This window comes from Budorcas taxicolor, chromosome 17 (assembly GCF_023091745.1).
Source record: "Budorcas taxicolor isolate Tak-1 chromosome 17, Takin1.1, whole genome shotgun sequence".
Taxonomy (NCBI): domain Eukaryota; kingdom Metazoa; phylum Chordata; class Mammalia; order Artiodactyla; family Bovidae; genus Budorcas; species Budorcas taxicolor.
The window spans coordinates 64,712,620-64,783,890 of record NC_068926.1 but is presented as its reverse complement, the minus strand read 5'-3'; the positions used below and the strand labels follow the sequence as shown (position 1 = coordinate 64,783,890).

The window sequence follows — 71,271 nt, the reverse complement described above, 5'->3', positions numbered from 1 at the left end:
ATCTGTTTGCAACCTCATCAATTGCAGCACGCCAAACTTCCCTATCCAATTATCTCAGTAAGTCCAAGGGGTGGACACAGTTGATCCATTTTGTAGATGAAGGAACTGAGGCTCAGAAAGGTGAAATAAGTTGTCCAGAATGTCCCACGACTGGGAAGTAACAAAGGAAGAATTTGTGTCCTGATCTGTCTAAACCTTCTCCCTGGAATCTTGGAATGTCAGAGCTTAAAGGATCCTTCCAGGTTGTCTGGCCAGGAGCAAGGCTCTGGAAACACACAGACCCTGAGTTTACACATACCTAACCAGGTGGTGCTAGTGATAAAGAACCCACCTGCCAATGCAGGAGACCCCAAAGATTCAAGTTCCCCCACTGAGTCCGGGAGACCCCCTGGAGTAGGAAATGACAACCCACTCCAGTATTCTTGCCTGGGAAATTCCATGGACAGAGGGGCCTGGTGGGCTACAGCCCATGGGGTTGCAAAGAGTCAGACTCCAAGCACACATGCAGAGCAGAAAATGTATACAGCCATGTTAGTTTGGGAAGGAGTCGATGAAGTGATGTGTGTCTTAAGTAACTGGTACATAGTAGGTGCTTGTTACATGCTAACTTCTGATAAGTGCACTCTTGTCAAATCCCATCTCCTTCCCCCTTCCCTATTTTTTCAGAAAGGAAGGCTGAGACCCAGAAAGGGAGCATGACTGTCAAAGTTACACAGAGAGCCCGTGAGAGCGGTACGACTCCAGCACGAGTCTCTTGCCTTCCATTTAGCACTTTATTTCAGAAGCTGCACTGCCGCTCCACTTTGCACATGAAAGCAAAGCCCAAAACACTGAGGCATGAACTGTAGAGGGCACTTGGTGGCCAGGGTCATCAAGTTTGACGCTGAGGGAACTTCCCTGGTGGTCAAGTGAGTAAGACTTTGCCTAACAATGCAGGGGATGAGGGTTCAATCCCTGGTCGGGGAGCAAAGATCCCACATGCCTCATGGCCCAAAAAACCAAAACAGAAACAGTATTGTAACCAATTTCACAAAGACTTTTAAAATGGTTTAAAAAAACAGTTTGTTGTCGAGCACAAGATCTTGGCAGCCTCTGTGTCCCAGCCTCTTGGCACTGCCATTCCTTAGCTGTGTTGATTGGGCACGTGTCTTAACCGCTCTGAGCACCTAGTTTCTCCTCATTAAAAGCAGGGCTCGTCACCCCATCCCAGTGAATGTTTAGGGTGCAGCAAGGCCGGGCAGGTGAAAGCCCCCTTTAAGGCAGAATGACTGCCTGCAGCCAGCACTGTACACAAGACACTTGGGGGGAGTGTCTTGAGCATCTGTTATTGTGGTCTCCAAAACTCCAGGCTGGTTTTCTAATCCCTGGCAACCCTCTGACCCAGGGGACACAGCGCAGGAAGGGAGAACAGATGCCCAGGGTTCCAGGCAGTGTTAATCCTATTACAGAGACATTAGGAGTCCTAGGTGACCTCACGAAGCACCGTCCTCTCTGCAGAGCTTTCCCAGCCCTGTCACTGGCTGATTCCCAGGTCTCAGAAATTGGGGAAGCAGTTCCACCTAAGTGGGCAGAAAAATCATGTACAACTATGCATTGATTACAGCAATGCCAACCCCTCCTGGGCTGCAAGGATGCAGTCCTCATAGTGCAAGGATAAACAGCTGGAAGTTAGACCAGAGTAGGGGGGAAGGGGTTTCAGCTCCCAGTCGCTACATCCTCCTCCCAGCCCAGTCACCCTGGGCAAGAGACTTCGCCCCTCTGAGCCTGCATTCCTCCTGCAAATGTGAAATCTAGAAGAATTGTCATTAGCTGTTGAAGATTGTTAGTCATGATCTTAATAGTGATCGTTATGACTTTTTCATTCTGATTCTTAAGACCCAAACCCTGTTGGGAGCGGCAGATAGAGTCAAGAAGGGGGAATTTCCTGGCGGTCCAGTGGTTAGGACTCTGCGCTTCCACTGCATGACTTCCAGGGGCACGGGTTCGATCCTTGGTTGGGGAATTAAGATTCTGCCTGCCACGCTGTGTGGTGCAGCGGGGGTTGGGGGGTTAGAAGTGTTGGTAATAGATGGCTCTTCTGCAAATGATGAAGGAGCTTTTTTTTAATTAGTGCTGCAAATGTAAGATCTTTGTCCAGTCGGCCCCAGGAGTCTGTGTGCATGGGAGGAGAGCTGGACCAGTTACATAAGAGGAAGAATGATGTGATATCTGCTCTGATGTGTGCAATGAGATTTGCAGCCAGGCTCTGGACTAACGGCGGACTGCTATCTTGAGGGAGGATTTCCCACCTCCCTTTATTCTCTCCTTTTAGCACAAAAGAAAGCTCAGCTCCTGGGTTCTGCCAGGGCAAGGAGCAGACCCCCTTCCTGCAACAACTCCGAGGCTTACCACCGGATAATAGAATAGAGCACAGAGAGAGGAAAAGAAAAGCTGCTGCTTTTCAAGAGCCGGGAGGCAGAAGAAGGGGCGGGGGGTGCAGGTGAGAGGACTGCCTGGCTTGCTTCCTCCTTGCAGCTTTGCCCCAGGTCCACAGAGGACAGGGGGTGGCCTCCAGATTACAGTCTGCTCTCTCTGGCTGTCTCGACGCCCTTGGTTCTCATGTGCTGTGGATATGGGGCGGGGGCAGTGACCTTCTCACAGGCTAGGATGCTTCATCTCAGTCCCAGCTGGGAGGAGGGCAGAGTAGGGGTGCCAGGGTTTACATTCGGGGGAGCAAGCGCAGGAAACTGAGAAAGTGGAGACATTTCTTCACACGCACTGGGGCAGAGCCCTCAGGAACTCCAGACTCCCCCATGCTCCCCTGGGACCATCAGACCAGGCCCTACCCTCCACAGGCCCGAAACCACCTCAGGAGACAAGCAAGAGGACACTTAACCTCCAGAGCCTATATGAAGATTGTTTGGACTAAAATGTCAAAACGGAGTTAGATCAGTTTGCTAGAGCCTCTGTAACAAAGGACCGCAGATTGGGCAGCTTAAACATGGAAAAACACTGTCTCACAGTTCTGGGGGCTGGAAGTCCAGGATCACGTGTCAGCGGGGCTGGTTCCTGCCGAGAGCCTGGAGGGGAGGGTCTTCCCCACACCTCTCTCCTTGGCTTGCACGTGGCCGTTTCCTCCTGTGTCTCTCTATGTCGTCTTTTCTCTGTACACATCTGTGTTCAAACTTCCCCTTTCTACGAGGACACCAGTCAAACTGGATCAGGACCCACCCCGATGATCTGATTCTAACTTTCTCACCTCTGTGAAAACTCTGTTCCCAAAGCAGGTCACATTTTAAAGTACTGGGGGTCAGGAGTTCAACACAGGAATGTGGGGGACACACTTCAAACCACAGCATGGGTAAAGCTTAATTGTGCTTTTGTTTTGTTTTCCGCCAGTGCTGGGGGGTGGGAGAAGTTGGAGGGGGTGGGAGAAGTTGGAATGGAATTAGTAAGGAAGATCAGATCAGCTGCAGACAAAGCAATTACATTTTCTTCACACACTCAAATTGCAGCAAGCATTCAACGTGCAACCCCAATACATAATTTAAGCAGGTTTGTGCAGCCTCCTGAAACAATAGCCTGGATTAGGCACGGCCCCCAGAGATAACAAAGCAAGTTGCAGTCTTGTAGCTCCAGTAAAAGAGGGGGAAAAAAATGGAATAAAACATTACAACAGTGAGCGCTAGCAACTTTGGGGATGTGTAATATTTTCCAGATGCTCTGATAAGCTCTTGACACGGATGATTTTATCGAATCCTCATGCAACCCTACAAGGCGTGTTTCCTACTCTCCCAGGCTTAGGGATGGGGAAACCAAGTTTCAGAGAGGAAAAGTTATTTGCCCGGTCAACCTGGCCTGATTCCAAAGGTTGTGTGGGTGAACACTGCCCGCTGTATCTGCCTCATTTTCATGAGCTGGGTGACCTCTTCCTAAAGCCTTAAACAGCGCTTCCTTCTCCCTCAAGGGAAGGGGTGGGGCAGGGACCCGAAGTGGGGTACTGGTGTGCAGAAGGCGAAGATTAGCCAGATCTGTAGGCTTCCCTGGGCTTGAGGGTCAGGCTGTAGAAGCTAGGCTGTACTTAGCTTCTCTGGGGAGAACCCATCAGAGAGTTACAAAAACAATGGCACCAATGACGCTTCTAGAAAGGAAACAATCTTCAGGCCTCTCAATAGGACTTGGCTGAATAAACTGTGGTTCTTCTCTCCTAGGTCTGCTACGCAAGCAGCTCAGCAATTAATGCCCTAAGGAGCGATATGTGGTTGACATTGATTGATATGTCTGAGTGAAAATGTTACAGAAAGAGAGACAGAGCCACTGAAGGGGATGTATACCCACGTTGAAGAGCAGAGAACAGTGGGGCTGGGCATGTGGGCATCTGGGTTCTTGCCCTAGCTCACCTCCAGTGAACTGTGGGACTTGTTTCCCATACAGGGAACCGACTCAACCAGACTGACCGTAACGGTCTTGTCAGCTTTGACATGTTAAGTGTGAGCAAGCCATTTCCATAGAACTCTCTGCATCCTTGAAGATGCTGTGGCCAGGGGACCAGGAGGAGGTTTATAAGCAAGTGACACAACTGGGAAATCTAGGAACCAGAAAGGTGTGACATTTAAGATTCCAAGCTGAAAACCCATCGCCCCAATGGTGAGCCTGGTAGGGGAGTGTGGAACCCACATTTGGGATTCCCCACATGGAGCAGGGTACCTCCGTATCCACTTATTCCACCAACCTTTGCTGCTGCTGCTGCTGCTAAGTCACTTCAGTCGTGTCCAACTCTGTGTGATCCCATAGATGGCAGCCCACCAGGCTCCCCCATCCCTGGGATTCTCCTGGCAAGAACACTGGAGTGGGTTGCCATTTCCTTCTCCAATGCATGAAAGTAAAAAGCGAAAGTGAAGTCACTCAGTTGCGTCCAACTCTTCGCGACCCCATGGACCGCAGCCCACCAGGCTCCTCCGTCCATGGGATCTTCCAGGCAAGAGTACTGGAGTGGGGTGCCATCGCCTTCTCCCCACCAACCTTCGGGGTTCCTGCAATTGCACTTTTACCACACCTTTCATTTGGGCTGAGCAGTGCCACCTCCCGGCTGCTCTTTCAAGGGTGGGAAGGAGTATTGGATCAGATCACTCCCCTATTTTAAAGAGTCAGAGATGGGGGAGCAGTCACTGACAGCTGCACCCTGGCCCCCAGAATCAATCCCAGGTCAGCAACCCCAGCCAAGACATGAGGCTTCTCTAACCCCTGAGAGTTTCACTGCTTTACAACAGAAAGTCTTTCTCTCCCTTCTGTACCAACGTCTTCATCCCTCCTTTCCTGGGGCTGCCCTGGTGGCTCAGTCGGTAAAGAATCCGCCTGCAATGGGAGAGACCTGGGTTTGATCCCTGGGTTGGGAAGATTCCCCTGGAGAAGGGCATGGCAACCCACTCCATTATTCTTGCCTGGAGAATCCCCATGGAAAGAGGAGGCTGGTGGGCTGCAGTCCATGGGGTCACAAAGAGCCAGACACAACTGAGTGACAAAGCACTCCTTTGTTGAAACAAGAAACAGCCTACCTAATGAAAAAGCAAGCTGTGCAGATGTGGGTTCAAGCTCCAGCTCTTCCCCATGCTAACATGTTGTAAGATTCAGGAGAGTGAAGAGAGTGACTGCTCTCACATCTCCAAAGCCCAGCACAGTGTAGGTGCTCAATAAAAATCAATTTAGCTTCACAATGTAATCAATATAGAAAAAAGGTAAAATAAATTTGAAACAGTGAATTGTCATAGTCATTGTCATAAAACTCAATGGCGACAATGATAAACTTAACATCAGTCTGCGCTTATTTCTTCATTCATTCCATCAGGTATCATGAGCACTTCTTCTGTGCTAGGCAGCGCTCTAGCTGCTGGAGGTAAGCAAGATGAGCACAATCTGTGGCCTGATGGAGCTCACCACTCGGGCCGGGAACAGCCTGAAGGCAGTTAAACACAGAAATAAGTAAAATTATTCCAGATGGCGATAAGTACCCTGCGGTTCTGCGAAAGTTGACCTCTTTGAGTTTCAACTTCTTCATCTCCAAAGTTAAGATGCTTTTACGCATCAGGCTTCTAATGAGGATGGCATGGGATGATGGATGTGGAATTGCCTAAAATTCCATCGTGAGTCCGTTCTTCCCAGTAAAGCACTGGAGCCTGACCATCGTAAACTCCCTGCCGTGAACCAGGAGCTCCTAGGCTGTTGCTAGCCACCAGCCACGGCCAAGAGCCCCTTTCCCACCACCCTGTGTGAGTCCCTGCTCTGTGGCGCCAGCCTCTGGGAGTCAACCGGAAATTCCTTCGATTATCTGGATGTTTGCTCCATAGGTGTCACACATCTGTATGATGGACGCCTGGGAAAAGGTCATCAGGAAGCCATCTCTCCCAAGGCTAGGCATCTGGACTCCAGGGATCCTTGGGCATCGGGGACTAATCATGCCGCTGTGCTTTCTCCCATAGCATCTCCCAGGGCCCAGCACAGACCTGGAGCCCAGTTGACCGCTCCATCCACGATTTCTGAGTGGCAGGATAAACACAGGAAGTGTGTGGTCACGGTCATACCAGCCAAACCCTTAACCGAATCCTGGACCGGAAAAGAACTACAAAACAATAGAAGGAGGGGGAGGAGGAGGAGGGAGGCATCTGGATCCTTTATTTTCAGGCTGCAATTAATCAGACAAAGGGGAAGCGAAAAGGCCAGGGGTGGTAGACGCATTTAATGGTAGCCTCCCTCCTTCGCTTGTGACCGCTCCTAAAGATACAAGGGAAAGAATTGTGGTTACTCCACTTCCGAACTACGTGACCTGGGGCCTCAGTTTCCATGTCTGTGAAATGGGGGATAGTCCTACCTTTTCCCTACCAGTATGAGAAAAAATGTGAAAATACTTTGGAAATGATGTAATCGCAATTTAAATGATGAATTAAATTTAGATTAATACATCACCATGAATTAGATGATAGTGATGACAAAAATAACACCAGCTGATGGTTATTTTGTTTCATTCGTTCAACATAACACAGTGAGAACTTTTTCTATACGAAGGACTTCTAGGTGCTGGAGGTACAGAGGTGGGCAAGAGGTAGTCCCTGGACAGACAGTCTTAAGGCAACTAAACAAAGAAATAAATCAAATTATTCCAGATGACAGGAAGTACTATGGTGAAAAAGAAACAAGAGATCTGATGGACAGTGAGTGGGGAGGGGGAGGCTACATTAAGTGGGAGGAGGGGTCAGGAAGGGCCTGTCTCAGGAGGTGACACTGGAGCTGAGACCTGGAGGAAGTGGAGGAGCCAGTCATGCAAACAGAGGTCCCAGAATAGCAAACTCGAAGCCCTGAGGTGGGAACAGTCTCAGATGTGTTAGCGTTGTTGCCGCTGTTGATGTTGCGTTGTTCTGGGGAGACAAAGAGGAATGCCTGGCCGGGGAGCATCGTGAGATAAAGATGGAGGAGGTGATGTCAGTCCTCTAGGGCCTTGTAAGTCACAGTGGGGGTTTTGGATTGCTGTACTTTGTACCGGATGGATGCTCACTCTAGCTGCCTTGTGGAGAGTGAGTTGTTGGGGGGCAAGGCTGGAAATAGGGGGACCAGTAATGGAGTAGACGCATGTCTGCTGAGAGAGGGCAGTGCGTGTGAGCCCAGACTGCTGAATGCTTAGATTTCACATCTTTAATCTCCATGGCAACCCTGTGAGCTGCAGGTCCTTACTATACCCATTGTACAGGTGAGAAAACTGAGGCTTTGCAGATGTTGAATAGCTTGCTTACTGTCATAGAGCCTTAACCCTAGCCCTAATCTTAGCTGATGTAAATGGTGAAGCTGGGATTCCAGCCCAGGCAGTCTGACTCCCGAGCCCATGTGATCCTGGGTCTTAACCATCAAAGGCCCTTTGAGTCCGAGGGCAGAGTGGGAAGGGGGAAGGGCTAAGTCCTTCCTGAGATGCTGCCTGTCTGGATGGGCCCCTTCAGAACAACCCTTCTCTGAGCTGCTCCCTTGAATCAGAGGGAAGCCCCCAGATCTGGGTCTGCCCAGGGTGCCAATGCAAGTGGGAAGTTATTCCTCCAGGTGCATGAATTTTTTTTATTTTTAAAAATACCTTTAACTGAGACATAATGAAGTGCAGTGCACTCGTGAAGGGCGTTAATCGTACATGTGCAGATAAATGGGTTTTTCATATGAAGACAACCATGGAATCACCACCTGGATCAAGAAAGAGAGCATCTTTCTCACCTACCTGCGTGCGTGCTCAGTCACTTCAGTTGGGTCCAACTCTTTGCGACCCCATGGACTGTAGCCCGCCAGGCTCCTCTGTCCAGGGGATTCTCCAGGCAAGAGTGCTGGAGTGGGTTTCCATGCCTTCCTGTGGGATCTTCCCAACCCAGGGATTGAACTTGCGTCTCTTATGTCTTCTGCGTTGGCAGGTGGGTTTTTACCACTCACCACCTGGGAAGCCCTCTCGCCTACACCCAGAACAGTTTTGAAGGGTACAGTTTATGCCCCAAGCGCAGCACGTCTCTGCCCTGTACCAGGTTTGTCTAAGATCTCCTACCTCCCCAAGGAAGGAAGACTCACTGGAAACTCCAAGTGACTCCCAGAGCCTAGGCTGGGGTCCTTCAGGGCAGAGCAGCACCAAAGCCCTTGTCAACAGACCAAGAAGTGAAGAGGGTGGCTTGGTGAAGGCCCAGGTCTCTAGAATGATGGTGATTTAAAAGTGACTCATGTAAGCATTTCCATGCATATCTCATCTCGGCAGTGGGTAAGACAGGAGGTCTCCAGTCTTATTACAAAGAAGCCTCAGTTTCACCATCTGCAAAATGGGGGGATGGGAAGGGATGAACCTGATGAAGCTGAGTTTCCTGCAAACTCAGCAACCCTAAGATTCTCAGGGTCAGGAGGAAGTGACAAGTCCACCCAGACAACATTTTCTTCCACCAAACGAAAAAGCAACCTCTCAGATTCCTCTCTCAACTCCTCAAAATCTGACACTGGAGAAGTAGCGTATGCTTATCGTCCTTCTCCAGGGAGGAGTCTCTTCAGAGGACAATGTGTATTTACAAGTTGCTCTAGTGTCGAAGAGACTGGGGTTTAAACTCTAGCTCTATCACTTACTAGCTGAGTGACATTGGGCAAGTCACTTCACCTCTCTGAACCCCAATTTCCTCATCTGTAGATGGAGATGGAGATGGCCCTTACCACAAAGATCTCTGCAAGGATTCAGTGAAATGATGAGAGGAAAGTGCTTGGTGGGTGCCTGGAGGATTCTAGGTGACCTCGAGGTTAAACCCCAAGTTCAAGCGCTTGGCATCCAGTCTGTTAAATTCCCCGCAGCCTCCACCCACAATTGCTACATTAATATGCCTCTGTTCCTCTTAGGTTAATATATGTATTATTTATAGGGCTTTATTATGTGCTCAGAAGGCTCCCCTGAGAAATATAATTGTGCATTGGGAGGCAAATTTGAATAATATTTACAATTAATTTCCATCAATAAAGCAACACACCAAGGCCTCTGGGCAGCTGAATCGAGCTCTGAGTTGGTTTCCCACTAACCACTCCCCAGAGAAAGCTTGGGTAGCTTTTAACTACCTCTGGAGAAGTCCGCTTCTCTCAGGCTCCACCTCGGCTCCCACAGTCCAGGTAGCAGGACATTTACCTGGATGCGGTAGCAGCCTCCAGCTTCCCCTCCTGCCCCTCTCTAACTAGTCCTCCCGGGCAGCCCTGGGCATCAGGCATCCTTTTATCCTTTTTTTGTTGGGGGGCCGCACCACGTGGCATATGAGATTTTAGTTCCAGACCAGGGATGGAACCCATGCCCTGCGTTGGAAGCACCAAGTCTTAACTACCGGTCCCCCAGGGAGGTCCCAAACTTCCTTTTAATAGACAGATCTGAGTCACCCCTTTACATATGGCTTCCCCTCCCCCCCACCCCATCCCACAGTCTGGCCCTGCCTCTCTCCGTCCCACCTGGCCGATGCTCACTACTCACTTGGCTGCGTCCCTCACCCCCTCTTCAGCCCCCCAAAGTCACCCTGCCCCCTCCCACATCAGTGCCATTTCCTCCACCTGCAGCACCTCCCCACCGGGCCAGTGTCTATCCATCCTTCAAACGTCAGGAGTCTCTTCCCCGGGGGCTCAGCAGTAAAGAACCCATCTGCCAGTGCAGCAGACGTGGCTTCGATCCCTGGGTTGGAAGATTCCCCTGGTGGAGGAAATGGCAACCCAGGCTCCAGTATTCTTGCCTGAAGAACTCCACAGAGGAGCCTGGCAGGTGACAGTCCATGGGGTCAAAAAGAGTCAGACATGACTGGGCACACAGGTGCCGCCCCTGGGGAAGTTTCTTGGCCTTGGCCAGGGTCACATCCCTCTATAATATGTGGGTGACCCTTACTATGATTGCTTTCTGTTTGAGGTATTTTTTTTTTAATTGGCTGGCACTACTGTCCAATGAATGAGCTAAGAGGACAGAGACTGTAAATGTCCTGACCATCCCCACATCCCCGGTGTTGACTACAAGGCCCAGCAAAGAGGGGTATTAGGTGGATCCTTGTGGAGCGGGTGAATGGGTGGAGTTAACACATAGATGGCTATGGAAATGGACGGGTGCCTGAAAGGATGGCTGGATGAACATGCAGATGAGAGAGTCTGTCCTTGGGTGGGCCAAAGCACGGACTTGCAAGGAGTCCTAGTTTTTAGTCCCCTTTCTGCCACGGCTGGCTGTGTTGTCTTGGGTAAGTCACTCACTACCTGTCTTATATCCTTGGTTCCCAGAAAAATTACATGAGCGGAGGGAACTTTTTCAAGATACGGATTTCTTGTGGTCCAAAATTTGGGGAATGGGAGGTTGGGAGCTGCAAGGGTTCTCTTGCCATCTCACAACATAGCCGTGCAACTCCATGCAACTTCTCCTCTCTGAGCCTCAGCTGGCATTCCATGAGGTGGGTGGGGGAGGCAAGGGGCAGGACCCTCTAGCAATGAGAGTTCTCACGCTTGCTTCGGTCTGTTTATTCAAGAGAAACATTGTCTTCAGAGAGGAAGCGAGCAAACCCCCTACTGAATTATTTCGCAGTCAGACGAGCTGCCTCCCGATTCCCCCTCGTCCTGGATAGCAGCCCCAGTAGCAGCTCTCCAAAGCCAGAGCATGTCAGAGAGGAATGGAGAAGAAGGCCAGGACCAGGAGCTGGGAAACCACTGACCACACCATCCTAGCTAACACACCTCCTTCTGCAGATTTCTCCAAGGGCAGCTCTTGCAACCTCAGCTCCCTCCTCTGTGAAACAGGGAGGACTTGGTGGGGATGAGCCTGAACGGCCCTCGAGGCTCTCATGATTGGACTCTCTCTTCTCCCATCCATCCTGGGCTCTGCTCTCCAGGCTGACCCTGGGGTCCAGCTTAAAGCAAACTCCTCCTTTGGCCGGCGCCTGGGTCCGACTCCCCTTCTCAGACCCTCCCTCTTGTTTCTCTTCCTCCTCTCTCCCTCCCCCTCCCTCTCCATCCTCCCAAGGGCTGAAGAAGCTGGGAACTCTCTCGGGCAGCAGACCCAGTTCCATTTACTACCGTGTGACTCTCATCAAGTGGGGTCCACAGGCCAAACCTCCTTTTCTGCACCCCCCACTCGGGTCTGATGGTCCTCTTCTGACAGGGTCGTTCTTGAGGCTTTGATGAGATTCTGGGCCGGATACACAGTAGGTGCTTAATAAATGCCAGATCGCTTTTCTTCATCATTGTTCTTCTCACTTCTCTCCTCCCTCCCTCTCCCCCCGCCCTCAAACAGCATCTTCTCTTTTTATCCTTCTGCCCACAACCCCATGCCCTCTCCACCCCGCCCCACCCCACCCAGGAGGCAGCGCTGCAGGACCCACTGGGGGGTCCTGGCCCCGGAGGGAGGGCTCTTGGGCACACAGCGCGGTTTTAGCTGCCTGTGGAGTAATTCAGGTGAACGTGCTGTGTGAAACTCAGGGTCTTTGAACGTATGACCAGTGGGGACCCTCAGAAGTAGCTGTAGGGACAAGACTGAAAAGGTTGTCACGGCTGCACTTAAGCATTTGATGGTCAGAACAGGAAGACTGGTGGGGCAGCCAGAAAAAGCAAGGCCTGGCTCCTAGGAGGAACACAGCTGGTTTTCATTTTGCTCCTGTTCATCAGCTTTTCCAAAGACAAAATGATTTCCTGGCTCCCCCGGCCTGGGCTGGCCTGCACGCAGCCCAGAAGGAACATGAAACTGAGCCCCAGCAAATAGTGTGGCCCTCCCCAAGTGGCTGTTGACTGTCTCTGAGGCCTGGAACCCCCCTGACTCCATCTCATGGCCTGGATTCTTCACTGTGAAGTTGGGTGGGTGGGGGGTGGGTGACAGGGGCCTCTGGGCAATATTGAAAGCTCCCTTTGCTCAAGCTAAGTTCAGACTGCTTGAAGCAACTGGAGGCCCCAGTAGGGTCAACTCAGAGCTGCCTTTCAAAGCGCAATGACCCAACAGAGTGAAGGAACAGTTTGTCTCTAAATGAGGTACGAATCCAAACAGCCCGTGGCCTGGGGAACTTGCCCGGCACTATGTAGACGTTACATCTGTTCATTGCATCTTGTTGGAGAAATGGTTTCACAACAAAGAAACTTGGAAGAGAATGGAATATGGACACTCGGAGGCCAAAGGGTCCTCCCTCCAGGCTTCCCTCCCCGCCGCCCTCCCTGGAGAGCTGGGTGGGGTGGGACGGTGGGGAGGGGTGTGTGTGGACACAGGAGGTGGGAACCAGGATGGGTGGGTGTAGATGGGTGCCAAGGGAGCTGGGAGCCAAGCACATTTTCTCTGCCACTTTGGATCATTTTTGAAAGCTATTTGCATAGCTGCCTTTAAAGCCTTTAAGATGTTAACAGGAATCTGCTGAGGGATACGCATATATGAATGCTCAAAACCCTAAGCTTCTGCAGCCTTCTTTGAGCCAGACAGACCTAGGTTCAAGTCCAGACTCTTAACAGAGACCAGCTGGGCATCCTTGGGCCAGTTACTTAAACTCTCTGAACCCCAGGAGCCTCCTGCATAAAAGGGAAGTGATAATTGTACCTAACTCGGGGCTGGCTGCCGGGAGGGATGAAGGAGATACACACGTAAAGTGCTTAACATAGACGTGCTAAATAAATGTAGGTTACCAGGACCGTGTAGAATATTCTCTGCAGAGGCATTCTCCATGACAGAACAGCTCTGTTCTCTTCTGGAGACTCTGCCCCCTGGCTGGCTGTGTGACGCTGGGTAACTTCCCCACTCTGAGCATCACCTTTGTCGTTTGTAAGTGGGATGCCGGAAAAGACAGTGTGGCTGCCCACAGGAGGAGTCCTGGGCCCAGGGCACCCCCACCCCCACCCCACCCCCCGCTGGGCCCGCCCCACCCCCACCGCCCCCCAGGCCCTGCATCTCAGGAGTACAGTCCAATGAGCCAGGCTCCAGAGTCTGCTTCTGGAGGGACTGAGCCCTCAGAGGCATCTTTGGTCCTCCCAGGTTGCTTCCTGCAGCTGATTTTGGGCTAGCCTCCAGCAAGGCTCTGAGGACATTGAGAAAGAAGAGATCCCACCCTCCACCCCCACCCACTCTCTACCCCCTGCCCCGGAGTGTTTTCTTCCAAGCAACAACAGCCAGAGTCAGTGGGTCAGGAAGAGGGAAGAATTGCCGTGATGGAGTGAGTAGGGGGCTGCCCACCTCGAACCAGCCCCAGGGGAACAAATGCAAATTGAGGTCAGGGCTTGGGCGAGGGGGTGGCAGCCTGACCCCACCCTCAACACAGCACCATTGCCCTGGAGGGTTCTAGGGTGAGCTGTTTCCTGTCACATGCCCTCTGAAAGGTCTTTTCTTTCTCCATTCTTTCCCCCACAAGACCCAAGTCTTCGCTGTAGCCCTGTAGCCCTGTAGCCCTTCTCTTGCCCCCATTAAAAAGCCCCATGCCCCCCTCAGGACCTGTTGTCTATCTTTCCAGCTGATCTGAAAGTCAAATGCATGGTCCCAGGAGTTTCTGTGCTCATATGTCACCTTCTCTTCCCAAGTGGCCTGGAAAAGGTGTGTGCATTCCAACACGCCCGAGACCTGAAGAATGGCTTAAAAGCAGGATTTCTGGCCAGCTGTTAATATAGGGCTCTGTGGCGAGGCGTGATCTACATCACACTGGCTTGGCTCTGACCTCCTCTCCTTACACCAGAAACGGACCTTGCAAACTGTCTGTGTCGTGCCTGGAAAGTGCTCAGGTAGGTAACTGAATCCCTCTGTCTTATGCCCAGCCCAGTTCATGGCAGTGCTTTAGAAAATTCTCCCTTTTTTGCTTTGCGTTGGTCAAGGCGAGTCTCCGAAGATGTACGGAATACTGGTCCAAGCCTAGGCACCGCAGCACTGCAGGAAAGGTGTTCCAAACCCTGGATTCCCAGCTCAAAAACACTGCTCAGCCCCACGTAAAATACAGTGGGCATCTGTGGGTTGCCCAGGAGGCTCCTGTTGTGGTGTCCAGAAGGCATAGCTTTGAGTCTCCAAGGTTGGGAGTGTCCACTGTTGGGGGGTGGGGAGGGTTCCTGCCATGGTCTCCAGAAGGTGTAGCTTTGAGCCTCCTCCAAGGTTGGGAGCATCCACTGGGGGGATTTCCGGGCGAGGCTCAGAGCATGCCAGTCTCCCTCTCGTTCACGGATGACATCTTGGTAAAGCTCCTGTGGCTGGGGTAGGAGGAATGCCCTGTGTCCTCACTCAGGGCATTGACCAGACGGGAGAAGAGGGCCACCCTGAACTTCTTGAAGTCCTGACCCATGAAGACGTACAGGATGGGGTTCATGCAGCTGTTGGCGATGGCGATGGCGGTGGCCAGGGGCACGCCCAGGCTGAAGACGGAGGGAGGCACGGAGCCACGACGGAGCTCCAGGAGGTAGAAGGCGTGGTAGGGGCACCAGCAGAGGAAGAAGGTGACGATGATGGTCAGGATGATCTTGAAGGGCTTCTTGGTCTTGGCCAGGCGGCTGCGCTGTAGCTTGTAGACGATGGTGAAGTAGCAGGCGGTGGTGATGAGGCCCGGCACCAGGAAGCCGCAGAGGAAGCGGGTGACGGTCACCACCATGTGCCGGCTGGAGCCCACCGGGTCCACCTGGGGGTGAGCCGGCCACGGCGAAGAGCCGGTGGCCGACAGGCTGAAGTTGTTAAAGCAGGATATCTTCCCGTGCAGGTGGGCCGTGTCCCGGAAGACGAGGGACGGGGAACTCAAGAAAAAAGCCAGGACCCAGATGACCAGGCAGGCCGTGTAAGCGAGCCGGACACTGCGGTGGTTCTGGGACCAGACCGGGAGGAGCACGGAGACGCAGCGGTCGAAGCTGATGACGGTCAGCAGGAAGACGCTGGTGAACATGTTGTGGATGAGCAGGAAGTTGCTGATCTTGCACATGGCCGTCCCGAACACCCAGTGGTAGTCCAGGGCGGCGTAGGCGATGTGGATGGGGAGGAAGATGTTGAACAGGAAGTCGGCCACGGCCAGGTTGAGGAACCAGACGGTGTTCACCGTCCTCTTCATCTTGCAGGTGGTGATGACGATCACCAAGCCGTTGCCCAGGATCCCAAGGAGGCAGATGATGCTGTAGACCACCACCAGGAAGATCCTGACCACTCTGCCTTCCAGGGGAGACAGCTCCTCCAGAACCACGATGGGGTCCAAGTCGTCGGGGTAGTCCTCGTAGGAGGCGTTGTAATCCTCAGCCTCCATTCTCTGCCAGGGGAGACAGGGGGCGTGAGGGGAACTTGGATTAGAACTGGCTTTAAAGGGCTTCCCTGGTGGCCCAGTGGCCATGAACCTGCCTGCCGATGCCCGAGGCGTGGGCTCAACCCCTGATTGGGGAAGATTACACGTGCGGAGGAGCACCTGAGCCCATCCACCACAGCCACTGAGCCTGTGCTCTAGAAGCCGAGAGCTGCCACTGCCGAGCCTGCAACACCCAGTTACTGAAGCCCGGGCGCCCTCGAGCCTGTGAGAAGCCACCACAGTGAGAAGCCTGTGCACCAGACCAGAGAGTAGCTCCCGCTCGCCACAACCAGAGAAGAGCCCACACAGCAGCGAAGACCCAGCACAGCCAAAATGAATACACTCAGGAAAACAAAGAGCTCCTGGCGTTGGCTGGGGAGGAGTGAACAACAAGCACACAAAAACACTGCACCTTTAAAACACTGGCCGAAGTGTGTGGGCTGATGTGTGCACCGATTTATCTATCACGAGGAACTATAACCAACAAAATGTATAACTGGGTTTAAGAGGTTGACCACCACCAGCGAGCCCAACAGTGTCCTCCCTGGCTGTGAGCAAGACCAGCCAGGGTGGCTTTGCTATTTTATTTATTTGACAAACAGCTCGCAGGCACCTACTATATACCAGGTACTATTCTAAAGGGTGGATGTATGCAAAGTCCTTTCATCCTCATAACAACTCAATGAAGTGGTTACAAACCCCATTTTACAGATGAGGAAATTGAGGCACAGAGAGCTTAAGTTATGTGCCCAAGAGCACAAAGCTGGGAAGGGGCAGTCCATGAGTCAGGGCAGCCTCGGACGCTTACCTTCTGGGCCACCGTGTTTTTGCTGCCTCTCTGGGACTCTCTCTTTTTCCTTTATAGTCTAGTGGGAGACAAACACTCATCCAAAAAAAAAAAACCAAACGAACAACCCTCCAATCGTGGAAAAATCGCAGTGAAGCTAAGCGCAATGAAGGAGAGGTGCACAGTGCTTTGAACCTGACTCTGACCAGATTCCCAAAACCCAGGGGACAGCTGTGCCACCAGCGCCCCTGCCTCGTCCTGGCCTCCCACTGCTGCCCTTTGGAGAGAGGATTTCAGACCACAAGGGCCCCTCACCATTTCACTGTTACATCCACAGCTCTCCAGTGGTGGTCCCTGGCCGGTCAGCCCCCAAACACAGCTGGAAATACCTGCAGGGCAGAACAAGGCGCGGCAATTGGCTCTCGATCTAAGAACCAGGGGTCCGGGTGGACTCAGTGCCAGACACAGAACGTACCAGTTACTCCCGCTTTACAGAGGAGGAAGCAGAGGCTCAGAGACGCTGAGAGACGGACCCAGGGTTACCCAGCTGGTAAGTGGTAGAGTCTTATGAACTCAGATCAACAGCTAAACCCTTCATCCCAACCCCCATCTCCCCCGACCCACCCCCACCACCGCAGCACATCTGGTCAGCCTGCTGTGTGACCTTCCCCTAACCCTTACCTTTACCTTGGAAGTAATAGCGTTATCACTACTGGCATTTGTTGGGGAGGCACAAACAACCAACAAAAAAAAACACTGCTCCCCTAAAACGCTAGGTGAAGTGTTTGGGTTAATGTGTGCACCGATTTGTCTATCACAAGGGACTATAACCAACAAAACGTTTAACTAGATGGAGACATCAGAGCCAACCCAAACCAGGGCAGAAACTGCAAACAGCAGAATCAATGGGCTTGAGGCCTCTGACCTGCAACTCTGAGCTTCCTTGTGGCCACATCAGAAAGGGTAATGGGATTCATGGTAGAACTTCATGTATGGAGATGGAGGAAGCAGCTTAGGGAGTATTGTTGTTCCCTAACCCTGGATTCCCCTGGGCATGTCTCACTGGGCAGGGGCTTCGCTGAAAGGCAAGTGACAGAGGCAGTGGGTAGCATCACTGTCCAGGGCCGATACAGCATCCCAGGGGTGATTTCCCACTGGTGGCTGCTTGCGGGGGCCTTGAGGGCAAGGGAAACAGACATGGGGTGGACAGCTCCATGGGAAGATCAAGAACGTGATGACAGTCTGGGCTCTCGGGATTCAAAGTGAAGGCTTGGAGAGCTCAGAGAGGTGGTACTGGGACTCTGAATTCCTCATTCAAGCAGCGGGAACCCAAGAGAGTTTTCACTCAGGATCCTTGGAAGTCAGGCTCTGGAGTCAGATTTCCCAGCTGTGTGGCCTTGGGCAAGTTGCTTCACCTCTCTGAACCTCGATTTTCTTACCTGGAAGCTATGGATATCCTTGTAAAGCTGTTGCAGAGCACAGTGGCATATAAGGAGCCCTAACTACCTGCCTCTTGAGAAATCTGTATGCAGGTCAGGAAGCAACAGTTAGAACAACAGACTGGCTCCAAATAGGAAAAGGAGTCCGTCAAGGCTGTATATTGTCACCCTGCTTATTTAACTTACATGCAGAGTACATCATGAGAAACGCTGGACTGGAAGAAACACAAGCTGGAATCAAGATTGCCGGAAGAAATATCAATAACCTCAGATAAGCAGATGACACCACCCTTATGGCAGAAAGTGAAGAGGAACTAAAAAGCCTCTTGATGAAAGTGAAAGAGAAGAGCGAAAAATTTGGCTTAAAGCTCAACATTCAGAAAACTAAGATCATGGCATCTGGTCCCATCACTTCATGGGAAATAGATGGGGAAACAGTGGCTGACTATTTTTGGGGGCTCCAAAATCACTGCAGATGTTGATTGCAGCCATGAAATTAAAAGACGCTTACTCCTTGGAAGGAAAGTTATGACCAACCTAGACAGCATATTAAAAAGCAGAGATATTACTTTGCCAACAAAGGTCCGTCTAGTCAAGGCTCTGGTTTTTCCAATGGTCATGTATGGATGTGAGAGTTGGACTGTGAAGAAAGTTGCTGCTGCTGCTGCTGCTGCTGCTGCTGCTGCTGCTGCTGCTGCTGCTAAGTCGCTTCAGTCATGTCCGACTCTGTGCAACCCCATAGACGGCAGCCCACCAGGCTCCCCCGTCACTGCGATTCTCCAGGCAAGAACACCGGAATGGGTTGCCATCCCCTTCTCCAATGCATGAAAGTGAAAAGTGAAGTCGCTCAGTCATGTCTGACTCTTAGCTACCCCATGGACTGCAGCCCACCAGACTCCTCCATCCATGGGATTTTCCAGGCAAGAGTACTGGAAGTGGGTGCTGAGTGCTGAAGAATTGATGCTTTTGAACTGTGGTGTTGGAGAAGACTCTTGAGAGTCCCTTGGACTGCAAGGAGATCCAACCAGTCCATCCTAAAGGAGATCAGTCCTGGGTGTTCATGGGAAGGACTGATGCTGAAGCTGAAACTCCAATACTTTGGCCACCTCATGCGAAGAGTTGACTCATTGGAAAAGACTCTGATGCTGGGAGGGATTGGGGGCAGGAGGAGAAGGGGACGACCGAGGATGAGATGGCTGGATGGCATCACCGACTCGATGGACATGAGTTTGGGTAAACTCTGGGAGTTGGTGATGGACAGGGAGGCCTGGCATGCTGCGATTCATGGGGTCGCAAAGAGTCGGACACGACTGAGTGACTGAACTGGACTGAACTGAACCCACTCCAATATCCTTGCCTGGAGAATCCCATGGACAGAGCAGCCTGGAGGGCTGAAATCCATGGGGTGACAAAGAGCTGGACACGACTGAAGGGACTGAGCAGGCACACACGCACCCTCACACCCAGGCTGCTCTGACTCAGCCTGCTCTTCACCGCCTTGCTTTCCAGGAAGTGAGCACTCCTTCCTGTGTCTGTTCGCACCCTTGCTGATGCCCCAGGGACCCCAGCTCCACCCTCCCAGGACACCTCCTCTTTGCTGACCTTTCTTGGCTCATCGAGGAACCTATGTTCCCAGTTTTCAGGATGATCTGAGGTCTATGGCACAGCTGGGAATCGTTTGCCAAGCTGACGTTGTCTATCACAGTCCAGGTGGGCAGGTGAGTCTGGCCAGACTATCCCTCTTTCTGCCCTAGGCTCCCCAGGAGCCCAGGGGACAGACAAGCTGTCCTGGCTCCGCTCCCAGATTCCTCCTGTCATCTCCAACTTGTGCCCTTTTGGGACCACGGAGGAGGGGGTGGCATGGCGGGGAGACTCCCTGTGTCACCCGACCAAGTCGCCTCCCCATCTGAGCCTCAGTTGTGCCATCTGCAAAATGGGACTGATAGAAACCCCTGCCCTACCGACTTCTCAGGACCACTGGGAGGATGAGTTAAGGCCCTCCAGCTTGTCCCAGGCTCGGCGAGGATGACAGGGAAAGACCCAGGCAAATCGAGGTCAAGGTCCTGGGAGGTCTGAGAGCTCTGTTTTGTGAAGAGACAAAGCGTCCTGAAGTGAAGCAACTAAAACCTTTTTTTTGGCTGCACCGCAACTTACAGGATCTTAGTTCCCTAATCAGGGATCAAACCTGGGCCCTTGGTATTAGGAGCACAGAGTCCTAACCACTGGACCATGAGGGAATCCCCTAAAACCTTTTTGACCAACATATTTGCTACTCGGCACCTGCCAAAAATCAAAATCACTCTCTCTAATTTCCTCTACAATTTCAGACTCAGCCCTGAAACCAGGCTCCTCTCTCCAGGAAGGTTTCTCTTGGTGTACCCCCACCCTCGTGGAGTTCCCATCCCAAGACCACCAGTATGAGGCCTTGCACCAAGGTCACAGAAGTGGAGCCCAGAACCAAGGTCACCTCTGAAACTGATCGAGACCCCTTTGTAACCATTGCCAGAAGCCCCCCTGACCATCACCAGCAGATTTCCTAACCCCATATTAGGCAAAAATGCCCACCCCTGTACTCACCCTAGAGCACCCTGAGCAATCACCTAATGCCACCTTTCCAGCAGGAATTTCCTTTGTCTTGAGGCTATAAAAATTGGCTACTAACCCACCAAAAGCGTCAGCTCTCGCTTGAGCTGGCCCGCTGTTCTCACGGTCAGCTCCCCCTGCTCTGTCAGGAGGTCAGCCCGCTGTGCTCGCAGCACCCACGTTCTCTCTGCTCTTTGTTCTTAATAAACTCACTCCCTGATGAAATGCTCTATGTCTGGAAATTCTTTTCCAGACTGCCACGACAACCCCCACCCCCTGGAGTAGGTTAAATCTTCCCTTAAAAAAAAAAAAAAAAAGATACATCCACCAGAACCTGTGAATGTGACCTTATTTGGAAAAAGGATCTTTGCCGATATAATTGACGTAAGGATCCCAAGATGAGATCACCTTGGGAGAAGCTGGCCTCTAACCCCAAAGACAAGTGTCCCCGTGAGAGGAGATGACAGAAGGAGATTTGACAGGGGAACAGAGAAGCCATGTGAAAAGGGAGGCAGAGACTGGAGGGATGTGGCCAGGAGCTGAGGGATGCCCAGAGCCCCAGAACTGGGGGACCCAGAAGGGAGCCTCCCCAGAGCCTTCCGAGGAAGCCCAACTTGCGACAGCTCCCTGCAGACTTCTGGCCTCCGGAGGCACAACTGAGCGTGCATTTTAGTCATTTTAAGCCACGCAGTCTGCAGTAATCTGTTACAGCAGCGCAAGATACTAACACCCCCCCCGTTCAGGCTCCCAGGGCACCCGGCTTCCTACTCCGGGGCCCATGGTGTTCATATGATTATTACTGGCTTTTACACACAGCATGTTAAAAAGCAGAGCTATCAGTTTGCTGGCAAAGCTCCGACAAAGCCATGGTTTTCCCAGTAGTCAAGAATGGATGTGAGAGCTGGACCATAAAGAAAGCTGAGCGCCGAAGAATTGATGCTTTCGAACTGTGGTGTTGGAAAAGACTCTTGAGAGTCCTTTGGACTGGGAGGAGATCCAACCAGTCCATCCTAAAGGAAATCAACCCTGAATATTCATGGGAAGGACTGATGCTGAAGCTGAAGCTCCAATACTTTGGCCACTTGATGTGATGAGCCAACTCATTGGAAAAGACCCTGATGCTGGGAAAGACTGGGGGCAAGAGGAGAAGGGAGTGACAGAGGATGAGATGCTTGAAGGGCCTCAATGGATGTGTTTTTGAGCTAACTCCAAGAGATAAGGACAGGGAAGCCTGGCGTGCTGCAGTCCATGGGGTCGCAAACAGTCGGACATGACTCAGCGACTGAACAAAAAACAACACGCCTGACTGGACTGCAAGCTACCTGAGGGTGAGGACTGGTCTTATTCAGCTCTGTGTCCAGGTCAGGGAAGAAGGTGGGCACCAAGCAGGTCCTCAGGATATTGCAACGTCCTCACGGTCTCCCCCTGTGTGGGTCGGCGTCCTAATCACCTCTTCATAGAAGGGCATCAGGCAGGTTGGATTAAGCATCCCCCTAGAGACCTCACTTTATGCTAATCGCCACTTTAAAAGCCCTGTCTCCTGTAGAGACCGGACATGTGAACACAGAGGGAGAAGAAGAGAGTAGAATGAACTGGGAGAGCAAAACAGACATATATACACTGCTGGGTGTGAAATAGCTCGCGGGAAGCAGCTGCATAGCACGGGGAGCTCAGCTCAGTGCTCTGTGATGACCCAGAGGGGTGGGAGGGAGGCTTCAGAGGGAGGGATGTATGTATTCATCCCTTCTCTGTGCAGCAGAAACTAACACAGCATTGTAAAGTAACTATACTCCAATATAAAAATATATTTTTTAAAAATAAAAAATTTTAACGCTGTCTCCAAATACAGTCATGCTCCCAAAGTACTGGGGGTTAGGACAGCAACTTTGCTGTTCTTCCAGTTTGCTTCCTCTGCACTGGGACTGCCACCTAGAATGTACAGAGAGCACCTTCCTGAAAATCCAGAAAGACTGCAACCCCGGCAGAAAAAATGGGCTAATGATCTAAACAGATAATGTTCAGGCGGGAAACCTTACAGGAGGCGTTAGACAAACCGATGAACAAGGAGGTGCAAATGAGAACCACCGAGAGGACTAGAAAGCTGGGATGGAGCCCTCGGGCTGGCAAAGGGTTCAGGCCACGCCCCAGGAAGAATCATGCTTCGAGATGCCCGTGTGCAGGATTGGTAGGCGGGTGGGGAAGGCATGCCTTATCTTGGATTCTTCAGGAGCAAACTTCACATCAGCCTTCCTGCAAACGTGATTATTAAGGAAGTGTTCCAGGAAACCCCAGTAAGTGACTGGAGAAGTAAGATTGGGAAAGGGAAGAGGTCGGTCAAGGGGGCAGCGCCAGGCAGAGGCCCAAGGAAGGTGGCCTTGGTTCAGGGCGGGGTCAGGAAACAATGGAGGTCACATTCCAGGAAGCTGTTTATATCCCTCCATCCTGTCCTGGGAGGGGCACCGTCCCAGGCGCTGCCTGCCCACTGAGGGCAGTCCACTGGCTGAGCCACAGGTGCAGGCCATCAGGAAGCAAGAGCTTTGTGCGCTGTGACACTCAGGGATCCAGGGGTCTGGGTAGTGCACACAGGCATCTGCTGATGGCTAGGAGCTGGAGGCGGCTGACGTCCAGCTGTTGTGGGAGAGGCTACATGCGAAGAGGCAACGTGCGAAAGCCCCAGAGCTAGACAGCTGTTAGAGGCCGCAGATTAGCAAGCGTACATACAGCAAAGGAACGCCCTGCATCTTAAAACCACCTACCCAGATAGCGTGTAAGTACACTGAAAACACATCTAAAAGCAGCCGCACAGTAACACAAAAGAACAGGGCTGAACAACAAGATACACTGTGAACAGATTAGAGTGCCTCGCTGGGAAGGCACAGCAAGAAGGAACTGGGGATAAAGGAAATGAAGGAACATTAGACAAGTGCGGGGGTTTCCGGAGGCCAGATGAAGGTGGGGTGGAAGGGTATCATTATGGCAGACTTCTCCCCTCTCCTGAGGTCCAGGAAAACACAAAGGAAACGAGCAAAACACCCCAGATCCCTGCCCGGGGCAGTGAGCCGCCCATGCCTAGGTCACTGAAGCCCTCATGAAGCCACACTGGGCAGGGAGCGGCCCAGCAAGCGGCTTTGGCCCTGCCTGGGGCCCCGAGAGCCCCTCCATGCCAGCCGCCTCCCACAGGCCGGGAATGAACCCAGACCAGCGCATGAGAGGAATAGCGTCAGCCCAGTCCGAGCTGGGACCGGACGGACCAGGCAGGAGGTTCTGCATGTTTGGTCCTGCTCTCCCCACCAGCTGGGCCAGACCCTTGCTGGGGAAGTGGCTGTGGTGGCGTGAGGGGGCAGGGTGTTAGGCCGTATCTAGTTCCTCCCACCACAGAGAGCAAAAACCTCAGGCAGATGTTTCTGGCTTCGTTTTTCTTAAACAAACACGTGTAGAGTCCTCACCAATTTCCAGGCATAGTTCTAAGCACTGTTACAGATGGGGAAACTGGCCCAGAGAGGTTAGTAAGGTGCCCAACATCACACAGCTGGCTCAGCTCAGCAAGGTAGGTCCAATTCCTGGAGAGGAAGCTCCGAGCCTGCTGACCTTCCAACCCCCACTCTCTTTCTTTGTCCACTGCCTTGCCTCCTCAGAACATTCCAGAATCCTCTGGGGGTTGCCCTGGTGGGATCGCACAAGAACCCCCACAGATTCGGGGTGTGCATTCTGTACATGGAGCAAGACGAGACTCCAGGCCCCCAAGGGTGTCCTCCGAGCCCATCTGCCTAATGGGAGCGCGTCACATCCCAAGGGTCCCATCCTGCGCGCCGCAGGAAAAGCCCTTTGGAGGCGGGGCTCATGCATCCACCCATCCTTCAGGGGCCTGTGGAATCTGCTGCTCCCTGGCCCTGGAGAGGAGGCCGGGGTGCTGTGGGCACAGCTCTTCTCACCTGGAACCCCCACCACCCCTGAAGCCTGCACAGCCACTGTCACCTGTCCAGATTTACCGAGGGGACGCCCGAGGCCGGGCACCAGTGGGCGAAGGGGGACTTGCCTGCAGTCACACACCCGGTTAGTGGCGGGGCAGGGAGGTGAATCCTGGTCCTTAGGAGTCCCCCCAGCTCCTCCAGCTGCCACCTGCTGGCCTGGGTGCCCTGGGCTCGGGGGACAGCAGGGCTGACAGGCATTTGGGCAGGTGTGGCCTTCTGCTTCGTCTCCATGCCCTGCTAGAGTCTGCAGAGGCTCGCTCCCTTTCTGTCCAAGTCTGGGTCTCTCCCTGCTCGTTCCTCAGTCACCCCGTCTTGGTCTCGCTCCTTCTGTCTCGCCTTGTGCTTTTTCGACTCTGTCTGTCCCTGTCTCTGTCTCTCCTTCTCCCTGCTATCGCTTCTCAGTGCAGGCTCCCTGCCTTATCTCTGTCTCCCTGTCCCCTCCCTCTCCCCTCATCTTCCCTCCACCGGTCCCCGCAGAGGCCCAGCCACCCCTCACCTGCTAGCATCACTCGCCTGGGTGCCTGGAACACCTAAACCGACGGCTGCCCCTCTCCCAGCCTGCTGCCTCTCCAGCCCGGTCTAAGCTTCCCCCGGCGGCCCCCGGCCCCAGGCCGAATGCAGGGGCTTGATCAGGGCCCGTGGGCGTGGGAGCCCGGCGGGGAAACTGGAAACCCTTCCCTCCGATTTTGGCCAGACTCCTGTCCCCTCTCCCACCTCCCCCATGGCCCACCCCTACAGTCTGGGCTGGGCGGCCCTGGAGGCCTCTCCTCCAGCCTTCTCAGCCTCCCAAAGGCTTTTAGGAGCTGAGAGGGCCCCCAGAGGCATCCTGTTTTGCAGCTGGGAAAAACGGAGGTCCGGGAGAGGAACTGACCCTCCCTAAGCCTCAAAGAAGAGGGCCTCAGCCTGTCTTGTGTGTGATGTATCCCAGAGCCTAGAAGTCTGCCTGGCGCCCCGCACATCTTCGCAGCTGCACATCCGTCCCTACTTACTGCATAGATTTGCAAATGAAGCCTCGCTCAGAGAGGTGAAGTGACACTCCCAGGCTCACACAGCCTTGATGCATCATCCCAGGGTTTGAACCAAGGATTCTCTGACCCCCTAACCTTGGCCCTTTCTACTTGCCAAGACCACAGCCTCAGCGAGCAGGTTTGAGCCATAACAGAACCTTGCAGGCACGACTCTCCCATCACAAATGTCTCTCCTTGGCAGTATCCACCCGCCACCACCCAGGCCCTGCCCGCCGACTTTGGTCCTGTTATCTTGGCCTGCTGCCACAGCCCCCTGGCTGGTCTCATCCTCCAGGGCAGAGCGAGGGGGCCTCCCAGCCCCCACGGACAGCTCTTAGAGATACCTCGGGGTTCCCATCCCTGGATCCACAGGTCTGAGAGATGCAGGAACCGCGAAACCACATAGAAGCCATGCCCATTCCAGCCGCAGGACTGGCTGCCAGCGCCCGGACAGAATTAGCCCTGTGTCGGGGGAAAGTTTCCTCCCCGGTCCCACGCCCACACGCAGGAGCTCGGGCTGAGTCACTGCAGAGAGATGGAAGGAGCTGGCCCGCTAATAGGCGGCCCCATTTTCTTTGAGTTTGGATGGGGCTGTGTTTGGATGGGCACACTCTACAGCAGTGAGCAAAAGCAATGAGCAAGGCAAAAGCTTATGCCCTTGGACGTGAGCAGTCCACTTGCCCAGAGGCCAGAGGCCCCAGGAAACCTCCGATGGCTGATGAGAGCACAGAAGCGGGAGACCATGCAAACGTCCACTGCATCACACAGCATCGCCCTTGTTAGAATGACCCATCCCTTCTCCGCAGTGTGCTCTGTGCCTCTGATCACTGCCCCTTGCTCTGTGCCCCCAGAAACACCATCACTAGACTCCTCACCCTCTGACCTCTAGTTGGGTTTATCCTTGAAGGCCCAGCAGGGGCTACAGGACAGGAAGAGGGCAAGTCAGGTGTCTATGGTCCCAGCGGCCTCCCTGCAGGGTCTCCATGAGTCAGTCCTGACTACACAGCCTGGGTCCCAGTAACCAGTCCCTCCCCGACCGCCTGGCTTAAAGGGCAGGAGGGTCTCCTTGTATTCTCAGACCTGAAGTCCTATCATCCTTTATGCTTCTGATGATCATTTAGGCTAGGAAGGACTTAGAAAGGGTAGACAGCAAAATGCTCATCAAGAGCCCGTGTGAGGGACTTCCCTCATGGTCCAGCAGTGAAGAATCTGCCTTGCAGTACAGGGGACGTGGGTCTGATCCCTGGTCAGGGAATTAAGATCCACGTGGCCAGGAGACACTAAACTCGCTCGTCACAACTACTGAGCCCATGGGACTCAACTAGAGGGTTGAGGGCCCGTGGGCCACAGCTAGAGGGCCCGTGGGCCACAGCCAGAGGGCCCATGGGCCACAGCCAGAGGGTCCGTGGGCCACAACTAGAGGGCCCGTGGGCCACAACAAAGATGTTGTATGATACAATTAAGACCTGATGCAGTCAAACAAATCATTTGTTTTAAGTCCCCTTTAAAACAGACCCCGTTCGAGTGGGTCATCCATTTCCCTCTGAGACTCTGGCCCAGAGTCCAGACTCTCAACACGCCCCCTCAAGACATCCCCATGTCTGTTTCCTAAACAGCTCACAAATCCGCCCATCGTTTCTGCCCACCTGGCCGACTGCTAGAGACCCCCTAACCAGCATGCCGTTTCCACTGATTTCATTTTCTACCTGGTAGCTGGAGAGATCATGTCAAGACGCAAACCACATCCCAGCTCTCCCCCACTTGAATGCCCTTGGCGGCCCCCGCTTTGCTCTCTGTCGTCGTTCTTTAGTTGCTAAGTCACGTCAAGCTCTTTGCCACCCCATGGACCGTACGTAGTCCGCCTCTCTCCTCTGTCCGTGAGACTTCCCAGGCAAGAGTACTGAAGTGGGTTTCCATTTCCTTCCTCCAGGGGGTCTTCCCCACCGAGGGATCCCACCTGCATCTCTTGGGTCTCCTGCACTGGCAAGCGGATTCTTTACCACTAGCGCTACCTGGGAAGCGCTATTTTTTTCTGCAGACCTAACAGCTATTTCAGTCACACAAGGCCCCCAGCAAGAGTGTGTGGATGTATGTCTCTCCTTCCAGGCCAGAAAGCCACTCTGGCCCCGACCGTGGGTCCCGTGCACAAACACAGTGTGTTCTCCGGGACACTCAGCTTCCATCCAAAGCTATTGGGGAAATAGCCTGGGTCTCTCTCCCGTAAACACTGCCCCAGCCCCTGGAGGTGGCCTATATACAAGCTTTCTCCCGTGTTTGTAACCCCCTGGACTGGGAGACCCGGCACTGCATTCGCTTAATCCCCTGAAGCCTTGAGTCCATTCAAGCAAATAATCCCCGAGCTGTGTACACAACGTATCTGGAAGGCAGCAGGCGCAGGGGTGTTTACGTGAACAGAGCAGGATGTGGTTGGAGGAGGCTGCCAGCGGTGGTCGCCTTCTCCCCGAGCCAGGAGCTGGCCATGGCAATACCCTCGGTGTCCTGCTCACAGCGTGGGCTGGGAGCCCAGACACTGAGTAGCCCTGGGTGCTCTGAGTTGTCATAGTTCCTGCCCCTGTCCCTGCTAGATCCAGGCCAACACAGGCCACCTTTGGTCCTGCATCTAACACAGCTCCAGAGCAAGACTTCTTCTCCGAGTACCTTGAGACACGCGGAAGGAGGCAGGCAAAGTCCCGGTCCCCATCAACAGTGCCCCCACCTACTGTGAGGGAGAAGGGCAAGGAAGCTGGGTGTCAGCCTCATCTGCCCCCACAGTCCTCCCTCTGCTGCTTCAAAAGCCTCACCAGGCCCTTGGAAGTCACCCCAGAGTCCCACCTGGATGTGCTGGTGAAGTCTTGGACCCTCAAATGCCAGGGTTAAATATTATTCATAATAGTCACCAAAGTATCAATATTTTATTGAGCACCTACTATGTGTGAATCTTCCCTGTAGCTCAGATGGTAAAGATCTGCCTACAATGCAGGAGCTCTGGTTCAGTCTCTGGGTCAGGAAGATCCTCTGGAGAAGGGAATGGCAATTCACTCCAGTATTGGAGAATCCCGTGGACAGGAGAGCCTGGCAGGCTAAATTTCGTGGGGTCACAAAGAAACGGACACGACTGAGGGACTGACGCTGCTACTGTGTGTGCCAGGACGCTGAGAGGCACCTTATGTACATCATCTCACACAAACCCCGGGCAATGGAGGTGGTGGTCATGGCCATTTTAGAGCTGTGGAAGCTGAGGCCAGAGAGGTTAAGAGTCTTACTCAAGGTCACGTGGCTAGCAAGAGGCAGAAGTAGGATTTGAACCCAGATTAAGAACCCCAGGGCTCTCTCTACTATACCTTACAAGATCTACTTGGCAAATGTCTTTAGATAAATCCCCTACGCTTTGGGGCCTTGGGTTCCCCAACTATGAAACAAGGAGGTTGGAGTTGATGGTGTCAAAGGCTCTCTTCCAGCTTTCAAATATGCCGTGGTTGAATGGGCCAAGGGTCTGTCCCCAGCCTTGTGCCAGTAAAAAGATAGCATGGCTTGGCTCCATGCTGTGTGACCTCAGACAAGTTGCTTTACCTCTCTGAGCTATAGTAAGGTTCCCAGTAAAAATTTCCTTTTCAGAAAATCCAAGGGATGAAGCAATCTCTGGGGACCCTCTTGCAGACCTAAGATCTCTGGGCTAGAAGTTCAAGGTGAAGTTACAAGCTTCTGCACCATCGAGACCTCGAGTCTGGGGTTCTTGCAGACTGTGATGATGTGGTCTCAGACCACACTGAGACCACATCGAGTCTCAGTGTCTTCATCAGTAAAGCGGGGCTGATATTACCACCTCCTTCCTAAGGTTACTGTGAAATGAAATGATGATATGAATGGTACCCGGCACACAGCAGGTGCTCAGCAAATGTTTGTATAGAGAAATCAGATGGTGACAAGTCTGTGAGAGCCAGCAGCCTCGCTGTTCCGTGGAGGGGAGAAAGCCAGGCTGAATATCCAGATTCGGAATCAAAGGAAAGAGCTGTGTTTTCCAGGAAACCCACGGAGCTCGAACGTGAGCCTGGATGGGGTCTGGAAGCCGAGGAGGGCTGGGAGCCAGCCAGCGGTCGCTCTCAGGCTTCTCCACCCAGACCAGATGCCGCCTAGGGCCGGATGAGGAGACCATGGCTCCCGCCAGGCCCTCCCCCTCTAAGCCCCGTCTCCCTTCCCGGCATACCCACATCCTCCACCAGAGCCTCTGAAAAGCATTTCTCAGCTTGAGTGTAGTCCCTCGGTCGACCCGGAAGCTAAGGATAACAAGGAGATGGCCCGGGCTATGTGGCCCATTCTCCAACCTCCCATTTCCAACCTGGGACCTAGAGACACTGAAGATGAAGGGAAATGACCGATATGAAGGACGTAGCCAAACAGCCAGCCCCCTGTAGGGTCTCAAACGATGCTTGATTCCCCTTAATGCCCATTTAACAGATGAGAACACTGAGATTCAAACAAGTTTCATGGTCTTTCCCAAAGTTACCCAGAAAGTGAGCAATTGTTCCATCCCTCAGTCATGTCTGACTCTGCAACCCCATGGACTGCAGCACACCAGGCTTCCCTGTCCTTCACCATCTCCTGCAGCTTGCCCAAACTCATGTCCATTGAGTCAACCATACCGTTCGACCATCTCGTCCTCTGTCGCCCCCTTCTCCTCCTGCCCTCAGTCTTTCCCCGCATCAGGGTCTTTTCTAACGAGTCGGCTCTTTGCATCAGGTGGCCAAGGTATTGGAGCTTCAGCTTCAGCGTGGTATATAATCAGGATTTCCAGGCTGGACTTCGGGATTCTCTTCTCCTGGTTGTCCCTGGAATCGTGTTCTGTCGCTTAGAACTAGGTTTCAACTCCAGCTCCAACGCTTAGAGGCTGTGTAACCTTGAACAGGTAGCTTCACCTCTCTGAGTCTCAGGCCCCTCATCCACAGCCTCTTTCTCTGGGAGTTGTGAGGATTCGATAAAACCAGGCTGGTGAAGTGCTTGGCATCCTGCCTGCCCTGATCATGGCTGCCAACACTATTAATGTTAATAGTTATTAATTTTATAGGAAAGAGGATTTACCTCGCAGTGATGAAACTGGAAAACACATTTCCACTCTCTCAGTGGGGTCCATTATTTTAGAGTCCAAGGGCAGGGTGTGGCCTTCTCTGGGACCCTGGAGGCAGGATCAGAGGTCAGGGAAAGTATCAGCCGCTCAGTCGTATCTGACTCTGTGACCTCATGGACTGTAGCCTTGCCAGGCTCCTCTGCCCATGGGGATTCTCCAGACAAGAATACTGGAGTGGGTTCCCGTGCCCTCCTCCAGAGGATCTTCCCAACCCAGGGATCAAACCCGGGTCTCCTGCCTTGCAGGCAGATTCTTTGCCATCTGAGCCACCAGGAATGTCAGGAAATGTTGGGTAAACTGGAGATGCCGAGAGGCTGCAGCATCCGGTCCTGGACCCACTCCCGGCCTGCTCCCATATCCCATCTGCTTGTCCCCTGAGCAGCCCTGAGGCCCCGGCACATCTGGCCGTCAGCGGCCCCTCCCAGGCTCCTCGCTGGCTGCCCAAAGGCCCCGTTTGCTCCAGGCCACCTTGTTCCAGAGACTTCCTGCCTCTGGCCTGGAATGTTCTCCTCCACTGGCCCTGTCACAGAAGGAAGTGTGCGCAGCATGGGCCCAGGGGCTCCAGGAGTGCGGTTTGGCACCTTTGTCTGGGAGAGGTCAGAAAACAGAAGCCCGATTGGAGAGGGAGGGAGGGGGAGGGGAGGCAGGGCGGGGTCCCTTCCAGACAGGCTGACTCAAACCCTCCGGGAGGCTGAGAAACTTCCGACAAGATGGCCTTGATGTTGGGCTAACGGAAACCTTGGAAGCCCAAGGATTCTTCCCTCCAGTTCTCTGATCCTCCTTTCTTCCTTCCTCCATCTTTTCAAGAATTATTTATTAAATGCCTATTGTGTGCCAGGCCCAGGGGCTACAGCAAGGAACAAAACAGATACGCTGCTTCCCTGGAGGGGCTGACATTCTCGAAGGTGTGGATTGTAATAAAGGAGACAAAAAGTCTGGAGTCAGACTGCCTGGGTTTGAATCCCTGCCCTGACGCTCACCAGCTGCGTGACTGTGGGCAAGTCTCCACACCTCTCCGTGCCTCGGTTTCCTCATCTGAAAAATGGGGGTGAGGTTGCTCCAGGGATTAAATGAGTTTACGCTCATCATGTTCAGAAGCTTGTCTGGTTTGTTGGAAGCACTATGTAAATGCTGGAAAAATGAAATGAATATAACAGGTGCTGACATCTGCTGTGAACTAAAATATAAAGAGGAGTGGGGCATAGAGATGGGGGTGGATGCTACTTTAGGCAGAGTGTTCAGAGAAGGGCTCTGATAGAGCTTACCTTTGAGCAGACTTGCATACAGGGAGAGGAAGAGATATCACCTTCTGATGGGAGAGCTCTTCAGACAGTGGGAAGGGCCAGTGCAAAGGCCCTGAGGCAGGCCTGAGGTTTCAGAGGTTCAGAAAACAGCATGGCTCCATTCATTCAAGCATCCATTCAAAAGGCAGCTAGTGAGTACCTTCTAAGAGCCACACAGCTTATTGGAGGCTGTGGGAGTCTATGCTCCACAGTAGGAGGTGGGTGCAGGAGCACGGCACAGTGAGTGCTCTGAGATGTCACCTAAAATCCAGTCTTGCAGCAAACTAGCCCTTCTGGGCCTGCATCACAGACCGGATGGGGCTCTTGGCAACTTCCCTATAGTTTCCTTGACTCTGGGGCAATGAATCAGCTGCAGTTCACCACAGAGCCTGCCCGGGCTCTGTTGTTGAAACAAGAGCAATCTGGGGAGAGAAAGATGAACCAAGTCATTCTCCCTTTCAGCTTTCAGGGGAGAGCGTGGATTCTTTGTGGAAGCAGAGAATGTTCCAAAGTTAGTCAATCATGCCTCCTGCCTGACCCTGTTGCTGGCTGAGTTTGTTGCCCTGACTCTGTACAAAGCAAAGAGAAGATGACCAGAGAAAGCAGGGGAGGCTTCTTGGAGGAGGTAACATTTCAGTTGAGCCCTTGGACGGTGTGAAGCCTTGTCTTAATGGAGTGGTGGGGGGACAAGGCACATTTGCAGAGGAAACTGCAAAGGTCCAGAGGCTGGGTAATGTGAGATTAGAGAGTGGGGGAGGGGCGGGGCGGTGATTTTGCAGGGAGGGCAGGAGATATGGCTGAGAAAAGAAGAGGGGTCAGATTATAAGACCTCCTGCAAGTCACCAAATTTATCCCGTGGGTAATAGGGGGCATGGGTGGATTTTAAGCAGAAAGGTGTCCATTTTTCTAAAACGACCCCACCTTTAACCCATGTGACTGATATGGGGACTGCCTTGGAAGAGGAGAGACTGGAGGCAAGAGGCCAGCAAAGGGCCTGAGGAGCTGACTGCAAATCCTCCTCCAGCTCCAGGTGTACCCAGAAGCGGCAGTCTTTGGAGACTCCAGAAATCAAGGGCCCGCCTCACAGAGTCGGGGAGTATGGCAATCTCCCCATTTTCTTAAGGAATTCTTCCTCAGCTCACATGGGCACATTTGCCTCAAAAGCCGTTTCCATGGCAACCGCCAATGCTCCAAGAAAAATCTTGGAATAACAGAAGAGTGGGGACTGGATACACTGAGATGAGTCTTCATGGGAAAAGCCAGGTCACACTGGCCAGTCCCAGGGGCTGAGACCCAACCCTTGCCCCCAATGCCACGGATCCCTTGCACCCAATCCCTAATGCCACAGATAAAATCTGGTCACCATGACAACACTGATTCCCCATCCTTGGGCAATGCCAAGGGGCGGTCAGAGCATACAAGGTACACTCATGCCGGGATGCCAGTGGGAGGCAGTAAGTCCAGGAGCATGGGTGTAGATGGAAGAGCAGACTCTGGGGTCTGATTTTTGGATTCAGAAAGGCATCCTCCACCCAAAACCGGTGTCTGGTAAATCCTGTTGCTGGGCCTCGAAGTCCATCATTGGAATTCTATTTTTAACTCCCCTACAATTAACTGCAATAAAAGTAATGGCCTGGGGGCTGACACCCCTCCCCTCTCCCCCCCCACTCCCCAGCCCCTGCCTTGTCATTCACTGGCTCAGGTTGGTTCAGGGCTAGGTTGTGGGTGTGGAGAGAGGCAGGGAGAAAATGGCTTATGCTAAATGACAGGTTAATGAGACCTCCCAAGGATGCAACTTGACCCCCCTGCCCATCTTCCACTCCAGCAAACCTGAGGAATACACTGAGTGCGCAGCTTAGAGCTCAAACTGACAAAATCTCCCATCCTGTCCCTGTCTTGCTGTGTGATTTTAGGCAAGCATTTTCCCTCTCTAGTCAGGCCGGACAACCAGCCCATCAAACTCAGGCTCTCACGGAGGCCGAATGGTGGAGGGGCTGAGTGCCCAGCTCAGGAGTCAGGTTGCCTGGGTTTAATCTTAGCTGGGGACCAGAGGAGAATCATTTACTTGCCTTGGGCCTTGGTTTCCCCATCGGCAAAGTGGGGGAAAATAGTGACTCCTCTTGCACTGCACTATTCTGGGATTAAATAACTAGACTTCTGGAGAGTGCTCGGCATAGATCCTGGCTGTTGTTATCTCACTACTGATGAAAACAAGGCCACAGGCGTGTACTTGGGGGGCACATGTGTGCGTGATCCTGACGTTTCTGGGCTCCAGGGAGGGGAGGTCAAGGGGAAAAAGCAGCCCAGATCAGGAGGCCAGGTGGAGATAAGCAGCCGAGAGAGGAAGGGAGGGTCCCTGGGTGTGAGCACTGGACTCTGTTCCCCTTGGGCAGCCAGAGGGAGGTCAGTGACCTGCATGAACCCACCCAGGACGGGGCTGCAGGGTTCATGGGAAGCTGAGAGAGGCCTCTCGGGGAACTCAGCACCCACATCCTTCCAAGACAACTTCTCCCTGTGCCCCAGGAGCCCAGTGCCCCAAGCGTGGTGTTCAAGGCCTCCGGGCCTTTGCTCTTGCGAGTCCCTCTGCTGGGGGCCCTCACTCCTCCCAGCCTCAGTACCCCCTCTACACAAAGGCAGGCAGAGCAGCCAGCAAAGAGGTCAGAAGACAGGGAATGATGGTGCTGACAGTACCCAGTGCCTGGCTGGACACTCGGCCTTCCTTATCTCCCCATCATCATCCCCACCCAGGCGGGGAATGCTTATTATCCTTACTCAGCAGGTGCTGAAACTCAGGCTCTGAAAGGAACCAGATCAGGGTCACCAGGCAGCCCCGGTAGAGGCAGGACTTGAACTTGGATCTGTGGGCCTGCAGAGCCTGTGCTCCAGGGCACTCCAGCTGCAGTCCACATGGCTGTTTAAGATGTTCCCCTGTCCTTATCACAGCGCTTCCAAGCACCCTGGGTGGGCTGCCAGGCCTGCAAGGCTGTGACAAGTGTTCATCGCATCCATTCCTCTCCTGGGTCTTTCTGGCTTCCTTGGGTGATGTCCTGGGGTGGGAGGAGCCAAAACCACCCTGAGGCTGGGGTAGGGGGTGGTGATAACGTTAACCCTTACTTGTCGGGCGCCAACTGCATACCCAGTACCTCTACTCAGAGCAAAACTTCAAGGTGGGCATTTTCGTTCCCATTTGGCAGATGTGGAAACTGAGCCACAGCAAAGGAATGCCACCGCCCAAGATCTCACACTTAGGAAGAGGCAGAGGTGAGATTTGATCCTGGGCTGTTCCGAGGCCCACATCTTCAGTCACTGTGACTCTGTGGCCGCCCTTGGTGGCTGGGGGCTCTGCTGTGTGCAAGGCTCTTTGTTCTTGCACCTGCTGACTCCCCCCACCCCCAACCCCCGCCCCATGCACAGGGCAGGCAGGGCACCAGTGTCTCTCACATATCCACTACCCCACCTGAAAGAGCCCTCGGGGACCCTTCACAGCCACGTCTAGCCAAATGCAGTTGCCACCCACCATGCTCCAGGGCAGGTAGGGGGCTGCAGAAGCCCGTCCAGCAGGGAGGACCCCTGAGAGATCCTGGAGCCCCAAGCAGCCCAGGCTGCCAGCACCCACCGCAGGGCCCCTGGGGCACTCAGGCAGACTCTGGCCTCTTGGAATGGCCTGGCTCCAGCCCAGCCAGCTGACAGAAGGGCTGGCCTTGGTGAAGTATTTAACATATACGATCCCACCTTGTTCCCAGGCTCGAAGAGGGGGGTGGGGAGGGAAAGAGAGGAGGAAGGACAGGCTGACCCCGACCCTGACCGCATCACTGTGCCGTCACCTCTTCCCAAGGAGAAACTCAACCTTAACCCAGAAAGGGTCTCCCTGGGAATATTGCTTCCCACCCTTAGCAGGAAAAAACAGACAGCTGAAGTCCAGAGGAAATTCCAGAATCCTATAAGCCATCGCTGGAGAGGCTGGAGCATCAAGGGGTGCCACCCCCACGTTACAGATGAAGGAGAGCAGCCCAGAGCCAAGGAGAGCTTAAGCCTTACAGAGCTGCAGCAAAGCGTGCCAGGGCCAGCTGGGCCCCTGACATCTTGGGTCATGCCTCAGTTTGTTCATCTGCAGAGTGGGCCAATGCCAAGCTTCCTTGGCATCACACATGCAGGGTGTATAGATTGACCAGTCATCCCAATTTGAGGGTGTCCTGAGAAACAGGACTTGTAGTGCTAAAACCAGAACATTCCAGGCAAATCAGGACGAGTAGGCGGCCTTACCTATATAAAAATCCTGGCTCCAACAAGCAAACCTTGTGTCTGTGATGTTTAAAGAAAGTGACTACTTCTGGAGTCAGATAATGTTGCGTTTGTATTCTAGCTCTGCCATCATTAAAAAAAAAGAGAAAACAAACTTTGTTTTAGGTTTTCGTTCGATTAAATTTCACAGATCTTTGCCAGGCACCATGCTAGGTGTGGGGATGCTATAGAGAGAAACGTGGGCAAAAACTGGTGCCCGGTGGAGCTTAGAAAGACGCCAGACATCATCACATAGGCAGCGGGAAGCGGAGCCCTCTTGGTGAGTCACTTGATTTCTGAGACTCGCTTTTACCTTGAAATGGGGGACCCTCCCCTTAGGATCTCCCCTCGGGAGTCACCTGGGCCCTTGAGTTCATCGCTCAGAACCAAATCAACAGAAAAAAGAAATCTCTCCCTGGGTTCTGCTCATAAACCCATTTATGATGGGTTCTGCTACTTTCCAGAGAAGGTCTCCTCTCTCTCTCCTCCCTGACCTCCACAGCAGAACTTCTAGAAAAACCCACCAAGTCATTAGAAAGCTCTTCCTTTTTTTTTTTTTTTTTTTTTTACTAACCTGAACTCCAGCAACCTACCACGTTCCCCTCAAGCCTGGTTCAGCCCCCTAGAGTCACACAGGATAAGCCAGCCACCTCCTTCCCCTGGCAGTGGCCACTTCCTCACTGTAACCTTCCTCTGGACCATTCTTAACCCCTTACCTGCTGACTCCCACCAACTGGAATGGCTGTTTCCCCCGGGGCCAGAGAGGGGGGGTGTTCCACAGGCTGCTTTGACTTGCAGGCTTTTTTCTTTTTTTTTTTTCAAATTATGTGTTTGCTTGTGTCCTGGCTTTTGTAGTTGGTCCAGAAGGGCTGGGGGTCAGGGGTGAAACTCCACAGAGGCTCCCGTATCCAAGGGAACGTGAATTAAGAGTGGGAGTGAAAGGAGGAAGGGAAATGTGGGTGGAGACAGAGAACGGAGCCAGGGCTGAGGGGAAAAATGCAGACGGTAAGTAATGTCCTAAATACTTAGTCTGGGTGGGCCACACAGCAGACGCACCAGATTCCTAGCCTGGAAAAGCAAAATCAGTTACAGGAGTCATGTGCCCCTTGGTTTAAAACAAACGCATGCTGGGGGAAAGCGAAAGCTTCGGGGACCAGGAGCAGAAGGAGCTTTGTCCAGAGGACATGGCAGGATGCACACAGGTCAGCATCCTCGGTGACGAGATGATGGTGGATGCAGCCTTGAGGCTCAGGCTGCCTGAAGCTTCCAAACCAGCTGCCTGGACCCTGCGGCCCTTCCTGTAGGCTGGCAGCTCTGTTCCCAAAGGCCATTAGCAGGAGCCGCTTTCCCCAGACGTGCCAGGAAAGCAGTGACTATTTGCTTTCGTCTAGACACCCAGGGTTCTGCACTGCCGGCCTCATGGGAAGCAATCTCTAGAATGTCTGGGAAAGGGCCTGAACTATGGGGCCCTGAAGGCATTCTCCCCGATGCCATTTCTCTGATGTTTTGATACTCTTGGCACGGCAGTGTGTTAGTCGCTCAGTCGTGTCCGACTCTTTGCAACCCCGCGGACTGTAGCCCACCAGGCTCCTCTGTCCATGGGATTCTCCAGGCAAGAATACTGGAGTGGGTTGCCATTCCCTTCTCCAGGGGATCTTCCCGACCTAGGGATCGAATCCCAGTCTCCCTCACTGCAGGCAGATTCTTTACCATCTGAACCACCAGGGAAGCCCAGCGAGATATTATTTTCTATGACAAAGACTAAACCCAACCATGCTCTTCACCAGCCGGGACAGGCCTGGGACGTCACGACGTGCACGTCCCCGGGCTTGCCTGTCTGTTACCCTGATGTGTAGAAACAGGATTCTGGCAAGGACACTCACAACCCCTAATAGCACAGCTTTTCAGTCATTACTTTCTGCAGAGGAACTCTGGGTCCATTGAGTATCAGCTATCCCTTCTGGAAACACTTCATCGAGGGGTCAGGCATTCAAGGAGTCTCTTGGAATGAGACAGCCAGTGCACTGTGAGACATTGGCGGGACCACCCAAGGCCACGAGGGACCACCAGGAGCACGTCTTAGCCCCTAGGATGCGGTGGTGCTAGAAGGAGGAGTGGATCTTACATCAGCCTTGAACAGGACCCTCTCAGGCTACATTCAAGTGGACCAGAAGGAACCTTCTCCTTGCAACATCGAGGAAGCTGGAGTCAGGTAGAGGACCTAATGTACAATATTACAAGAAATCCATAGACATTAGTGTTTATAATCCTACTTCATAATGCACTTGCTATTAGCCTAATGGGCATCCATGCACAATTCTAATTTGGCCTTTCTAATAGAAATTTTTGACTAGGCAACATGACTCCCTCTAATTGATGACATTCAGAATTATCTAAAATTATAAAAAGATAAGAATGCAAATCCTCATTCCTTACCTGCCACCATCCCCCCAGTCCCTGAAGCACCCAAATCCTATTATTGGTGTCTTCTGTCTCCTTTCAGAGTGTGTGTGTTTGTGTGCATGTTAGTTGCACAGTCGTGTCCAACTCTTTGAGACCCCATAGACTATAGGCTGCCAGGCTTCTCTGTCCATGGGATTCTCCAGGCAAGAATATTGAGATGGGTTGCCATTCCCTTCTCCAGGGGATCTTCCCGACCCAGTGATTGAACGTCGTTCTGCTGCATTGCAGGCAGATTCTTTACCATCTGAGCCCATTCAGAGTATCTTTAAACAAAAACAAACATATATCCTAAGTGCTTCCCTGTTTTGCACAGGTTGGTCTGTTACACACACTATTTGTCATCTTGTCTTTTTCACCCAGCAATGCACCTTGGAGATGATTTTCTATCAGTATGTAAGAAGTACCCATCCTTCTTCATGGCTGCATCGTATTTCATCATTGGATTTGCCATCATTTACTTAACCAGTCTCCTAAGGATGAGCACTCGGCTTGTTTCCAGTCTTTTAATGTTAGAGTTCACCATCATGTATGTGTTACAATAATTATAAGAAATCATTGTGTGTGTGCGCATGTCATTCCTCGCTTGTTCTTCAGAGTGTCTGAGGTTCTGAAATCCTTTTATGATGAGCAAGCAAGTTTTAAGCCCTTGCTTTTCACTAGCTGTTCTGTGCTTTAATCTATCCAAAAAAAAAAAAAAAAAAAAAGATTCAGAGCCATGTAGACTGGGATCAGAAAAGAATTCTGTGGTGTATGAAACTGTCTGCAGAGTGAGGGAGACAGATTTAGCCCCGAGGGCCCCTCAACAACACCGAAGGGTAGAGCCAGACCCTGCAGTTTCTCAGAGAAGAAGGCAGTTAAGCCGGAGGAACCAGGCTACACAGACAACAGGGTCGTGATGGACCAGCCAGATTCCTGGTGTTGACCCGGAGCTCAGAGCCTGGTTCCTAAACCCACGGGAAGCCATTTTCTGGAGCTGGTATGGCAACCTTGACAGCCCCTAGCAGCTGCCAACTTGAAGGTGTTTTCAGGTTTCATTCTGTTTCAAAATAAAGCCAGGATCACACGCCTGGGATGTGGAGAAACCTCTCCCCTCCATGAATTGGCCCTTGCCTTCCCAGCCTCTCAGAAAAGGATCCAAAGTAATTTTCCACCTATTTCTCATGAAGAACGAATCTTGGCGGGCAACAGGGTGCCCACCCCACGCCCAGGCACTCCTCATCTCTCTCTTTGTAGCATTCACATCTTCCCAACTTGGGGCGGGCCCCAAGGGGCTGACAGAGGAGGCTTTGTCTCCCTCCTCCTTTTTCCCCACCCTCCTGCCAAGAACCCTGGCGATGACTTACTGGCGTAGGTTTCCAAGGGCCTCCGCAGTTTGTAGCCACAAGTGGGGACCCTTGAAACTGCTGTGATGCTGAGTCATGGGAACCACCACCATCAGCCCTCAGGATTCTTCCCATCCCTCACTTTGCTCCAGCCTCCCAAGAGCCCTGATACTACCTTCACCTCACAACTGCAGAAACTGAAGCTCAGAGGGGTCAAGAAACTTGCCCAAGGTCACACAGCTAGAAAAGAGAGGAGCCAGAAGGTGATCCCAAAGCCACGGTCAACAGGAGATAGTGAAGTGGGCGGGTTCGAGAGCCAGACCATTCCGGTTCAAATCCCAGTTCTGCCACTTATGACCTATGAGGCGTCTTTGTCACTTAAATTCTCCGTGCCTCAGTTTCTAGATCTATAAAATGGAACAGAAATAGTACATACTCCTCAAAGTTGGTATTAAAACGAAATAAGAGAAGGAATATAAAGCACCCAGAACAAGGCCTGGACCACGTTAAGTTCTCAGTAAATTACCCACCACTATTTCTGCTATTACGGTTGTCAAGTGTGATTACAGTTCTTATGGTGGTATGGCTTGTCCCAGACGTGAATGTGGTCCAGTCATCAGAGAGCATGACTCTACAAAACCTCTTCTCGGAGCTTCTTTCACACTGACGACAGATTACATATTTCTCATTTATACATTCAGGAAACCTCAATGTGCACATAATATCTGCCAGGTACCAGGCAAGCAGCAAGGAAGTAACTCCCCCTCCTAAGAAACCCAAAGCCAGATTCCTCCTCTCTCTGCTCCTCTTTCCATGGCCAGAGTCACAGCTCCTTACTCCACTTGGCCGTCCTCTCCCCAGCTCCCACCTTCCAAGGAAATGAATCAACAACTTGAAATGAGCCCACCCTTCAGGTGGGGCCACACAGACTAGCTCCACTGACCATCCTGCTCCCTCCCCTCCAGCCAGGACACCCTCCTTGCTGCGAAGCATCCATTCATTCAACCCTTCTACAGCAGGAATAGAAGCGAGGCCCAAAAGCTCTATCTTCGTCATATTCAAAAAATAAGCTGATAGACATAAGCACTTATAATTAAGTCAAAATTTTACTGCCATCTCTCAAAGAACCACAAAGAATATTATAATAGGTATTGATGGTGTAAGCCCAGATCACCTTTACGGGCTAGAGGGGGGTGCCCAGCTCACAGCTGCAGAGAGTGCTAAATATCACAGCTCACAGCTGTCCCCTTCTCCCGAGAAATGCCCCCAACTAAGCAGTGAGCTGCTCCTCCCTCACTGCCGTGAGGTATGATTCAGGGTCCAGGGTCCCCTGTTGGGATCAGGCTGAGGCTGGTCTCCACTCAAGACCAGATTCTTGCTGAGCTTCTCACCCTGACAGATCTTTGAATACAAATGCAAGGGTATGCCTCGCCAAGCTCACTCATCAGGATAAATAATACTTTCGTGGCAATATTTAAAAATCAAAACTAATATGTAACCTGCTTGATGAGCAAAATGTCAGAATGTGCAGTCACGATGAGCGCCAACCGGAACAGGGCTGGCCCTGCCTCCCTCTGCTCCCCCAGGTCCCAGCCCTGCCTGAGACACGCCTTGGACGCCTCCTATTCACTGAACCCTCGGGCTCTGCTTCTGGGGCTCCTCCACCCAAGACAGACATCTAAACCAACAAGGACCTACTGGAGAGCAGAGGGAACGCTGCTCAATGTTCCATAGCAGCCTGGATGGGAGGGGAGTTTGGGTGAGAATGGGATACATGTATAAGTGTGGCTGAGTCCCTTGGCTATCCACCTGAAACTAACATGACATTGTTTGTTAATCGGCTATACCCCAATATAAAATTAAAAAGTTTGTTTTTTGTTTTTAATAAAAGATACGTAGCTCAGAAGCCAAGACAAGTCTCTGTCTTTCATTTGTTCTCTCCTGGGTTTCCTCTACTTCAAAAGAGGCTCTGGAGAGCCCCTCAACTCCTCCGCACTCAGCCCGCCTCGCTCCCAGCCGGATCAGGCTCCTGGACCCCTTCTCTGGGTTCTGCTTCTCCTCCCCGTCTTGCGTCTTCTGGTCCATGACCAGCATCTCCCCCTGTCATCTCCTCTTCCCTAGTTCCCTCTCCCCTCGCCTGCTGCCCAGACTCTGAGTCACGAATGGAGCCCTCACATGGCAACCATCGCATCCTGTCGCCCTCATCGGGCACCCACGGCATGCCAGGTTCCTCCTTCCCTCTGCAATCCCCGCTGGCAGCCGGAGCCTTCACCTCCACGCACAGTTTCTCCGTCCCTTCTGGGCGTCCCCCGCTCAGCCTCACTTTGAAGGAGCCCAAGAGACCATCTCAGCTCAAGCGAACTCCAAACTGTGGCATCTCCCGACCCAGTTACATTTCCCAAACGCTTCTGGGACTGTCCCAGAGTTGCCAGCTTTTCATGTTGGCCCAGCAAGGACATGGCAAACAAAACTATCCTTGACCATCCTCACCATTTCAGGAAACAAATGGTACCTAAGACCTATAAAAATCGATGGCACAGGGCCTCACCTTTATAAGATGTAAACACTTTACGAGAAAAACTCACTCTGTTGTCTGTTTTTTCATTTCTCTGCAGGCTGGTTTGAAAACCAGGGCCAGATAACAGGTTCCAGTAGGCTGGGGTTGTCAACGCCATCATTTGACACCCAAGGAAGCTGAGACCTGCATCACAGCTGTGTTCTCGGCCCAAACCTTCGATCTTCCCCCCGAGGGAAACCAAGAAGAAATAAGAGGTCTGGGTTCCAGGCTCAACTCCGCTCCTAAATTTCAGAGAATCTGCACAATTCTCTTCCCCTCCCTGAGCCACGAGCCCACGAATCCTCCAAAGGACCCTGAGCTGGAAGGTGCCCTCTGGTCCAGCATTGAGGATGCGGGGCTCAGACACTGCCAGGCCAAGCTCAGGAGCCAGCGTGGCTGGAGAAACTGGCTGGACACCAGGCCTCTTCCTCTGACGTCACATTTGGGCCTCAGTTTCCTCTTCTGGGATTGCAAGTGCTGCAGTTAAAGCCCTCTGGGTCCAAACTCTGGCTCTGCCCTTATCAGCTGTGTGAACTTGGGCAAGTCACTTAACCTCTCTGTGCCTTTAGTTCCTCATCTATACAGTAGAAAGGCAAGGAAATAGTCTATGAGAGCACCCCTCAGACCTGACGACCCAGGCATTCCCTACCCCAGGTTTCTCTGGATGAGCCATAGTGATGGGGCCTCTCTGTGGGGCTGAACCAAAGATTTCCAAGGGACACAATTCTGGTCTTTAAATGGCCAGGAATATTATGGTGCTGAACACAAAATTCCCATGCCTTTTTTTTTAAACAGTGTGAAGTGAGTGAAGTTGCTTAGTCATGTCAGATTCTTTGCAACCCCATGGACTGTAGCCTGTCAGGCTCCTCTGTCCATGGGATTTTCCCAGGCAAGAATACAGGAGTGGGTTGCCATTTCCTTCTCCAGGGGATCTTCCTGACCCAGGAATCGGACCTGGGTTTCCCACACTGCAAGCAGATTCTTTACCATCTGAGCTACTAAGCAAGTCCCTTTCACAGTGTATGGCCTCAAAATAATTTTGTGTGTTTTAAAAACAAGGCACACAACCTCAGAATAACTCTAGTGAGGATTGGTTTTTCCTGAGGGAAAGAGGGGGCTTCAAGTGAAGGTCCCCAAAGTATCCGGGAGTGGCCCGCTGCTCATGGGGCTCCTGTGTTCATTCCCAGCAGACGGTTAATAAGGGGCCATGGTGTGCTGGGTGCAGGGTGGGCGCCCGGGGTATGTTTCTTGGTCAGCTGGGGCACACTTCCTCTGATCACAGCCAGCTCCCAGAGCAGAGAACCACCCAGCATGCAGCCAGCATCTGGCCTTGAGGACCCTTTTGCCCGGGACGGGGAAGTGCTTGGTTTTGCCCAAAGATCCATCCACTCAAGTTCTGGAAGATGTCGGCTGGCTCAGAGCCCGGGCCACTAAAGAAAGGGGGAAGGAAAAAGGCAGGGACGAGGCAGCCCGCCTTCAGCTCAGCCCCCCACAGTGGCCTGCTCTGCACCCCATACGCTTCCAAACCGCCTAAGGAACCTGAGTGTCTGGGGGTGCCCCCAACCTTTCCCTGTGACATCCCAGGAGAGAAACCAGCCAGTCACCACCACCTCCACCTTCACCCCAGGGGCAAGGATGATGCCCAGAGAGGCCTTTCAGGTGCTTCCAGAACTGCTTGCTGCCCTGGGGGCCAGGACCCCCTCTGAGGTCACCCCCACGTCCATGCAACCACCAGGGATGGAGCTGACAGAGCCCCAGTTTTCTAGAAACGTTTCTCAGCAAGGCACAGCAACCTGCCAAAGCCCCGCAGCAAGAAAGCAGAAAGGCGCTGAACTTGTCACTAAATTTGCCCCGGGGCCACAGACAGCTAGTGACCAAGTCGCAAATGCCACGCATGTACCGAACTCTGGGCCCCAAGCTAAGCATGTCCCTCACATGTCCAACTTCCCCAACCACAGTTTCTTTCCTTTAAACAACCGGTGGCAGGCAGTACCAAAATAATAAAAATTAAAATATTCCCTCCCTAGGTCCATGTTCCTGCAAAGTGTTAGGCGCTCAGTTGTGTCCAACTCTGCGCGACCTCATGGACTGTGGCCCGCCAGGCTCCCCTGTCCATGGGGATTCTTCAGGCAAGAGTACTGGAGTGGGTTGCCACTCCCTCCTCCAACGGATCTTCCCGACCCAGGGATCGAACCCAGGTTGCTTGCGTCTCCTGCATTGGCAGGCAGATCCTTTATCCCCAGCACCACCTGGGAAGCCCATGTTCCCCCAACTCTCCCCCTACAAGGCCTTCAAGGCAGCGTCACCCGCACTTCACAGGTGAGGAAACCGAGGCTGCAGAGCTAGGAAGACGAGAAACTTGAAGCCAAGCGGTCGGATTCCAGAAGCCCCGACCACCACGCCATCCTGCCTCTCCAAACACACCTGGACAGGACGGGCTTCTCCCCCTGGTCTCCCGGCACTGGTTCCAACACACACACAGGGAAGGAAGGCTCCCCGAGTCAGAGGACAGTTTTACCAGTTCAGCAGAAGGGGACGGGACCCCAGGCTCCTCATTCACGTCACAGGACGCAGCCTTGACCACGCTTTAACCACAGCAGCCCGCAGGCTCTGACAGAAAGCCGCAGGCCAGCAGGCAGGCAGGCAGTGTAGACGAGGGGTTGCCAAGATTGCAACACTTACCCCCATCGCCTCCCAAGCTCGCTCCGTTTCTCAGCTCTGCTGATATGCAGCTTTGTCACATTTAAAAAAATAAAAGTCACTGCGACTCTACAAGAAAAGGAAGGAGCAGAGAGGTCCCAGTGGAGGAGTGAGGAAGTCGTAACACAGACGTCCACAGAGCTAACTCAGTCCCTGCCTGTCCTCGCGTCCTTGAAGCCGGGGAGGCTGCCCCATACTGACCCCCTGCAGCATCCCTGACCAGAGCCTCCCCTTCCCTTCACCTGTGTGCAGAGCCTAGGGGTCCACCATGGAGGATGCTCCGTGATGGCTGGAGGCAGCCAGCTCACCAACCCCTCTCCTGCCAGCTGTCATCAGCTGCTGATGCCTCAAGGTGAAGGAGTAGATCCCTTTCGTTTTCAGTGTAATGTCTAGATGAGAACAGGCTTCTGAGGAATGGCACGTGAGATTCATTCATGTGTCGATCGAGCTATGGAAGACATGTGCCTGCTAAGTTGCTTCAGTGGTGTCTGACTCTTTGCAACCCCATGGACTGTAGCCCACCAGGCTCCTCTGTACACGGGGATTCTCCAGACAAGAATACTGGAGTGGGCTGCCATGATCTTCCCGATCCAGGGATCAAACCCAAGTGTCCTGTGGCTCCTGCACTGAAGGCAGATTCTCTACCGCTGAGCCACCAGGGAAGATACATGAGCTAACCCTAATTGGTGTAGGGAGAGTGTGACATCAGTGGAAAGAACTGGAAATCACAGACGAGGAGGGCAGGTGGGCTCTGGACAGAGGACCAGGAAGATAGGAACAGCTCTTGAGGTGTCCAGTCCAACGCAGGCATCGGCAGCCTGACTCCCTTCGTTATGAGCTGTGTGGCCTTAGGAAGCCAATTAACCTCTCTGATCTCAGCCTCTAACTGAGCCTCATCCTTTACAGGAAGAAAAGAAAAAAAAAATAGCTGCTAACAGACTGGGGATTGGAGCAGAAGAGGGTGATTAAAGAAGTCAATCTCATTTCAGAAAGTATTTACAGAGGACCCGCCAGGCACCCCATCTTTAGGGCCCAGAGGTCTTTGCAAGGACCCACTAAGTGCGGGGCCCACTGCTAAGCACTTTACATGGATCATCTCCTTTCGTTCTCACCCCCATGACTCAGGGAAGGACCTGCCATCAGTCTTGTTTACAGGCGAGAGACAGGAGCCGACCTGAGGTCACCCAGCTGGTCCTCAAGGGACTCAGGATGCGAACCCAGGTCTGCCTAACGCCAAACTGAATCGATACTCTGTGAGCCCCACTGAAGGACAGAAGGCCAGGGCCGCTGAGGCTTGCACTGGCTTTTTGCGCAACCAGTAAATGCCTCAGTGGCACTCAAGAATCCGCCTGCAATTCGGGAGACCTGGGTTCGATCCCTGGGTTGGGAAGATCCCCTGGAGAAGGGAACAGCTTCCCACTTCAGTCTTATTGCCTGGAAAATCCCACGGATAGAGGAGCCTGCTGGGCTACAGTCCATGGGGTCGCAAAGAGTTGGACACAACTGAGCGACTTTCACTTTCACTGAGGGTTGGGAGGTGTTCCCAAAGCAGAGAGGGAAGCTGTGAATTGGGGAATGGAAGGGAGGGGTGAGCACCCATAGTCCCTCTGGGCCTCTGTTTCCTCGGCTGTAAAATAGGGCCCTTTGCCCCATCTCCAACTTTTGTGATGAGTGTGCATGATACCAAGAGAGGGACGACTGGTCCCCAAAGAGGATCTGGGCAGCAGGAAGCAGGACTGGGAGAAAGTCCAGCCAAGCCTTGGTGAGTGAAAACTGCCAATCCCTGCAGGCAGTGGAAACGACACGTAAAGCTCTTGGAGGGCTTCCCTGGCGGCTCAGTGGTAAAGAATCTGACTACCAGTGCAGGAGACACAGGTTCGATCCCTGATCCAGGAAGATCTCAAGTGCCGAGGAACAACTAGGCCTGTGCCCCTCAACTACTGAGCCCACGTGCTGTAACTACAGAAGCTCTAGCACCTAAAGCCACCTCAATGAGAAGCCTGCACACCGCAATTAGAGAGCAACCCCCACCACCACAACTAGAGGAAAGCCCGCAGCAATGAGGACCCAGCATAGCTGAAGATAATAAACTTGTTTTTAAAAAACTCTTAGAAAGAGGAACTTTGGGGTGCTGCTGGCTTCCCAGAATATGTGAGCTGCCAGAACGGGGAGAGGCCGAGAATATGGAGCAGACAGGATGCATGGAACAGAGGCCGGCCCAGAGACAGGGAGGAGACCCCAGGCCCCAGGCTGATGGATCCCAGGCCCACCGGGATTCCATGATAGGCAGATAAAGGGCGTCGCCCAGCCAGGCTCTGGGAAGCCACCCTGCCCTTCCCCAGAACCCTGCTTCTGATTTCCCTTCATGTCTGGGAATTTTCACAGGAGATGAGGAAACACAGAGAAAGAGAGGCCCATGTAAGCTGGCCAGGCCCCACCGCCCCCCAGGAAAGGAGGGATGGTGACCTGAGGTCTCCTCCCAGACCCTGCCATGTTTTCAGGCCACACAGCAAGTGGGGGAAGGGAAGCGGGGGTGAGGCTCTGACCCTGGCACCCTCCATCCCTGGCATTTCTAGCCTCTCCTGGCTCAGGACTTCTGGTTCCCAACAGCTCCCCCCGACATCTGAGCCAGGCCCCTTATGTTCGAGCCGTATTTGGTTTTCAGCCCCAACTCTGTACCACTCAGCATCTCACACAAAGCATCCAATGCCCACCCCCACCATGAGGAAAGTCCTTTTATCACTCCCAGTTTACAGTGGTGGAAACTGAGGCTCAGAGAAGTTAAATGTCCTTTCTGAGGTCTCACGGCCAGCGAGGGCAGGAACAGGTTTCAGGACAGGTCCGTGAGCTGGCAGAGTCCTGTTTCTACCCTGGGTGGCCACTCTTTTCTCAATCAAGGGATGTCCTTTTTCTTCCTGGCCCAAATCCCTGATGGCTGAAGAGGCCCCCGTGAGCCACATCTGTCATAACAGAAACTGAGGATTGCTGATGCTCCCAGAAGACCCGCTCTGACGTCAGTCAGCTCTACCCCTGGCAACGGGGACGCAGCAGACCCTTCAATGCCCAGCCTGTTCATCTGGCACCAGCGGGCAGTGGCCCTCTCCCCCAGGAAACACATCCCGTGCCAGCCACAGCTGTCATCCTAAATCACTCTCTTTAACCCTGAAGGAAGGCCCTTGTTTGTCCCAAGCTCGATGCCCACAGGTATCAGCAAGTCCTGGGCAGACTAGGGGAGGAGACCCAACATCCAGTCCAGAAAGCCACCAATGCAGAGAAATATTCTCCCCTCTGAACTGGTTTCTGGGCCAGACAATCCAGGAGATAAATCCACAAACCAACATACCCTTCTGCCAAGCTGGAATTTCAAACTCAATTATCTTGGGATTGTCTGGAATCTTCGATGGTCCAAATGTTTGAGTTTAAGCGCCGAGTTTGGGGAGGGCAAGGTCAGGGGACAATAAGATGCTGTTCCGGTGAAATGGAGGATACTGGACCACCCAGAAAGTTGGATGGGACCTTTGAGGCCCTCCAGAACATCCAGACTGCCTCCGGTCGCTCCCTGCTTCCACCCGCCACACCAGATACCCCACACACGCCAAACCTCCAAACCTCTGCTCATGCATGGCACTCTCCCAGACAGAAATATCTTTCATTTCTGGCCAATTTTCCCTCCAGGCACTCAAGGCCGACTCATCCTTGGAACCAGATCAAATATATGCTCCCATCACCAGACACTGTTTCCTGATTTCCCCAATCAAAGCTACGCCCTCTTTGCTCCTGTGGGAGTCTGCACACTGAATGACTGATGGGAGTGACTTTAGCAATAAGCTCTAGGTTGCAAAGGTGTGGGTGAAACTCTTTGGAGACTTCTGAGCTCCAGAAAGCTGAGATCATAAATGTATATTGTTTGAAGCCACAGTCTGCAGTGGTTGTTATAGCAGCAGCAGCCTCATACACTGACTATCTGAGCTCTTCATTGATTCCACACCCAGGAAATCATAGATTCTGACAAATGTTCGAACAAATCCCAATAACAAGGGATGGGCATGTTTTGAATGTCCCCTGTCCCTAAACACCACCCCAGATCACTGACTGAGCATGGCAGATGTTCTCTCAACAACTCGGATGGGGCGTCCTCTGGTGGTCCAATGGTTAAGACTGTGCCTTCTAATGCGGGAGTTGCCGGTTCGCTCCCTGACTGGGAAACTAAGGTCTCACATGCCTTGGAGCCAAAAAGGACTTCCCCGGTGGCTAATAAAGCAGAAGCAATATTGTCACAAATTCTATACAGACTTTAAAAATGGTCCACATCAAAAAAAATCTTTTAAAAAAATTCTGAGACAAAAGGAAACTGAGACTCAGAGAGGTCATGTGACTTGCCCCAGCTCCTAGAGGTAACTGGTTCCCAGGAGCAGAGCCCGGGTCTACCTGGCTGCACCCCACCAGCCCTCCAGTCTCTCTGACCCATGACCCCCAGCAGGGAAAACTGAGCATCCAATCACCCTACGCCCCCACCTCCTTGCACAAGAGCTGCCCTCAGCGGGATCCCAGGGCTAAGATCAGAGGATCCGAGACATGTCCCCCAAGAAAAGCAGAACCGATTCTGACAGTGTGCCTGAAGAGCAGCTGACCACCACCCCCCCACCCCCTGCTGACTCAGCTGCTGACACTTCCAAGGTTGCCAGAGTGTCTACGGTGGGTGAAGCGCTCCCCTTCCCACCCACCAGAGCCCACAGGGCAAGGCACGAAGCCTGGAGCCTAGCCAAAATGACCTTCCCTGCCCTGGCAACCTGGGGTCACAAGGCACAAGATGCCCACATCAACCCTGACATTTAAAGGCGAATATCAATACCCACTTCCCCAAGAATAAAAATAGAAGTGCCTCCATCAAGCTGGCCGTGTGCTCTGTGCTCCTGTCTGAAAGTGTGTTAGCTGTTCAGTCATGTTCGACTCTTCGGGACCCCGTAGATTGTTGCCCACCAAGCTCCCCTGTGTATGGGATTCTCCGGGCAAGGATACTGGAATGGGTAGCCGTTTCCTTCTCCAGGGGATCTTCCCCACCCAGGCATCGAACCCGGGTCTCCTGCATTGCAGGCAGATTCTTTACCGTCTGAGCCACCAGGGAAGTTCACCAGGAAGTGCTCCTGTATATTCGTATGTGTTTAACCCCCAACAGCCCTAAGAGTATCCCCTCCCTTAGAGATAAGGGCCCAGAGGAGGCAAGAGGTAAAAAGGCAGAGACAGATGTGAATTCTAGAGCCTGAGGCTGCAGAGTCTGTGCCAGCCAGACAGCAGCAACAGGATTAACAAGGCCTCTGGCTTCCACCCAGCGGGGCAAGAAATGCTACTCTCTCTCTATCATGCTTGTGCCAACGTGGCAAAAATATAGAGATTCCAAAAGAGTAAATTAACCTGTCTCCTAATTTTGCCTGAAAAACGCCATGTCCTGGGACTCAGAAGCGGCACAAAGGGACTGCCAAGCTGCACCCCAGGCCCGAGACCTCAGCCAGGGCCACATAGTGAATTCTGGCCTGGGGGCCAGGTCAACACCAGGTCCCTAATATCACCAAGGGACCTTGGGGACGTCACGCCACCAACTGGGACCTCACTTTCCTCAGATCGAATATGGGGGCAAACATAACTACGACCCCCAGCCCCTCCAAAGTTCCACAAAAGCAGGAAGTGCTTTGGGGAGTGCCAGATAAAGAGCATGGGCTCATAAATTTTGCCTGAGTGACTGAAGGACAGTCTTTGTGACCAGCTTGCCTTCCTTCCCCCAAGACCTTCAGAACAGGGACTGAGCCTGACCCATCTTGAGTTCTCGCAAAGATGCAGCTTTCACTCCCCGTGGGTTTTCAGTTCGGTTCCGTTCAGTCGTGTCTGACTGTGCAACGCCATGGACTGCAGCACACCAGGCTTCCCTGTCCATCACCAACTCCTGGAGTTTATTCACAGGAAATCATCCACAAGCACCTACTCCATGCCTGGCCAGGTCAAGGCCTCAGTGACATCTAGGACCCACAGACGGCCTCAGGCTGTGTGCTCGCGTGCCGCCCCCTTCTCTTTTCTCCGGCTGGTGACTGTAGTACTTAGTCGTGCTGGGCTTCCTTGGCCCAAGACACCCACCCAGCTGCCTTCTAATAAGCAAGCTTGGCCCATTCTGGGGATTTGGACCATGATTCCTGCACTTCCACTTTCTTATACCCCACCCTGGGGAAATACAGCCCGAGGTAAACTCTGACCTTTATCGCACACATGCGCTCACACACACTCAGCCTTGTACACATGCACTCCAGTGTGCAGTGGGACCCTAGGACAGGAGTGAGATATTCTGAGTTCAAATCTCAGTTCTTTTGCTTCTGAGTTGTGTGACCCTGGGCAAGTCCGTTACCTCCTGAGCCTCACTTCCTTCATGTGAAAAAAAAAAACATTGCTGTGACTTCCCTGGCAGTCCAGTGGTTGAAACTCTGCACTTCACTGTTGGGGGCATAAGCTCGATCCCTGGTCAGGGAACTAAGACCCCCTCAAAGCCATGCAGCGCAGCCAAAAAAAATTTTTTAATAAAAATATAAAAACATAAACACAAGTGACACACACAAAAATAAGTAAGAATAAAATAAATGGGAATGCTAATCATGAAGCTTCTCCATGAGGGTTGTAGAGAGATTTAATGGGATAGTGGATACAAAAACCTTTGGTTCAGTAAAAGTGCTTAGCTCAATAACATTGTTATTTTTGTTTCCTTTTTCCAGGAGTGAAAGAGAATGGCAGTTGCCCATGTTCCAGGAAAGTCCATGTTTAGGGGCCTGGAATGTAGACATTTACTTGGTTTATTTGATGGGGATTATCTTGAGGATAGGAAAGTATTTCTGGGCCCAACATCACTGCGTTAACTCTAAGATCAACTAACAAAAATTCAGAATTTAGAACCAGAGACTGGAAGGGACCCAAGAGGTCACCGTATTTGTGGGGGAGACAGTGAGCCATCCACAGAAACTCGTTCTCCCTTCCACAGTACACAGCCCTAGGTGGGAAAGAACCACCTTAACCATGAGCCATGTTTCACAGCCTCCTTTGCACCTAGACTGGTTCCCCGACCAGTTCCCACGTGTGGCAGGAAACAGTTAAGAAGCAAACATCCCTCCCCCATGCACTCTTTCCTTGGGGATGATGTCTAAGGGATAGTAGCCAGGTGTGGTGGCTCACTGACTCACTGTGGAAGAGGACCAGGCTCCACTCACAAATGCCTGACTTATAACAAATGTCTGTTTGCCTTGAGCCATTGTACACATTGGGTCTATTTGTTACTGCAACTGTGACCCTGACTAATACAACATTCAACCTCCTTTTTTTCAAATAAGATGCTTAGGGCCAGAGAATGGGCGTACCTTGCCTAAGGTCGCGTAGCAAATTCAACAATGGTTAAAAACGATGGTGTTTTAACAATCTGGAGTAGATTTTCTAGTTTTCAATCTGCCCCCCAGAGCTATGAAGTTTCCTAAAGGCCCTTCAGCAGTGACAGTGAGGTTCAATGAGCTGCCGTCTGGAGTCCTCCACTAGAATAACATCACTTTTATCTGTCTTTAAAGTGCACTTCTCCATGTATTTTCATCGGAGGAAAGCGTTCTGTGGCTTAAAATAATGTCGAAGCCCGCAGGCTGGATGACTACTAATGTGATCTGACTTTCTGTGGTGTGAGACTGAGTTTCGTTTCTTCTCCACCATTGCCTCCTGGCTTTTCCTGCTGACACAGGAGATGCAGACTCGCAGAAGTGCATAGATATTTGCTTAGGAATGAAAAAAAGAAGCTCAGTGTGCGTGCAGCAAAGAACCCAGAAACCTGGGCAAAGGGGAATGATCAAGGATTCCAGCGTGGTGGTTCTCAAGATTGTCAGGGGTGCTGGTTCAAAATGCAGACTCCCACACTCCATCCTCAGGGATTCTAACTCAAAAAAACTGATGCTCATGGTCCCAGGATGGCCCTTTGAGAAGTCCTGAGTCTAATTCAACTCAGTCTAAACCAACAGCAAGAACCACAGGGAAGGTTGATCTTGAAGAGGAGGTTGGGGGTGGCAAAAAAGGAAGCTGGGAGCCGGGCACTTGAACAGAGAGAGAAGACAGACCCGAGACTCGTCCACTTGTTCTCTAGCCTCTCTGAACTACATAGGTCTGAGTGATCAGACTGACAGCAAGGAGCAGGTACTTGAGTAAAATGATGTGCTATTTGCCTGTAATTTTGCCAAACGCTGGTCCAAATGGCTCACCTACTTAAAACATGCTCATCTGAAAGCAGAGGGGGGACTGGGATTTTCAATAGCTAGCACTGGCAAAGGATTCATATCCTTCATATACAAAGAGCTCCTAAACATCAATGAGAAAAAAGACAAACATGCCAGCAAGAGCAAAAAAAAAAAAAAAAATGGGGATGGACTTGAACAGGATAGTCACAAAAGTGAATAACAGGATTGTAGAGGATATTCAGCATGAAGGAACAAATGAAAACTCAAGCAGCCAGATGCTATTCTCCCCTTTCCCATCAGGGAAATTTTAGGAGACAGGTGACAACCAGCGTAGATGAGGCCGTGAGAATATCGCACCCCAATATTGGGCCAGGAGAGTGCAAGCCAGCACAGCCTTCTAGGGCAATGTGGCTAAAAGCCTCGAAAGCCTTAAAAACACACAAACCTTTGAGCCAGCAATTTCACCTTGGGAAAGTTGTCCACAGGACACACAGGCAAAGATGATGTCCTAGGAGTGGCCGCTGCAGCTCTGTTTATAATAATGAAAAAAAAAAGGAAGCAACCACATGGAGGGATGCTTGATAAATCCCAAGCCATCTTCTCCATGCAGCCTTTAAAATGCATATTGGAGGGACGTAGATAATACAGACGAAGGTTCGTGATCCCTGGTTAAGGACAAGGTAGGATACCAAACATGGCCTTCCCTGATGGCACAGACCGTAAAGAATCTGCCTGTAATGCAGGAGACCCAAGTTTGATCCCTGGGTTGGGAAGACCCCCTGGAGAATGGAATGGCTGCCCACTCCAGTATTCTTGCCTGGAGAATTCCTTGGACAGAGGAGACTGGGGGGCTACGGTCCATGGGATCACAAAGAGTGGGACCGGGAGACTAACACTGTCACCATAGGGTACCACACAAGCTGTCAGAAAAGGGTGTGTGTCTCCACATTTAGATGCTCCTACGTGGTGGTACATTGTAGGCACTCCACAAACATCACAGGTTGGTCAGTGAGTCAATGAGTGACACAGAGAGGCACCTGAAGGTTCACCTCTGGGTTAAGAACCCCTCTTTCTTCTCTGTAGCTGAGAGGTAGGACATTCCAGCAGCTTAAAAGGTGGGTTATACAGACTTTCAGCTCCGCACCCCGCTACCCGACTCCACAGCGTTGAGCTGGTGCCTTCCCCAATCTGAATCTCAGTTTCTTCACCTGTAAGACGTGCACAATGAAAGTACCTCCCTTGTAGGCTTGTCAGGAGCATTAACAGAAAAGAAACATAGAGTTCGCTGCTTTTTATAACTATGGTGACCTCGCTGGCTTTTTCCAATTGGCATGCATCACTTTGGAAATCTGAAAATCATAATAGAGCCATTTCCATTTTGACAAAAATTACATTTTACCAAGAGCCAAAGAGCTTCTCTATTACTGTTTCCCACGCCCCCCACCCCTGCAACCTGACTCCTCTGGGCAATCAATGTCAGAGCCAAGCTTGATACCTTTGTGGCTGGTCTTGCCCAGGTCTTCTCTGACTTCAGGTCACTCGAGGTTGTGCAGGAGACGCGTGATCCCCAACTTCTTCCTCGAAGTCACACTGTTCTTTGCCTGGGGCCGTTTGCCCAAGAAAGCAGTTCACCCCCTCATTCATGGGCCCCCCAGAGACCCCAGAGCACAGCACCCCCGGAACATCCTCATCCCCCGGAGGCTCCCAGGGAGACCCCCGGTCTGTCCTGCCCTCTTCGCTCACTGGGGGCTGAATGGGACAGGACTCTGCCAGAGAAACAGCTGGAGGGAGGAGAGAGGGAGGGGCAGGAAACGCGGCTGACCGAGGGCGGGGGCGGCCAGCTGCACGGAGTGGGGGCCTTCTGGGGAGGCTGCCTGTGGCGGGCAGGCGGGCGGCGGCTGGTGGCGAGGTCTGCCCGGGACGACCCGCCTGTCTGGGAGCTGGGAGCGGTGCCCACCGTCTGAGCACAAACCAGGAGCACATGCAGGCCCCAGGGCAGCTGTGGGAAGCGCGTCTGCTCCCAGCAAGAGCCTCCGGAGCTCCAGACAGACTACGCACGAGCGTAGCTGCCTGACGTCCCACTGCCTGTCACCCCCACCCCAGGCCTTTGTGCATGCGACTCCTTCCACCTGGATGCCCTTCCTGCTTCCTGCCCCTATTCGTGGCCTCACGACCTTCTGTTTCCCTTTTTATTTTTTTTTTTTTGGTAAATTAAAATAGCACTGAGGTTTTTTGCAGTATCTAATGAACAAAAATTTAAATGTCCTATAATATTGGATTTTAGCAAATGTTGTTGTAGTGGTTGACTTGCTAAGTTGGGTCCGACTGTTTGCAACCCCATGGACTGTAGCTCGCCAGGCTCCTCTGTCCTTGGAATTTTCCAGGAGAGAATACGTGAGTGGGTTGCCATTTCCTCCTCCAGCAGATCTTCTTGACCCAGGGATCAAACCAGCATCTCCTGCCCCAGCAGGCGGATTCTTTACCACTAAGTCACCAGGGGAAGTCCTTTAGCAAATGTTCAGTTCAGTTCAGTTGCTCAGTTGTGTCCGACTCTTTGCGACCCCATGAATTGCAGCACACCAGGCCTCCTTGTCCAACACCAACTCCTGGAGTTCAAACTCATGTCCATCGAGTCAGTGATGCCATCCAGCCATCTCATCCTCTGCCGTCCCCTTCTCCTCCTGCCCCCAGTCCCGCCCAGCATCAGTCTTTTCCAATGAGTCAACTCTTCTCATGAGGTGGCCAAAGTATTGGAGTTTCAGCTTTAGCATCAGTCCTTCCAAAGAAATCCCAGGGTTGATCTCCTTCAGAATGGACTGGTTGGATCTCCTTGCAGTCCAAGGGACTCTCAAGAGTCTTCTCCAACACCACAGTTCAAAAGCATCAATTCTTCGGCACTCAGCTTTCTTCACAGTCCAACTTTCACATCCATACATGACCACAGGAAAAACCATAGCCTTGACTAGATGGACCTTTGTTGGCAAAGTAATGTCTCTGCTTTTCAATATGCTATCTAGGTTGGTCATAACTTTCCTTCCAAGGAGTAAACGTCTTTTAATTTCATGGCTGCAATCACCATCTGCAGTGATTCTGGAGCCCCAAAAAATAAAGTCAGCCACTCTTTCCACTATTTCCCCATCCATTTCCCATGAAGTGATGGGACAAGATGCCATGATCTTAGTTTTCTGAATGCTGAGCTTTAAGCCAACTTTTTCACTCTCCTCTTTCACTTTCATCAAGAGGCTTTTTAGTTCCTCTTCACTTTCTGCCATAAGGGTGGTATCATTTGCATACCTGAGGTTATTGATATTTCTCCCAGCAATCTTGATTCCAGCTTGTGCTTCTTCCAGCCCAGCGTTTCTCATGATGTACTCTGCATATAAGTTAAATAAGCAGGGTGACAATATACAGCCTTGACATACTCCTTTTCCTATTTGGAACCAGTCTGTTGTTCCATGTCCGGTTCTAAGTGTTGCTTCTTGACCTGCATATAGGTTTCTCAAGAGGCAGGTCAGGTGGTCTGGTATTCCCATCTCTTTCAGAATTTTCCACAGTTTATTGTGATCCACACAGTCAAAGGCTTTGGCATAGTCAATAAAGCAGAAATAGATGTTTTTCTGGAACTCTGTTCATTTGGGAAACAAAAACCTGATCATTGAATGTAGATTCATGTACCATTTCTAGAAAGCTAACAAATGACATCAAACTTTTAACTACGTTCAGACCTCGTGTTGTTTAAATATAAATTCTATTTTCATCCTAAACCCAGCTCCCCAGAGATAAGTATCTTTAAAACATTGATTTGAACACACATACATTTTTTTATATAAATGTAAACTGACTCAATCTCTAAGTATCATACTGCAACCTGCTTTTGCATTTAATGATTATATATATTTGTGCTTATGTTTATATACCTTACCATATTTTAACAGTTGCTAATGATTCCAGTCATTCAATGTACCATAGTTTATTCAACCATTTGTATTTGGAACTGGGTGATTAGGTTGTTTTAACACATCGTTGCACACTTGTCCAATTACTTTATTATACAAAATTCCTATGAACATGTTTATTATTGAGTCGCCCGCTCCCTCGTCATGTCTCAGCTTGGGGCCACCTCCTGGAAGACTTCCCTGCCCCTTGGGGGGCTGCTCTGGGCTCCCCCCAGGATAGCACTGATGCAGTGTTGTTCTGGTTTGTGAGAGTATGTCTCTCAATTACACTGGGATTTTCTTGGGGATGGGTCTGTTTCATCTCCTGTTCTATTCCCAGCACTTAGCACAGTGCCCTGCAACATCACCATCAGCTGTGAATAATTAAAATAGCTGACAGCCAAGCAGTGTGCTAGGCCCATGGTAATTAAACCTCATGAAGGACCGAAGTGAGCACTATTTCTGCCCCCATTTTCCGATGAGAATATTGGGACACAGAGAGGTCAAGCCACTTGCCCAAGGCCACACAGCTAGTAGGTGGCAAAGCTGGGCTTCCAGCCAGGCCTCCTGGCTCCAGAACCCCACCCTTAGCCTCCAAGCTAAAGAACTAACTGAAGGGTTTGTGCTGGGTGCTGCCTCGGGGCTAAGTCAGGAACCTCCAACAACACTGCAGGGGGTGACGCACGCCCATTTTACAGACGAGGATTCTAGGCCCACAGAAGGAAAGTCCATATGCCAAGGGCGCCTAGGTCACACCACAGAGACACGACTGACTCTAATTAGAAGCTGATGCTGGAAATAACCTGTGAACAAAGGTAAAGAGAAAGGGAGGGTGGGGAGGGGAGGGTAAGGGAAAAGATAACAGAGAAAAAGGGAGGGAGGAGGCATAGGAAAGACAGACAGATGGGAGAGAAAAAAGAAAGAAGGGGGAACGAGCAAAGGAGGGAGAGGGCAGGAAGAAGGGACACCTGCCTCTTCTCAGGCCTCCAAAAGCTTGTGCAGGTAGGGAAGAATGTCATTCACCATCTGACCAGGCTGAGAACCTTATCTTCTCTCCCCACCATCCTCAGCCCTTAAATCAGTGATATTTACACTTAGAAACGATCTGGTTTAATGATTTTACATCACAGATAATAGTTGGAAGCACAGAGAGATTAAGTCACTTGCCCAAGGTCACACAGCTTTTTAGAGTCAGAAGTCAGACCCAGACTGACTCCAAACCTCCCTCTTCCAGCCTCTACTAGGGTTGCTCATCCAAATCTTTACTGTACAGATGGGGGACACTGGATCCAGAGATAGCAAGGTACTGGTCCAAGGTCACCCACCAGTTAGCAGTAGAGCAGCAGCCCCTGGTCCAAAGGAGAGGATGTTTCCACCACATGAGGGGGACCCCGTACATCACCATCTAAAGCTTTGTCACTGAGACCAGTGGTTCTCAAAGCATGGATTCCGGACCAGCAGCTGCAGCCTCACCTGGGAACTTGTTTGAAATGCAGGCTCTTAACAAGCCACCGGGGGATGCTGAGGCTGGCTCAAATTTAAAAACCACTGACTCAGTCCAGGTTCGATGCGTGATACAGGATGCTTGGGGTTGGTGCACTGAGACAACCCAGAGGGATGGTACAGGGAAGGAGGAGGGAGGGGGGTTCAGGACGGGGAACATGTGTATATCTGTGGCAGATTCATGTTGATGTATGGCAAAACCAATACAATATTGTAAAATAATTAACCTCCAATTAAAATAAATTTATATTTAAACTAAATAAATAAATAATAATAATAAAAACCCCACTGACTCAAACATTTCAATTAAGAATACATTCTGGCTCCCAGGACTTGTCACCTTCTCCATCCACAGAATTGTGGTTAAGAACAGAGCCCTTGGGATTAGACAGACCCAATCTGATGATGGGGTTCCCAGGTGGCGCTAGTGTTAAAAAACCTGTCTGCCAATGCAGGAGACGTAAGAGACGTGGGTTCCATCCCTGGGTGGGGTAGATCCCTTGGAGGAGGGAATGACCACCCACTCCAGTAGTCTTGCCTGGAGAATCCCACGGACAGAGGAGCCTGGCGGGCGGCAGTCCACGGGGTCGCACAGAGTAGGACACGGCTAAAGCGACTTAGCCCGATATGATGAAATCCCTGTCTCCACCACTGGGAGCTGGATGGGCAAGTCCTTTCACCTCTCTGAGCCTCAGTTTGCTCATCTGCAGAGGCTGGAGGAGGGAGGAGAGGGTGAGCAGAGGGGAGGAAGTGGAGGAGGGTGGGAGAAGGAGGGGATGAGGAAGCAGCTTTCCAGGAGGACGAAGCACACTGGGGCGGGGCTGCAGAGGGAGCCTGGAAGAGCAGCTGGGAGAACCTGGCCTCTGGGAGGATTTGGGGAAATTGCCTCTTCCTCCTTCCTCAGGTGCTACCACTACAGGCACGGCCTGTCCCAGACCCTAGGCCTCCAAAGCCAAGCTTTAATGAGCTTCGCTGTGATCAGCTGGGAGACACATCAGGGAGGCTGAGAGAGGACCAGGGCTCCCAGCTGGCCAGGCCTCAGATTCAAGGTGGAGGTCGGGGCGCCCCCCACCCCTCTGGTGAGAAACAGGCAGAGTCGAGCTGCCCCTGCCCCCGTCAGAAGCTCTAGTGTTGGGCCACCATTCTGAACATGGCAGAAAAGGTTTTTTCCCCTTCCTTGGAGTGAAAAGGCTTTTGTTGAGGTTTTTAACTTTAGTTGCTTTTTTTAAAAATAGGATTCTGAAGTCCAAGGCCTGATACAGGAATACTAGTACCGAGAGACTTGATACCCTTCACAGCCTGAAAAGACACTCTGTTTATTCCCATAGAAACTGTTGCTACAAGGTGGCAGATTAGGCTTCATCTCTCTCTCTTTTTATTTCATTTAAAGAATTTATGTATTTATTTATTTGGCTGCCCCAGGTATTAATTGCAACACTCAGGATCTATAGTGTTCGTTGAGACAGGTGGGATTTAGTTCCCTGACCAGGAATCAAACCCAGGGCCCCTGCATTAGAAGAACAGAGTCCTAGCCCCGGGACCACTAGGGAAGTGCCCTTTATTTTATTGAAGTAAGTTGTATTAATTTCTGCAGTACAACAGTGATTCAGTAATATATATATATATATATATATATATATATATATATATATATTCCTTTTCACTATGGCTTATCGCAGGATATTAAACATGGGGAACTGTGTTATACAGTAGGACCTTGCTGCTTATTCATTCTCTGTATAATAGTTTGTACCTGCTAATCGCAAACCCCCAGTCCATCCCTCCCCCACACCTCCCACCCTTGGTGACCACAAGTCTGTTTTCTACCTCTGTGAGTCTGTTTCTGTTTCGTAGAGAAGCTCATTTGTGTCAAGTTTTAGATTCAATATGTAAGTGCTATCATAGGGGGCTTGTCTATCTCTTCCTGACTTACTTCACTTACTATGACAATCTCTGGGTCCATCCACATTGCAGCAAATGGCACTGTTTCCTTCTTTTCGTGGCTGGGTAATACTCCGTTGTGTATGTGCACCACGTCTTCTTTATCCACTCATCTGCCGATGGGCATTTAGGTTGCTTCCTTGACTTAGCTACTGTATGTAGCACTGCAGTGAACCTTGGAACATTGTGGTGCGTGTATGTTTTGGGGCTACAGTTTTTGTCTGTTCTGAATATATGCTCAAGGTATCATTTTAAAATGCAGGAAAGTGGAAACTCCCTAAAACCTTCACCCAGGGTCTCCAATTATTTATATTTTGCCCAATTTGCTTTATCATTCTCTCCCTCTATCTCTCTGCACTTCTTTTCCTGAAACGTGCCCATTTTGCTTATGGGGAAACTGAGGTGCTTCTGGCACCTACCTCCGTGGTCCCACACTAGAGGCCCAGAACCTGAGATCTACAAACTTGGGGAGGGCCTACAGAGATATCTGAAACCTGAACTCACAAAGCAGATTAACCCCAGAACATCAAAAGACAACTGCAAACTCAAAATTAATGTGTCTGATTCAATGTCTATAATACATTGGTGAGTCAACTGCTATCCAACCACACTTGTGTTTAGAAATAGAAAAGCATAGATCACAAGAACACAAAAAATAATTTATTTTTCCTAAGCCCCATATATATGAATTACTTTTTTAACACCTTTTCAGGTATTTTTTTTTTAATTAAAAACACATATGTATAATGGCATCTGTAGGGACACGTTGAGGTTAGCAGTGGTGTGGGGTGGGTCCCCAAAATGTCAAAGATCTAAGAACCTTCAAAGGCCTTAACACAAGCTCTCTTGACCCATAGCCCCTTGAATCTTACTCGAACTGGGCATAAGATGAAGATATTTTTCATATAATTTTACAGGAAGGCTGTATGTACCTTTTTATGTGGGTCATAAAAAAAATAAAAATTTTTTAAAAACACGGAGAAACATGAGAAATTCGTCATAGCAACGGGGCTGCCTCTCCTATTTTTAAAAAGTGAGCTGTTCCCTCCTCCTCTTAGGACAGAAAGTTTATTTTCCTGCAGAGGCCTCTGACTCAGAGACAAGCCCAGAACTCAGTCCGCTGCCGCTAAGGAAGGGGTGAGGGTCCTGGGGACGCTCAGAGCCCCAGGCCGCAGGTCCGCTTCAGCGGGCACGGCCTCTGGGCACCCAGACGCCCCTGACGTTGCTGCTCACCACTCGGGCTTCCTGCTCCGTGCGCATCCGCATACTTCGGCCAAGGCCCGCATCTTCAGGCAGCTCACCTTGTAGGAACACAGCTGGATGACTGAGCTGGATCTGTAAATATCAAAATGCGTCCTGGCCAGTTGGGAAAACCCAGCTACCCTGGACCCTCTCCAAGGAACACCTCTGATCCAAGAACTCACGTGGTATCAACAGGCTAGTGGGCGGGCCCGGGGGTGGGGCGGTGGGGGCGGACTGTGGGACCCAGAATCTTGACTCAGGGCTGCTTCCTAATTGGTCAGAGACCACATCCTCGCAGATGAGAAAGAGGGTATTCCTGCAGGCTGAGGGCTTCCAGACAGCAACTGAAGATTGGGAGCATAGCCTGAATGTGATTCCTCCCCTACCACTTATGAGCTGTGTGACCTAAAGCAAGTGGTTTGACCTCTCTGTGGCTCAGTTTCCTCTCAGAGGTAATAATAGTGGCAGAGAGTTGTGGTAGGGATGACTTACCTTAACCCAAATAAAGTTAGCATAGCACCTGACACCTAGCAGACTCTCAGTAAATTATTATTATTACTACTATTAACATCATCTCCTACTTCTTATCCTTCATAAAAATTTTTGTGACCATATCTTAGGAACAAAGCAATAAAATCAGAGTCTAGCTCCATCAATTATCAGCCAAGTGACCTTGGGCATCTTACAACACGGATTTCTCATCTGTAAAATAGGGATAATAATAGCCCCGTAATTATTCTATTATTGATGATGGGAGAGATTGAGGGCAGGAGGAGAAGGGGGTGGCAGAGGAAGAGATGGTTGGATGGCATCACTGACTCAATGGACATGACTTTGAGCAAACTTCGGGAGATGGTGATGGACGGGGAAACTTGGCGTGCTGCAGTCTGTGGGGTCGCTGAGTCGGACACACCTGAGCGACTGATCAACAATAATAATATAATAAAACATACTCAGATTTTGGCTTATGGTGAGTGTTCCTAAACACTGGCTGTCACTATCATCAGAAGTCAGAAAACTATAACCCATAGCCAAATATGGCCACTGCCTATTTTTGTAAATAAAGTTTTATTGGAACACACCCATGCCCATTCATTTAGGAATCATCCCTGGCTGCTTTAATGCTACAGCCACAGGGCTGAGCAGTTGCAGCAAGATACTGAATGGCTCACAAAGGCTACAGTATTTACTATCTTACCCTTTCAGAAAAAGTTTGCCTGATTTGTATCATTCTTCCCTTCTTTAATAGCAATAATTATCATACATGTACATTTCATCTCCCTCAGTGGACTGTACATAAGATTTGCTTTCCAGGAATCACCTAGCAACCCATGGTTGGGTTTCCATGGTCCAAAAACCTCATCAAGTTATTCACAGTAATAACGAATGGGAGAGGGTCCATAGCTTTCACTGGTTGCTCAAAGCCTGCGACCCAGGAGAAGAACACAATCACAGGATCACGAGCATTTGAGGAACTGGCCCAGGTCTAAGTCAACACCCTCCTTCAATTTCCCGGGTTCGCCTGTCTCTCAGACAGTCCCACTTAGGACAGCGGGACATCAAAGCTTAGTAACTAGGCTTTCTCTCTGTGTTGCTCTATTGCCTGTTCTGAAGCAGTTGCCTGCCTCCTGCTTCAGAGATCTTCTGTGCTCCTTTTGTGCGATGGTGGGGTGAAAGAAAGGGGGCCCAAGAGCTCATCTGGAATTCAACAAGGGATACCTGTGATTGATTCAGCCCAGAAAGATGTCTTCCCACGTCCGATTGCCTTCGCTCCTTTGGGAGGCAGGCAGCGGGACCTGCCGTTCCTCGTCAGTCTAACAGGATTTGGGTGGTGTGGTGGTGTGGTACGAAGACTGCACACCAAGTAGCCCGCAGACCTCTCTGACCTGGACGACCTTGCTGCCCACGCTTCTTGGCTTTGTTTCATGCCCGCAGATAAAAGGCTTCGATTTCCACTATTTGAGGCACGGTGGTTCCCAAAACCCCAAATGGGCTCTGATCTCACCTAAAAGAACCTGGCTGGACTCAGCAATCGGCAGTCCCTGCCTTGACTGGAGGTCATCAAGCGTCATGATAGCCAAACATCCTGACACCACCGCCACCTGCGTGTCCTGTCCTCAGCTCCGTCGCTCTTGTTTCTTCCTGACACACTATCAGTGACAGCCGGAGGACAAACACCCTGCTGAGATCCAGCAAACATCCCCAGGGTAGCCCAGGTCAGGGGAGGACAGAAGTGCCTCCCCAGACTGCAGGCTCCATGAAACCCAGGATCATGTCTGTCTAACTTTCTGCTAAACTGCAGCACCTCAAACAGCCCCAGCACAGCACCTAGGAACCAGTGTTCAGATGGCCAAGACTACAAAATCCTGCTGTATGAGGAAGGAGAGCCTTGCTCAGGACTCAGGCTTCAAGGTGTTACATAATGATAATGACACAGATATGACACGGCATCATTTTTTTTTCTCTCATTTACTGGAATATGACTATGAATCTGAATTTGGCTCCATGCCCGGCACCCCCCGCCCCTGCCAGGAAATCCACTGATGGTCTCTGAGGAGGCCATTAGCACATAACATCCTATGTGTGGGTACACAGGTTTATTTAGAGGGGGACGGGGTCCTACATTTTCATCAGATTTTTGAAAGAGTTCCAGAACTTCGAGTGGTTATAAACACGAGATCACAAGTCTGATGCATAGCTCTGTCCCTAATGTCTAGTACAATAGCTGTGCACGACAGGAGCTCCAGAAATGTTTGCTGGATGAATCAATCATTGAAAGACTGTTTAAAACCACAGGCTGCCAAACTGCTGGATAATCAGATTTCCTGGATGGTCAAACCCCACCAAACTGGAACTTGGGACTAACTTGAACGGATTCTTTTTCTGTCTCCAGTAAGGGAGAAGTACATTAACAATGATGCAAAGAAGAATGTGCAATGAGTGACAATGAAGGGTGCCCACTGCCGGCCCGCACGGTTTTCTCAGAGCTGCCATTTCTTGCTCCCAGCACGGAAGCGGCCTTTCCAAAGAACTTCACAAAGAAGATGCTTTCTCACCCCAGACAGGTGTGGTCTGGACAACAAAAGTAATGAAACTACATCGCTTTAAAGAGTCTGGGAATCTAATTAGCTGTTTCTTATTTGCCTCTGATCAACCTCAACATTTTTTTCCTCAGACCAGCTAAAAAAACACACATCTTAAAATTCAGTGAATTCACTAACGAAGTTTACTTTGTGAATAATATTACCAGAGGATGCATTGACTGGGCACTTACATGCACCATAGGGATGAGTGGCGAGCAGAGAAAGGTACGTGGGTTCCATGACTTTTTTTGGAAAGCAAGCTGGTAAGAGGCGTAAGAGCATTCTTAAACTCAGGCAGAGTAGTTGCCCTTCCGGGGCTTTGTCCTAAGAAGGGCAACAGCATTGTGCTCGGAGCCTCCTTTTCCAGACACATACAGCTAAACATGATTAAGAACGGCGAAGAAATGGAAAACAATTCAAGACTTCAGCAGTCAGTGTTCAGTTCAGTTCAGTCGCTCAGTGGTGTCTGACTCTATGACCCCATGAACTACAGCACGCGAGGCTTCCCTGCCAGTCCATCACCAACTCCCAGAGCTTGTTCAAACTCATGTCCATTGAGTCGGTGATGCCATCCACCCATCTTATCCTCTGTCGTGCCCTTCTCCTCCTGCCTTCAAAGAGAAGGGACAAGAGAGGACGAGATGGTTGGATGGCACCACCAGCCTGATGGACATGAACAGCAGAGGTGCGAGACTTCAACAGTCAGTGTTAGTTAAACAAATTGTAGCATACTCATATAAAACAGTAAATCAAATAAAATCATGTCTAGAAAATCTTCTCAAAGCTTCATAAAAATTTAAACACTTTCGTTCTTCAAAGGATAGCATCAAGAAAGTGAAGGCAGCCTACAGAATGGAAGAAAATATTTGCAAATCATGTATCTGATAAGAGACTTGTATCTAGAATATTAAAAGAACTTTTATAACTCGATATAAAAGGACAGATCACCTAATTTAAAGATGGGCAAGTGGTTTAAATAGACATGTCTCCGAAGAAGGCATAGAAATGGCCAATAAGCACAGAAGAAGATGATCAACATTAGTCATTCGGGAAACACAAACCAAAACCACAGTGAAATACCACTTCGCACCCACTAGGGTGTTGCAAAGGATGTGGAGAAAAAGGAACCTTCACACCCTGCTGATGGGGCCATAAAATGATGCAACTGCTTTGGAAAAATATTCTTCAGGTCCTAAAAAGGAGAAACAGGGTTACCAGAGGAGCCAGCAATTCCACTCCTAGGTATGCATCCAAGAGAAATGAAAATGTTATGTCCACACAAAAATTTAGACACAAATGTTCACAGCAGCACTTGTCATCCAAAAAGGAGAATCAACAATATGTGGTTTCTCCATACAGTGAGCAATTGTTCAGTCATAAAAAGAAAATGAAGTGCTGATAATACCTGCCACAGTGAGGATGAACCTTGGGAGCATTATGCTGAGTGAAAGCCATATACAAAACGCTGCGTCATGAATGATTCCATTGATAGGAAACCAAAAGGCAAATCTAGAGACAGGAAGTAGATCACTGGCTGTCAGGAACCGGGGTGAGATGGAAAATGAAAGCAAATGCATAGGATACGTCTTTTGGAGGCAATGAATGTGTTCGAGAATTGACTAGTAATGGTTGCAAAATTTTGTGAACACACTGAAAAAATTACGGAAATAAACACTTCGGGTGAATTGTGTAGTGTATGAATTATATCTCAACAAAACTATTTTATATGTATTGAAAAAGTAGTGAAAGGGTTAGTCGTTCAGTCATGTCTGACTCTTTGTGACCCCGTGGACTGTAGCCTGCCAGGCTCCTCTGTCCACTGGAATTCTCCAGGCGAGAATACTACAGTAGCTAGTCAATCCCTCTTCCAGGGGATCTTCCCAACCCAGGGATCAAACTTGGGTCTCCTACATTGCAGGAAGATTCTTTACTGTCTGAGCCACCAGGGCATATTGAGTATATTGCATATAAATATATAATATAAATATATGTAAGTATAGATTAAGGATATATTTTATATAATATGTAAATATTTATTAGGTAAATGATGCTTGGTGACTATTATATAAAAATGGTAGACTGATACTTCTCAGACCTACCCACCAAATGGCAAAGAAGAGTTAATGCATAGCTCTGAGGGTCTAAGGCAGAGGTTAAGCCACAAAGCCTCATTACAAAATTCCGGCACATTTTGCCTTCCACTTCAAAATATGCCCATGTTAATTTTAATATAAAAATTATTTTCTCCACATTCATGAATAAAATTGATGCTCTAGGAAGGAAGAAAAATATGTAGTAACACATGAAAATGGTGATAACATAATAATAAGTGAGAAAAAGCAGATATAAAGCTCTGTGCATTGTTGATCAGTCACTAAGTCGTGTCCACCTCTTTGCGATCCCATGCACTGCAGCACGCCAGGCCTCCCTGTCCATCACCAACTCCCGGAGCTGGCTCAAACTCACGTCCATTGAGTCGGTGATGCCATCCCACCATCTCATCCTCTGTCATCCCCTTCTCCTCCTGCCTTCAGTCTTTCCCAGTATCAGGGTCTTTTCCAATGAGTCAGTTCTTTGCATCTGATGGTCAAATATCGGAGCTTCAGCTTCAGAATCAGTCCTTCCAGTGAATATTCAGGGTTGATTTCTTTTAGAGTTGACTGGTTTGATCTCCTTGCAGTCCAAGGGACTCTTTAGAGTCTTCTCCAGCACCACAATTCGAAAGCGTCTTCAGTGCTCAGCCTTCTTTTGGTCCAACTCTCACATCCGTACATGACTCCTGGAAAAACCACAGTTTTGACTATATGGACCTTTGCCAGCAAAGCCAACATATTAGCAGTGGTTATCTCTGGGTCGGGAAGATCTCCTGGAGAAGGAAATGGCACCCCACTCCAGTATTCCTGCCTGGAAAATCCCATAGACAGAGGACCCTGGTAGGCTACAATCCATGGGGTCGCAAACAGTCAAACACAACTGAGCAACTTCACTTCACTTCTTCATCTCTGGGTCATGGAATTGCAACCTTCTTTAGCTTCCTGACATCTTTTTTCCTTTCCCATATTCACAGTAGATGTTGCATAATATTAAAGAATAAACATTTTTTAAGTCCAACAATGAGACCCGGGCAGGAAGACAACAGGCAGTGTTTTTCTGGAGACAGCTTGGCCCGGCCATTCCTCTCATGGGAGCTCGCTGACACCCCTGGACCACAGCTGGGCCGAACAGAATGACATGTGCACTCGTGAAGGCTCCCAGCATGCCTTGCTTTCTGCAGGTGCCAGTGGAGGATGTGGGTTTCCTCCCAGAGGAGCGAAGAGACCAGAGGCTTTGCAAAGCTCCGGGAATGCAGACAAGCAAGCTCATCATTACGTGGCGACAGCTTAAGGACAAGACGGGATGTCAGGGACAGAGCTCTGAGCCGGGTGGACCTCAGGAGACAGATGTGAGCTGCGGCTTCCACCCTGCTTCCAACAGTCTGGATGACCTCAGTCAAACAAGTGACCATCTCGCTCCAGGCCTCAGTTTCCCCCTCTGTAAAATGAGGCCCCTGGGTCCTAGTCCAGATGCTTTGTGATTCTGTGGTCACACATCTGAAGTCTTTCCTTTGCACTGTCCTTGTAACAAACAGGTGGAAGCTCTTCCTATTGACTGCCCAGCACAGCCCCTGCCCCAGGAATCTCAAGGGCCATTCTGCCCCCCCAAGGCAATCTCTACGTTGAGTGACACTTGTCTAATGGAAGAAGGCTTTCCAGAGCATTGCATCTCCACCCTCTGCACCTCTGAATCCGGTCAAGCATGAGGCTATTTTCTGATCATCAGCCAGGTGCCAGGCGTTGGTGCTGTGCCAGTGAGTAAAACAGGTACTGTCCTGCTCTCTCGGGCATACGGGATCAACCATAACTGCCAGCGACAGACCCCTCTCCTGCTCCAGAGCTGGGTTCACACACACTACTGTTTTATAAGCTTTCACACCAACACTTAGAGGCTGATACCATCATTTACATTTCACAGCTAAGAAAACTGAAGCCCAGAGAAGTGAAGTGTTTTGCCAAAGGTAAAAGAGCAAACAAGCGGTAAGCTTCCAACCCTGGTCAGTTATACCTCCAAGGTACTTGTGATTTATCAGTGTTTTTTTTTTTAATTGAAGTATATTTGATTTACAATGTTATGTTCAATTCTGCTGTACAGCAAAGTGATTTAATTATGCATATGTATACATTTTTAATATTCCTTTCCATTATGGTTTATCATAGGATGTTGAATGTAGCTCCCTCTGCTATATAGTAGGACCGAGTCATTTATCCATTCTATACATAATAGCTTGCATCTGCTAATCCCAGTTCATCCCTCCTCCACCCTGCCCCCGAGACTTGGCAACCATAAGTCTCCTCTCTATATCTGTCAGTGATTCTTAACTTTACTGTTCAGGCAGAACAAAACACCTTAAGATCCACCCAGTCTCAACCTTGGTAAGATTGTAAGAAAAACCTGGAGAAAATCAGTTATAACAAACTTGATGCTGAAGCTATTGACTTTATAAGAGCAAGCTATGAATTTGTACAAATGAATCTACATGATAAAACAATACCCTATAATTTGAATGAGATGCTAAATATGTGTGGAATCACAACATGAGAAAACTATTCTTTCCAAGTCTCTTTCAACCCTTCTAATTACACCCAGGAGAAAATGTCCATCTGATGCTGTCCACCTGCCTTTAACATCTTCTCCCAAACTTGCTAATTTCCTTCCATAACAAAGAAAGTGCAGGCTTCAGGCTCAGAGCCTGCAGGCAACAGTATCCAGTTAACATGTAATAACTGTTTTATTGCTTATGGGGGGGTTGGGGGTATTTTATGCTTACCTGCCATTTGAAGAAAGTGATAACTGGTTTTCTGTTTACTGTGCTCATATAAATTTTCCTTTTGAGCTACATTTACTGATTTTCTTAAATGAGTACCTTTAATCACACTTTTAAATGAGTAAATTTAAAGAAAAATACTAAATTCATGACACCATAGAGGTGGTATACAACCAGGACAAAAATAAAAAAGGTGGCATTGAAACGATTGAGGCTTGAGAAACACTGCCCCATGAAATTAAAAATAACCCAGCCATGTAATTATATTGTCCTGAAAGTATATTGCAAGTTACCTAAATAGCACACATTCACAGTAGCCCAACACGATTAAAGCAGGGTTTTTGAGGGCTTACGTATGCAGTTTCTGTAGCAACAGAGATATAAGTGAATCATATTCAAACCACTAGACCTATGTGCCTGAAAGTCTAATTACTGGAAAATTGTAGACCTAAGAAACACAGCTATGCCTCACTGCACACCACAGGTTGGACCGAATACCTCATGGTAATTGGATAAGCCCTGTATTCATAGAAGCTGTGTAGAAAGGAAGAACCCTTCCCCCAACTATGGCTCCTCAACGGTCTGGGTATGTGGAATTGCCTTTATTCATTCACTCCCTCATTTATTCAACCATCTATTGCAGTGTTTACCCAGCCTCTGCGATATGCCCTGGAAATACCGAGGACTGCAGCGAGCCTCCAGTCCAGGAGGGGGCGACAGACGTGAAGCCTAGCCTCACTTGCTGGAGTGCGTAATTGCCAAATGGGCTCAGAAGAGAGCACCATCCTTTGAAAGCAAGTAACAGAAGGAACTTGCCTATCCTGTAAGTGGTCAGGGAAGGTTTCCTGGAGGAAGTGACCATCACATTGCAATCTAAAGATGGAACAGAAATTAAAGGAGGTGGGAGAAGAGAGGGGTGAAAGGGCAGCCGTGTCCATGTACATGGATGAGCTTTCACGCCCACATACCCCTCCCAAAGTGAGTATCTCACCCCGGTGCCACCGCCCAAGTGTGATCCTTGGATTCAAAGATACGTGTTTCGTGTCTCAAGCCTAAATGCAAGCCAGCAAGGGCATCTGTTCTTCAGTGGGGAAACAGCCATTCAACCCCAGCATTGAGGAGAAATGGACAGATGCTGAGAGGGTCTCCAACACCAGCCTACCTGTGGGATTTGAAAGAGTGATTTTGACCACAGAGAACTTTTACTGTAGGCA

At 50.9% G+C, this 71,271-nt stretch overlaps 1 protein-coding gene across 2 annotated transcripts; it reads right to left on the bottom strand.

The window, feature by feature from the left end:
- Positions 1–13,587: 13,587 nt before the first annotated feature.
- On the bottom strand, positions 13,588–55,215 carry CMKLR1 (chemerin chemokine-like receptor 1). 2 transcript variants are annotated; one of them, XM_052654839.1, is made up of 2 exons: positions 54,988–55,215; positions 13,588–15,704 (listed from the first exon to the last, which is right to left on the bottom strand). In XM_052654839.1, exon 2 carries the CDS (start codon positions 15,699–15,701, stop codon positions 14,613–14,615), a length of 1,089 nt encoding a protein of 362 aa, XP_052510799.1. In that variant the 5' UTR covers positions 15,702–15,704; positions 54,988–55,215; the 3' UTR covers positions 13,588–14,612. The 2 variants fall into 2 exon arrangements, with proteins under 2 accessions (XP_052510799.1, XP_052510800.1); XM_052654840.1 differs by lacking the exon at positions 54,988–55,215 and adding an exon at positions 30,601–30,618.
- Between the last annotated feature and the right edge of the window lie 16,056 nt (positions 55,216–71,271).

Excerpts from the sequence above, each read along its gene's own strand:
- CMKLR1 (XM_052654839.1), bottom strand. The coding sequence starts at position 15,701 with ATGGAGGCTGAGGATTACAACGCCTCCTACGAGGACTACCCCGACGAC.